We start from the raw sequence: 69,182 nt of genomic DNA, 5'->3' as shown, positions 1-69,182 counted from the left end.
CACACACACACACACACACACACACACACACACACACACACACACACACACACACACACACACACACACACACACACACACACACACAAGCTCCTGTTTCTTCTCTTATCTGGTCGGGGTTTCTCTCGGGGACCTCTGAAGGCGAGGGGGGAATATCAGTGTCTCCTCAGGCAGACACGGCAATGCGACACCTCCCTCTACCCATCCCTCTGGAACGAGGGAGAGAAAGAGGACAGAAAGAGGAGAGGAGGAGAGCGAACGAAGGGTCAGGGGGAGAGAAAGAGGAGAGGGGAGGGGAGAGAAGGGTTGGTATAGATCGCCATCGCTCTCAAGGCTCAGCAAAATCGCCCTTATCTTCTCTAATCTCAGGACAAAGAGGAGTGTAGACTTGGGAGGGGACGACACACAGACCTCACATTATGGATGAAGACCCCTTCAGCGCGGTGCTGTAATTGACACGTTGAGGATCCTTCTAAAGGTTTCCTAATAGGCTGTTACACAAACCAAACCTTAACCAAAGTGAAGCTGAGAACACGAGACAGCAAAAGTTCTAGCAGTGTGTGTGTGTGTGTGTGCGTGAGAGTGTGAGTGAGTGTGTGTGTGTGTGTGTGTGTGTGTGAGTGCTGAGGACATGACGGACCGTGTGAGCGCGGGTCACAGAGCAGTCCTTCCGTTGGTGTGTGAGCTGGGCACAGCAGATATGTCACCAAGGACCTATGAGACGTCTCACTCTGTGTGTGTGTGTGTGTGTGTGGTGAGAGGAGAGAGAGAGAAAGAGAAAGAGAGAGAGGGATTCCAGATTCATCAGACACCAGGGAGACTCACATCACAGAGGCGCTGAGGAACTGAAGGAGGAAACGTTTGGAAAGACAAAGACAAAGAGAAGAGGATATACACAGAGTCTGACCTCTCCTAACTTCTCCCCCTGCTATTGTCACAGTGTTACTCTCTCTCACACACACACACACACACACATAGATGCACTCTCACACACACACACACACACACACACACACACACACACACACACACACACACACTGTACACTCGCGCTCACACACACACAGACACACACAGACAGAGACACACACATACTGTACACTCGCGCTCACACACACACACACACACACAGTCATTCTATCTGATCTTGTGCCATTGTGACTTCTTCGTTTAGGGAAACAGAGCAATAAAAGGATCTCCCTCTCTCACCCGTCTCAGTCAAAGGACGTTCTCAGCTCTCCCCGTTCATCTCCTCATTTGCTAAAAACTATTTTTTGATCTTTTAAGAAAGAAACCATTGATTGCCAGTGAGCATTGGGCTGATCAGACCGTGTGGGTTTTAGACAGGGGAGGGGACCGTGCTGCCCCCCCCCCCCCAGATTGAAACAGCCCTCAGCCACGTTGGAATAAATGTATCAAACAGCTTTGGCAATCACGCTTCGCTGTTCGCCTGACTGAATTAATTTGCCCAAGTGCTGGCTGGCTCTGATGAGGGCTTTGAGGCGACACACACATACACACACACACACACGCACACACACACGCACGCGCGCACGCACACACACACACGCGCATACACACACACACACACGCACACATGCATACACACGCACACATGTTCACACACACATGCATACACGCTCACACACACACACACGACAATCTCTCCCAGCTCTATAGCTTTCTCTTCCCAGTTAATTAGCATCAGTTTGAGAATCAACATGAGAGGAACACTCCAGCACGCATGACAGCACACACACACACACACACACACACACACACACACACACACACACACACACACACACACACACACACACAGACAGACAGACAGACAGACAGACAGACAGACAGACAGACAGACAGACAGACAGACAGACAGACAGACAGACAGACAGACAGACAGACAGACACACACACAGTCAGCAGACAGGAAGAGTAAAAACATGGGCTTTCACAAGAAACCATGGCGATAATGATGTGTGGGTGGGTGGGGGTTGGGGGGGGGTCTTGACAGGAAGAAGCGAGTGAAAGTGTCAGGTGAAGAAGAGGAAGGGAGGAGCAGTTTCTCACGGATTATGAATAACGCAGACTATATACAGTGCATTCGGAAAGTATTCAGACCCCTTCACTTTTTTTTGTTATGTTACAGTCTTATTCTATGACACTCGAAATTAAGCTCAGGTGCATCCTATTTCCATTGATCATCCTTGAGATGTTTCTACAACTTGATTGGAGTCCACCTGTGGTAAATTCAATTGATTGGACATGATTTGGAATGGCACACACCTGTCTATATAAAGGTCCCACAGTTGACAGTGCATGTCAGAAAACAAAAACAAAAACATTTCTGCAGTGTTGAAGGTCCCCAAAAACACAATAGCCTCCATCATTCTTAAATGGAAGAAGTTTCGAACCACCAAGACTCTTCCAAGAACTGGCCGCCCAACCAAACTGAGCAATAGGGGGAAAAGGGCCATCGTCAGGGAGGTGACCAAGAACCCAAAGGTCACTCTGACAGAGCACCAGAGTTCCTCTGTGGAGATGGGAGAACCTTCCAGAAAGACAACCATCTCTGCAGCACTCCAACAATCAGGCCTTTATGGTAGAGTGGCCAGACGGAAGCCACTCCTCAGTAAAAAGCACATGACAGCCCGCTTGGAGTTTGCCAAAAGGCACCTAAAGGACTCTCAGACCATGAGAAACAAGATTCTCTGGTCTGATGAAAGCAAGATTGAACTCTTTGCCCTGAATGCCAAGCGTCACTTCTGGACGAAACCAGGCACCGCTCATCACCTGGCCAATACCATCCACGGTGAAGCATGGTGGTGGCAGCATCACGCTGTGGGGATGTTTTTCAGTGGCAGGGACTGGGAGACTAGTCAGGATCGAGGGAAAAATTAACGGAGCAAAGTACAAAGAGATCCTTGATGACAACCTGCTCCAGAGCGCTCAGGACCTCAGACTGGGGTGAAGGTTCACCTTCCAACAGGACAATGACCCAAAGCACACAGCCAAAACAACACAGGAGTGGCTTCGGGACAAGTCTCTGAATGTCCTTGAGTTGTCCAGCCAGAGCCCGGACTTGAACCCGATCGAACATCTCTGGACAGACCTGAAAATAGCTGTGCACTGACGCTCCCCATCCAACCTGACAGAGCTTGAGAGGATCTGCAGAGAAGAATGGGAGAAACTCCCCAAATACAAGCTTGTAGCGTCATACCCAAGAAGACTTGAGGCTGTAATCGCTGCCAAAGCTGCTTCAACAAAGTACTGAGTAAAGGGTCTGAATACGAATGTAAATGTGATATTTCAGTTTTTTATTTTTAATAAATTAGCAAACGTTTCTAAAAACATGTTTTGGCTTTGTCATTATGGGGTATTGTGTGTAGATTGATGAGGGGGAAAAAAATATTGAATCCATTTTAGAATAAGGCAGTAACATTGCAAAATGTGCACAAACAAACACACACACACACACACACACAGGTGTCTCAACTGCATTGTGTGGGTAATAGTGTGGTTTGGCTCTTGAATCAACTTCTACTGTATCTGATCCATCTGTGTGAAACCATCTAGAAACTGGCATCACGCCACGACCCTATCAGTGTTCTCCAAAACCTGGCACCGCCCCCAGCAGATTTGGCAGCTGTAGGCCACCATAGTATGGGGAAGCAAAACCTTTTTTTTTTCTTTTACATGTATAGACTCATCAACTGGGAATCTGCCTCAAGTGACCTATTCTCCCCTTTTCCAGTTTTGGACAACACACACGCGAACACACACGCGTACACACACGCACATACACACACAATAATGGTTCAATAATTCATGTTAATACACGTGTGATTTAGTCATCCAATCAACATTACAACATGCACCAGAGATCCATTCTGACAAGACCGCAAGGAGATGTTCAGACACCTGTTTAAGCGGACGGACACACACACGCGCGCACACACACACACACACACGCGCACGCACACACACACACCTCAGAGAACGAACGAATAAACAAACAGCTCTGATTTTGTTTTTCAATATCAATTCTGTGACGCAACACTTGGCACGGGGGCTAAAGCGGAGTGAGAGACTGACTGCATGAGCTGACAAGAAGACAGAAAGAAAGACCGGCAGAGAGAGAGAGAGAGAAAGAAAGAAAGACTGGCAGAAAAACAGAGAGAGAGAGAGAGAAACAATTGAACAGATACGTCTTTGCTTGTCAAACAACTTCAAAGCCAACCAAGCACTTGACAAACACTCTCCAGAAGAGAGATGTACTGGGATTTGGACAAGGTCCATAAATGCACCGCGCACACACACCTCGCATGCTGCAGCCTGATGTCGGATTTTGCAAGTTCAACTAAAAACATGTATAGCAGAATATGGATGATGTCTGGGAGCATGGGAAATACAGCCAGCGTCAGCAGGGAGAATCGTTTCCAAAGCAAAAAGTAGCGCAGAGGGGCATTTTATCATTTTATCAGCATAAATAATCTAGAGCAGCCTACTACTTTGTTTCAATTTACTCACACGGCGCGCGTTTTGAGCAATCATACAGCACGTCGCTATGCCAACGTTATGTAGTAGTAGTAGTAATAGTAATAACGAACGTTTGTATTCACAAGGAGAGGAACATATTCTGACAGGAAATGAATGATGTAGCCGTCAGCATAACATGTTGGGTGTCAGCTAGAGGGGAAGACATGACAAAGGTAGAGAGAGCTTGATGCTCCGGCCGCACCACCCGGTGAACGTTTCTCACTACCGACGCCTCGGTCCCTTCTGAAACACCACACACATCCCACACAGCCACTACACAATAGCCACGGAACGTAACAAAATATATATCAGGCCGATATTCCACACACACAGTGGGCTCTGCTCTCCACCAGCCTCGCAGGCGAGATATCGCCCCAACACACGCCCCCGCCCCGCGGTGCGATACGGCGAGCGGCTGCCTGCTGTACCTACCTTTGGAGTTGCTGAATGCGGTGTACCAGGAGAGCGAAATGAGTCCGCATAGACCAAACAACAAGACCGTTAGGAAGGTGCCATTTCGGAGCCTCATCTCCGGGTCCACGGGCTCATGTCCAGACCGAGTGCGGGGTGTCTGGGCTCTCTCTCTGCTTCCAGCTGAGAACCGTGTTTGTTATTGCGCGCAGCTCGGCAGGGTAGACTAGACTAGACCAGGCTACGCGTTCACACAGGCAGCCAGTGAGCACCGCGCAGGGAGGGGTTGTCAGAAAAGGGGGGAATGGTTTTTTTTTTGGAGGGGGGGACCAAAACCTTCTCTAGTCAGCGCGCAGCAGAAGACGCGCATGGAGTGTTACCGAGTGGGCGTTCGGTAATTGTGCGCGCCTGCAGCGTGATTTTCAGATTCCGCTCGGTTAATTGAACGGCGGTTGTGCCCGCGGCCGAGACGCTTCCCCGGTCGTTATGACACGGAGCCTAGCAAGTGCATCACACGAGAGACACGAGCACGCGATCAACCGACCATCAACCGACTTGGCTGACAAAAACAACAGACCAGGCTACGATACAGTGGCTTTAAATGTAGTCTGCTGTAACTTCTGTTTTAAAATGCTAATGCAAACCACCTGTCCATATCCACGGCCTATTAATATTATACAGGCAGCAGTCTGTCAGCATCCAATGTTGGGCCAAAATGAAAACCAAAAACAGACTTAGTGCGTTTTTTCGTTGGTAAATATATGGTATTATCAAATATTTTAATTTGTGGGGCTAACATCAAACACCCTGCAACGTAGGCCTATTTGGGAGCAATAAAACAGAATGCTACGTCTTTGTGCATAACTCCTGTTTATTACTGTGGATTATTTATCAGTCACACCTGTGCCAGGTAGCACCACTGAGAACCGTGAGAACCGTTTACCAAATCAAAATAAGTTCAGTCAGGCCAATAACGTTAGCATTTAATGTATCTAGCTGAATTGTGCAATAAAGAAAATGACGAGAAAAATCCATGTTTTCACGTTGGGAATTTATTTCGACATTATATTGACATACACTCACCGATCACTTTATTAGGAACTCTATACTAATACTGGGTAGGGCCTCCCTTTATTAGAACACTATACTAATGCTGGGTAGGGCCTCCCTTTATTAGGAACACTATACTAATACTGGGTAGGGCCACCCTTTATTAGGAACACTATACTAATACTGGGTAGGGTCTCCCTTTATTAGAACACGATACTAATGCTGGGTAGGGCCTCCCTTTGCTCTCAAAACAGCCTCAGTTCTTCGTGGCATTCATTCCATAAGATGTTGGAAACATTCCTTTGAGGTTCTGGTCCATGATGACATGATTGCATCACGCAAAAAGGTGCACTTTCAAGAATCTCCCATTCTACCACATAACCAAAGGTATTCTACTGGATTCAGATCCGGTGACTGGGAAGGCCACTGAAGAACACTGAACTATTGTCATGTTCATGAAACCAGTTTGAGACGACTTTTGCTTTGTGACATGGTGTATAATCATGCTGGAAGTAGCATAATGCAGGAATCACTCATTGTAAATAACATGTTTTTACTTTACTTCTGGTAAAAAGGAAGGCAATGCGTTAATGATGAGAATGAAAAGTCATGTGGGGAACTGAAGTCATTTATTGCAACGAAAACATGCCTCTTTCATTGATGCGCCATCTGATTACTCCACTCACAGTGTGATTAGTAGTCATATGCTGCCACCTACCGGCGGGAGGACGACTTTACGCATTACGCACTTGCCGCTGCACTTTCTCCACGCCTTCCCGCTCACGTTACAACCTGAAATCTGACACCACCAGATAATCAGTATTATTATTATTATTATTATTATTATTATTATTATTATTATTATTATTATTAGTTATTATTGATCGGTTTCTCAGTAGGCTAACCCTAACCCTAAACATTATACAAAATACATGTATTATCATTATTTTTATCATCATCATCATAATTAATATCATCATCATCATCATCATCATCATCATTGAGTCATTGAGTCATTAAACATAGATCTTTGTGACATGTTCAGTAGGCATATGGATTCAAGACATCAACATTATATTCTACACAATATAAACTAGATAAGGCAGGTGTGTGATTAAGATGAACAGATGCTGATATGACCGAATCCAAATTTGCGCTTAGCGTGCACTCAACGATATCACACTCAATCACATCAATACGAGAATAACGACTAAACATGTGCTGTCTTTTCAGTTATTGTAGAATTTTGCCTTAAATGTCTTGTGAAAAGAGCCCAGGTCATATTCTCAAACATAACACAACATTCTCGACACAAAGAACCAAAATGACACTAAAGTTGTAGGTTATAGGCTAGACTATGAACCCAAAGAAAAATGTTGGCTCTGATTATTAAAGTATAAAAAGCTTTGTTTCAGTATGACGTCTTTCATTTCTCATCGCAGGCATGTTTCTCGAACCGTCGCGCGCTTTCTTGAGATCACCAGAAAAAAAAAACTGTTGAAAAAAAAAAAAAAAAAAAAAAAAAACAGTTTGACAACTGGATCACAGGACTGTGAGTCAGCGTCAGGTGACGGAGGCAGAAACAGGGCAGGAAGGAGGGGTGGGGGGCGTGGAGGAGAGGAGGGGAAAGTGCTAGGCTATTCCACAACACTCGTCTGACTGTTTTCTGAGCAATAATGCTGTGGTACTATAGGTCTACAGTGCCCTATAATTATAGTGACCTATAATCTTATACAATCGCCTGATGGAAGGACGTCGTTTTCATTGTGTAGCCTGTTCTTCAGCACATGCCTGCTGGAAGGCATAATAACCACTGAGGGTTCGTATAGCCTGCGGGATGTTGACATGAATAGGGTAACCCACACATGGCAATCCCCTCACCTTGACGGGTTTAAATTGGGAACCAGAATCAAGTCCCTCATGATGACTCGACATTAACGTGCAGCTGTGAAAGTAGGCCACATCAGGCCTCTCCTGCTTGTATCCTACAGGTGACTGTGTCAAAGTGCATGGTCATTGATAGGCCTGGTATCGAAAACAGGCTAGAAAAGAGCCAACTCAAACCTGACTCAAACACACGTCTTCTCTATTTAACAAGGCGAATAATAACATAGTAACAGTCCTGTTATGACCATGATAACACAAACGGAACAACTTCACACTTCAAAAGTTTCACCAATAAAAAAAGGTCCTATGAAACTTTAACACGTTTAACTGCTTTTTAAACAAGTAGCTATTTGTTGGTGTCAATGTGTAGTTAAACGACTGGACCATTTAAGTCGTTTATTATGGCCAAGGTCAGGGGTGGCATGTGACTCTGATCTCACCCAACATGCGGGGGATTGCCGCAGGAAAAGTGCCGTGTCATTCTTGGTTCGTCCGCTGGCCGGTCCCTGGCGCCCCGCCCCGCCTGCCCCGCCCGCCCGGTCTCTGTTTACGTTACCGCCGCTCCTCGATCTCGCTCACGGTAACAGAAGCAGCAACGCTTTGTCGCTCGGGACGACGCGACAACGGACTTCCCCCTAAAGTCTCTCCAAACCTCCGCGACGTCGTGATTGGCTAGACTGCCGCATAAATATGACACACACAGAACAACGTTAAAAGGTACGGACGCAGAGCTGTAAGCCTACAGAGACACGAAGACGCACCGACCAGCTCACTCACTCACACAGCTGACCGGGCCTCTCACATTTTTAACTGCGCAACAAACCGAGAAGCGGTTCAAGTCGTGACCAGACGGGACCATGTCTATGACCGTGAAAGCCTATCTCCTTACCAAGGACGACGCTCCGAAAGAAATCCGTCGCTTCGCGGTGGATCAGGACGTCTCAACGAGTTTTGAGTATCTGAACAGAAAGGTGGCGGATGTTTTCTCAAACCTGAGAAATGTCACCTTCCAAATGTTCTACAAAGGTAAAGACTGACGTAACAGCACTATTGTATTTCGATACTATTTTTGCTTTTTCTTTGATCAAATGACAGTTTTTTTAATTGGGTTGTTTTTCCAAGTATCATCTGTGTGTTATTGCGCACCGCGCTGCGGAAATGTGTTATGTGGCAGAGAAGTGGTGCGCAGTGAAGTTAATGAAATAGGCCAGAGAAGGCGACATTTGTTTACCGCTGGCCAGAAGCGCGACAAAAGTTTGTCAAAGCAAATGTCCTAATTGTTCATCTGAAAAGTGAGCTGGACGAATGGAAATGACTAGTAACAATGATATTGCTTGCTTGCTTTCTTATGAAATAGGCCTATGATTTTACTAGTATGCCTACGTCGGCTGGACGTGACACCAAAGACGGACTAGGAAAGTGTGTCTACTGTAAACACACTACTCTTAAACAGGACAGGCCCATGATTGGGCCCAAATTCGGCTTTAGTTTGATTATTAATTTGATTGTTGATTACTTTATTTCCTTGTCATGTGTAGTATGTTATTCTGAACAATGATCTGAGCATATCCACACACAACTTCAAGGTGTTACCTATCGAATGGCATCCTGCTTTTGCATCTGATCATCATATTTGTAATGTTTATAAGCAGTTTAGTTTGGGTCTGGTTATTAGGCGGAAATTAATCAAATGGGGCCTTCAGCTGAAGAGGTTAATATGGTTTTATAAGGGTCCGATTTTGTCTTAAATCATGTCAGGACAGCCAATGATGACACCAACTGAAAATCCCAGGCCTCTTTATTTGTTGTTCACGAGGCCTGTGTCATGTTGGTTCTGCGTAATGCTGTTGACCATCCCATTGTCTTTCTGCATAGAGTTGATGATGATGATTGCGTTGTTAGCAGACTTCCTGAGGCCTCGTTTTAGGAGGTTCTACCTGTTCTACTATGGTACCTTACCCAGAACTCCTCCCTGCATACCTGTGTTTGCAGGCTAACAGGTGCTTATCAGAACCGGTAGGACAGCTTATCATTAGAACCATGGAGTCGACACACAATGGAGATGGAGAACTGAACACATGCAGTGTTGACCCCTTATGTTTTATAACTCAAATCAGACTTTATTCCTAGAGCACCTTTCACACAGAGGAACACCATGCACTTTACAGGAAGAATAAAAACAATAAGAACATGTGAGGACTGTAGAGACTCATGCATGGTCAGTAAAAGCTCAAATAATAATAATAATAAATCATAATTACAAATTATTATTATTAATAATGATTATAATATAATGTATGCCATTTAGCTAACGCTTTTATCCAAAGCGACTTACATTGCAGTGAGTGCATACATTTTTCAGTATATATGGTCCCAGCGGGAATCAAACCCAAAACCTAAGCATTGTTAGCACCATGCTCTACCAACTGAGCCATAGAGGACCACCATAATAACAAAATACAGTTTAAAAAAAGAGAAGCTAAAATAACTGGATGACTAAAAGGCGTAGAAGCAATCAGAACAGACAGTGTTTGCTTGGAGTTGATGGTGTAACTGGATGTGCAGATGGCTGATGGGTCTGTCTGATACTGGACCTGTTGGAACTAACAGCTGTTCATGTTCATGTTCAGAGGGAGAACATGAACACATCTAAAACAACATCCTGTGTCCCAGGGGCTGGACGGAAGTGACCACAACACATTCAGGAGCAGCAACCAGTGTACAGATCGCTTAACTGTTAATAATATTAACCCCGAAAAAAACAACCAATCAAACTCCAGAGCTTTTCTCTTCATAAGCACCGGCCTGTTTCATAAAGAATCGCAACAATATTTCCAACGCTAAACTTTCCCCTCCCCTGTTTGGCATTATAAGCTTACAATGCCGCTTTACAACGCCACTTTTCTACCTGAGATGTAGCTGTAGCATTAGTCATTAATCAGTAAGGCTTCAACAAAGGTATGGTAAAACAACAAAGGCCAGGTAAGATAAGCTGTGTGCTGAAGTCTTTACTATCCAGCTGTGAGCTCATTATCGACCTCGCCCTGTCAACAAGTCTACAGCCACCTGACTGGTAGTGTGCAGGGGCGCGGGAGATGGGGAGGGAGGGAGTCAACAATGGTTGGGTGACGTGTGGAGGTCAGTGTGTGTGACGGCGGCGTCTCTGTTTACGTTCCCCAGACGAGGACGGAGACATGATCGCCTTCTCCACGGACGACGAGCTCATCATGGGCCTCACCTGCCTGAAGGACGACACCTTCCGCCTCTTCATCAAAGGTAGGATGGGCCGCACACACACACACACACACACACACACACACACACGCAGACAATAGCACACAGAGACACGCGCGTGCATACACAGACAGACACGCATGCGCAGACAGACACAGACACAGACAATAACACACACACACACACACACAATGGGGTGTATCTGTTTCCTTTGTGGTCAGATTTGGATTAAAACACAGAACACACCAGTCACACACTCTGACCCCTCACTCTGACCTTTGACCCCTCTCCTCCACAGAGAAGAAGGAGCACCGGCGTGACTTCCCCCTGCACGCCTTCCCTGGGGGGGTCCCCCCCTTCCCCTTCCCCCCCGGCCCCCACGGCCCCCCCCACATGGGCCCCCCTGGCCCCCCCCACATGGGCCCCCCTGGCCCCCCCATGGTGCACCCCAACGTGACATGTGACGGGTGCGAGGGTCGGGTGGCGGGGACCCGTTTCAAGTGCACGGTGTGTCCCGACTACGACCTGTGCTCCCCCTGCCAGGCCAAGGGCCTCCACAAGGAGCATGTCCTGCTGCCCATCTGGCACCCGCTCAACAACGCCTTTGAGGTGAGGAAGTAACAGATTGTTCACTACTGTTGTCGTTGTTGTGGTGTGTGATGGTTCTGACGTTGTCCCCCTGGGTCCACAGTGGTTCCCTCGTGGGAAGTGGATGAGACAGATGAGACACTGCATGTGGGCCCAGAACCAGAACCAGAACCAGGCCCAGAACCAGAACCAGGCCCAGGACCAGTCCCAGGACCAGGCCCAGTCCAGCTCCTCTGAGGCCCAGGCCAGAGCCCAGCCTGACCAGGCAGCCCCTGAGGACAACCAGACCCCCTCTGGTAAGACATCCCCTGAAACAGTAGTTGTTTCTTGAGAGAAAGGGATGATGAAAGTGGATAGTAAACTAATCCTCTGTTCCCTCCCTCCCTCCGGTTTCCCAGGGGCCTCAGCGGCGGCCCAGGCCCAGGCCAACGTAGAGTACCTGAAGAACATCGGAGAGGGCGTGGCCGCCATGCTCAGCCCCCTGGGTAGGTGGCTACGCTACTCTTCTACTCGGCTCTTCTCTCCTCCTCTCTTGACCTTCCATTAGAATACTGTGACGATGCTGACCTCTCTTGACCTCTGTTCTGTGCAGGCATCGATGTGGACATTGACGTGGAGCATGAGGGGAGAAGGACCAAGGTGACCCCCACCCCGACCCCGCCCACCTCTGGAGGCCCCCCCAGCGCCCGCAGCGACAGCGGGTCAGGAGGGTCCGAGGCAGCGGGGGGGCCCGAGACAGCGGGGGGTAAAGAGGGAGACGTGGAGTTGGATGGTCTGAGCAGTGTGGGGAGTGCCAGTGGTGGAGCCAAGGTATGACACTCACTCACTGTTCACTCACTCATAGATTTCACAGAGAAATGATGATGATAAAACACATTGCACACCCCTTCCTTCAAAAGGCTTTATTGACACCTCTCCCTCCCTCCCTCAGGGTCCTAAGGAAGCAGGGGGCAGTGACGAGGAGTGGACCCACCTGAGCTCCAAAGAGGTGGACCCCTCCACGGGGGAGCTGCAGTCCCTGAGCGTGGGGGAGGAGGGGGGGTCTCTGGTCGCCCCTGGGTCCCTCACGGCTGCCGCAGCCCCGCCCCTGGCCCCCCAGGGCCCCACAGGCATGCGGGAGGCAGCCCTCTACCCCCACCTGCCCCAAGGTACACAGGAGTAGGAACACACTGGTTCTCTATTACTGGTGTAACCCAGTTACTAGTTAGTAACAGTTTCATGTCCCCTAATCTAGGGAATCATTTGTATTGTAGCTAGTGTGATAGATGTGACTTTGTCTGACCCTCCTCTCCCTCTCTCTCTCTCTCTCTCTCTCTGTGTGTGTGTGTCTCCCCCCCTCTCTCCCTCCCTCTCCAGATGCAGACCCTCGCCTGGTGGAGTCCCTGTCCCAGATGCTGTCGATGGGCTTCTCAGATGAGGGGGGCTGGCTCACACGCCTCCTCCACACCAAGGAGTTTGACATCGGGGCGGCCCTCGACACCATCCACTACTCCAAGCCCCCCCAGAAGTAGAGGCCTCCCAGGGGATGGGACCCCCCCAGCCACAGAGAGACCCTGCTCCTATGGCCCCCCCTGCATAGCCACCTTCTATCTATCCCCTGTCTTCACACCTCTCTGGCAATCTGATGACTCAACCAATAATAGGCTATTATATCTATGTAACCATGAGAATCACATGATCATACTTGGATAGCAACTTTGCTCTAATATCTCTGGTTGTACTGACATTGCTAAATGTACTGTGATGGATTCAGTAGTTTAAGTATTTGTCTTAACCACGATTAATACGTTTCTGTAACCTTATAAAACCCTTCAATCAGATGTTGTGTTCCTCAAAACGAGACACACATGGGTTGGGTTCATATAAATTTGGAATAAAAAGAGCATTCAAGAGAAGAGCAAAACTTTATTAACAAAATATGACATTTACAATCATAAAATGATTGGATATTGATTTAACAGACTATGTATGACAAGTTATACGTTAATTATGTAAGAGATATTACAGTTGTCATGTAGTTTTATTATTGCCAGGTATACTCAATGGTGTTGTGTTCATTGGTGGTTCCCACAGGATCAGTTGAAGGGTGTGGATCCTGACTGTTTAACTTTGATAACATCTCTGTCCAACAATAAAATCCTTCTGCAAACAAAAAAACACAGTTGTCTAGAGTTGTCATATTTCCTCATTTATTTCAATGTGAGATTTATGTTGCATATTTTTTATTGTGAGTCATGTTTGGAAAACTATTCAAAAGTGGATTCCTTTGCTTGAAAATATATTTAAGAGGACACAATCAGATAATGAAGATTGTAGATCATATGTAGCTGTAGAGAGGAAGACTGGTAGAACTAGAAGGGATCGATAGTCTAGAGTGGCTTCCTCTTCCTGTCACATGTCCTTTATGTATACATCTGCACAGGTGAAAGCAACTTCCTGGTTGGCATGAGTCTGATCATGTCTTCTGACTTCAACCTAAACAAATGTGTCCCAATCATCTCTTCTCTCCTCGCTTCCTTCTCAAAAGGGATTGGAGGAGAGCATCCAAGGTTCCTCCCCTTTGATATTCTTCTCCAATGAGCTTTGAGAAGGAAGAGAGTAGAGGGGATACATGAATCGAAGAGAGCCTATCGGGACGCAGAGTACTGACAGGAACATTATGATGTCACAGGGCTTTTAGAACATGTCATCAAAGTCCTCTTCAGTGTAGAAGAGGGACCCCAGAGAGGGGGCGGGGCATGGCCGCTTGGTGGGCGGGGGCTGGTGACAGACTGGCGAATTGCTTTCCAAGTGTGGCAACAAATGGGCGGGACCTTCTCCTCTATTGGTCGCCTCCCCAAACCCACAGTGACTGAGGGTCGACTTCAGCCTATCGAAGGTCTTCCCACCCCCCAGACCAGCCAATGAGGAAGCACTAGCACAGCCTGATTGTCCAACAGAGGCTCTTACATCCTGGTCCCTGGGTCCTCTCCTAGACCCTGGGGCCGAGGAGGAGAAGGAGGCCATGGTTTCATGATGGTACTGGTACTCCCCCTTCTCTTCATCCTCCTCCTCCTCCTCTTCCTCCCTACTCCTTCCACTGACACCCCAGCTGCTCTCCTCCTCCTCCTCTTCCTCCTCCTCAGGAGAAGGAGTAGTCAGGAACTGGGCCCATTTGGAGGTCTGTGTGACTGTGCAGCTGGAGGTTCTAGAAGGCTGTGTGATTGTGGTTCTAGAAGGCTGTGTGATTGAGGCTGTGTTCAGAACTGAGGCTGTAGTTAGAGAGGGTTTGCTGGTAGAGGAGGTTGTTGCTGCAGCAGGGGGTCTGGTGGAATCTGAGGCTGGGGCTGCAGGGGGTGGGTTGTAGCCTGGGGCTCTGGCAGAAGGGGGTCTGCAGTAGGCTGTAGCAGTAGCTTGGGGTCTCCAGGAGGCTGGGGCTGGTCTGGAAGGATCAGAGGCTGGGGGAGACCTCTCCGTGGGTGAGAACGAACGGCCGAGTCGGCTGTGAGGTGGGGGCTGTGGAGAACAGTAGGAGGAGAGGAAAAAGCGTTTCATGTTTAAGGAGTTACTGTGTGTCTCACCACACCACTGAGAGCTGGTGGTGTGCATGCTGATCATCATCTGCCATGTCCCTCCCTCCCTCCCCTACTGCCTCCCGCCCTCAAAGAAATCTGACAAGACTGGATTGGAGAAAGCAAAGGCGTGGAGATCTGGCTTTGACCAGTCCAATCATGCTAGCTCAGTGATTACCTTCAAAGAAGGGAGGAAGGGAGAAAGGAAGGAAGGGAGGAAGGAAGTAACCTCTTACCCTAGCAGGCCTCCCGCCAGTCACCCAGCCATCAGTAGCAGTCACGCTGTTCTCTCCCTCTCCTCCCCTCTGACAACCACTCCCTCCATCACCACTCCCTCTCTTCCTCTTTCTGGAAGGCAACACAGATGCATAAACATCACAGACATCTCTAGATGTCAGCTGCACATAGAAGGACTGGAATTATGGAGTTTTAATTAGAGCCCGACTGATACTGGATTTTTGGGTCTGATACTGATGCCGATTTATGGGAGGCAAAATTCACTGATAGCCGATGTATACCTGCCAATATATATTTATACAGATATTTCTGAAAAAGGCCAATATCGGCCTAGAATGGTGTGAGTCATGGGCATACCTGACATTCCTGTTCCCATGGAGATGGCTTCTGTCCATGTAAATATTCTCCTCTTCCTCCTCATCCTCCTCACCTGGCCTGGGCCCTCCCAGGTACTTAGTCCAGCAACTCACCTGAGACCCGCCCACCTGAGGGAAGGCACAGGAAAACTACATCTCACTACAGTCATATTTTAATAGTTCTTCCTTCCTCCAGCACTGTGACCAACGATGCCACCTGTTCTTATGGAAGGTTTTACTGACGATGACTGTTGTATATTTGATTCACTTATATAGAAGCGTCTGATAAACAACTTAAATGTAAAATGTAAATGTGCTATATAAATAAAGTTGGATTGATTGATGAAGATCTTGGTTTAGGCTGCTGTCACCCAAAACAAAGTATGGTAGAAAATCAAATCTAAAGTAAACGGAGGAAGTTTGGCCCAGACCAGGGAAATCTCTGACATATGCTGTCTGTGTCGACGGTATATTCAACTGAGTGTTATGGAACAGTGTTTACATGCTTGTGGCGTGGTGTGACGGGGGTGGCAGGGGAGGCTGGTGGAGGTAGAAATCAGACCACAGGCTCATCGTAATGCATGAGGAACACTGTGTTTGACACCATTCCTCATTCCATTCCATACAATCACCCTGTCCTCCGATTTCTACCTGTGGTCCACTGTGGCTCAGTTGGTAGAGCATGGCGCTAACAACGCTTAGGTTGTGGGTTTGATTCCCACTGGGATCATATATACTGAAATGTATGCACTCACTGCAATATAAGTCGCTTTGGATAAAAGCGTCAGCTAAGTTGCAGATGTTATTATTATTATTATTATTATTATATTACCTCCACCAGCCTCCCCTGAGGGCTGAATGTCAATGCTGGGTGGGACTCACATTCTGGGACTCCCACCGTGGGGCTGCGCCTCCCTGCTCCTCTGCAGCCTCACCCTGCACCTCCTCCCTTTAAGGAAGGATGGAACAAAATGTCTGTCACTGGAGCGTATGAATCTAAGCAAAACCTCTCATGCAATTCCTCGGTCTGTTCCAACCTGATTGGGTTTAAATCACTCAGTGCAGGGGGTGAATAAAGTCGCCCAAATTGTGCCACGGGTGACTTTATTCAACAAAAATCCATAAATGATGATGCTTCATTTTGTAGCCAATCAAAGTGTTGTTGCTAGGTAGATACCACATAAAACACTTGGAACTCTAGGTGGTGAGTGTTCAGGAATTCTTTGGCAGTTGGTGAGTTAACAGAGGACTGTAGATTTGTCCTGTAGACCAGGGCAGCAGATTCACAAAGCGTCTCATAGCAGGATTGCTGATCTTCGATCAGTTTTGCCTTTTGAATCAGATTAGACACGCAGATGGGGACCTGATCCTAAATCAGCACTCCAAGTCTGAGACGCTTTGTGTATCTGGGCCCAGTTCGTTAACATATTAAACGGTAAGGTCCATGAGTCTGTGGTTATGAATACACAGGTGAACACACTGGAATGTACCTTACATTTGACACACAACCTGTGAGAAGGTCAGCCTTCTCTTTGTGAACATCGGCCCAGGTCAATAAAACATCAAGTGGTAAGGTCATGTGTCTCTTGTTATAAATAGACATGTGAAGTTGAACACAGGTACATCTGAAACACACCCTGTGAGATGGAGTCTTCCCACTGATTATATAAAGCTGAAACATACAGAGAAACAAGACTGGTCATGTTCAATTAGAAGAGGAGGAGGAGGACATGCCATGTGTCTGACTTCTCTCTCTGCCTATTCAAATGATGTCATTTGTGTTATGTAAAGTGGAATGGAATGCTCGCCCTATTTGCTTCTAAGGAGGGTGGAGGAATGGTGAGAGAAAAGACAGAAGGGGTTTTCGAGAGAGGGGGAGGGGACGGAGCAAGAGAAAGTGAGGGTGTGTGTGTGTATGAATGAGAGAACAAGGGTTTTGTGTGTGTGTGTGTGTGTGTGTGTGTGTGTGTGTGTGTGTGTGTGTTACCATCGTGACAAGGCTTTCTGGGTCTGTTCCTCTACCACTTCTCCTCGTCTGGCATTGAGTTTCTGAACGTGACGTCTGCAGTCCGCCCCTGTCCCGCGCCCAAACTCCTGCCGGTGGTTACACAACACATGATGTCATTCACCGGGACGGCTGGGTTGATGACTTGTTGAGTGAAATACCTCAATCAAGCAATATTTATACAGCGCTTTTCATATAAAATTGCAATACAAGGTGCTTAACAGTAAAATTTAAAATACATAAGTACCGAACATACAAGCATACATACATGGAGAATATAATAGAAATAATAATGGATTAAGAGGGTAAATAAAAATAAAACAAAAATATTAGTGCAAATGGATTCTCGATCCTGTGTTCTATTGTAGCTAGTGTCCCCCAAAAGAATCACATGTTGAACCAAATGTGTGTTATACATTACATATACGTTTGACAATATGTGGTTCGAGCTGGATTACCTTGATAAGAGACTGTTTTTCACCACACATCTTGCAGTTCCATTTTTTGCTCTTTTTAACCTGCAATGAAGCAAACTCGATCATCAGGTAGGAGGTTAGCTACTGCTAAGAGTTATAATAATGCTGCTAAACCTCGCTTACCTGCTGCACTTGAAAGGTTTGACAAGAATAGCATCGAAGGACATGAAATTCCTGCACCATAATGTTTGTTTTAATGAGGTATTTGTCACGACGACAGGGACATTCTCAGCCCTGTCCGGTTCAGCTTTCCCGGGGATGTTTGAAGAATGTCGGTGACGGAGGCCGAGGCGGCGGCAGTGCGCTGGGCGGAGTTAGCGCCCTCTGTGGCCTCGGCGAGGAACAGCACTCAGAAACACTGAGACAGGCTATTCTCCTAAAATCCTCCGGTTTGTAGATATAGGTCTGGTCACGGAATATTACATGTGAAAGGACTACTGACTGTTTAATGCTTATCTTTGGGGGATGCTGGGAGGAGACCTGATCTGAAAACAGCCCTTAACTCCATACACTACAACATACCCCTTACTGTACACCAGGGGAGGCTGGTGGAGGTAGAAATCAGAGGACGGGCTCATTGTAATGCATTCCATTCCATGCATTACAACAAGCCCATCCTCTGATTTCTACCTCCACCAGCCTCCCCTGACACACACAGATGTGAAAATAGTCTCACAGTTTCCTTTAGTGTTTGCACATCTAAAGGAACTGGACAGGTGTAAGCAACATGGCTGAAACTCCCCCCAAGCACATCAGAAGGCTAGAGGAGCCATCACCATATTGCTTACACCCATCTAAGACGTGCAAGTCTGTAAACACGTAACAGTAGAAGCTAAGGGATGGTCACTAACCAGGCCATGTGAAAACTGATGATGACAGTGGACAAAGGTATCCTGAGGAAGTGCCTGTGCAAAATACCTCTGTGTTTATGACCAACGTGCTCTAAAAGGCATAAACACTCACGGGTGAGAAATTATGTGAAAGGACTACTGACTGTTTAATGCTTATCTTTACCAGTGAGCCAGGCAGTCAAAACGGCACTACGAAATAAACCCACAGAGCAGATCGATTCATTCAGTATTTGTATTTATTACACAATATAGTACAGTACTGATCCATGACAATTTAAAAAGCAAGTTTGTGAATAAATAAACGTGTTACATGAAATGAATACAGTGAGGAGGACAGTATAGCGATCTCTAGTGGATAACAGACTTGAAACGGCCACATATCCTAGAACCATCCATTCCAAAACCGTTTTTTTCACATTTAGAAAGTAGTCTGCAAAGTAAACAAGTACAATTAGTAGAATTTTTTATTAGCATTAGTCATCGTTAGATATCAGAAATGTACGCGGGTGCAAAGCGAAGAATATACAAAGGTTGAGACAGACTTCCACTGCCAACGTTAGCTAGCTAAATACTCTAAATACAATTTGGTGAACTGGGACTTTAGTGCTTAAGCAAAATAAAACTGTGATAAATTCAACTTGGGTAGAAAAGTATCATTTTACAAAGTGCTGATATACTTGGTATGTTTTTTCTCCAACTGTAATGCTGAAAAGAAGTTACTTGGGTTAACCTTTGTTTCAACACCATGTACAACTCTGGGTTTAATCCCATTCAATAGGCAAACCTTTGGGCGTACTAATGTTGGACTGCTTGGTGATGCACAAGGACAGACCACACTCTGTCAATACAGTAGTCTGGTCTACAGAGCTTTACACACTACAGGGCCGACCCAAACCATACTGTACTGGCTCGGATACTTTCCTTTCACAATGTCCTTTCCAGCGCTGTCACAGCAGCTATGATGGATGAGTAACCAGGCCAGCCCAGTACAGTTTGACTCGGTTTAGTTCAGTTTGGCTCTGTAGTGTGAATAAGGGCTTAGTGTCACTGAGGATCAGTCAATAAGATCGTTATTAGACAGCGCCAGCGCCTTTATCCACAGATCTCAGATCTGTCTCAGTCAGCGGGTATTGGGGGGGGCGGGGGGGGGGGGGGGGGGATGCTGGGAGGAGACCTGATCTGAAAACAGCCCTTAACTCCATACACTACAACATACCCCTTACTGTACACCAGGGGAGGCTGGTGGAGGTAGAAATCAGAGGACGGGCTCATTGTAATGCATTCCATTCCATGCATTACAACAAGCCCATCCTCTGATTTCTACCTCCACCAGCCTCCCCTGACACACACAGATGTGAAAATAGTCTCACAGTTTCCTTTAGTGTTTGCACATCTAAAGGAACTGGACAGGTGTAAGCAACATGGCTGAAACTCCCCCCAAGCACATCAGAAGGCTAGAGGAGCCATCACCATATTGCTTACACCCATCTAAGACGTGCAAGTCTGTAAACACGTAACAGTAGAAGCTAAGGGATGGTCACTAACCAGGCCATGTGAAAACTGATGATGACAGTGGACAAAGGTATCCTGAGGAAGTGCCTGTGCAAAATACCTCTGTGTTTATGACCAACGTGCTCTAAAAGGCATAAACACTCACGGGTGAGAAATTATGCTGCGTTCAAGTGCTGCTCTGAAACGGGGAAACTTGGATATTTCCGACTCTGCAACTCGTGTTACGGACTGAGATTCCCCTAAGCCTTGGTGGGGATCTCAGCGTTTCAGAAGAGCACTTCAACACACCATTAATAAAAAAGCACTGTATGTAGTAGGATTTTTTAGGAAGCACATTTCTGTGATGAAGAGGTTGTGAATAATGCATATCCATGACAGTAACACTGTATTTTTTCCCCAACGCCTTCACATAAACATGGGGCTAATCTGAGGCTATATCATATCAGTATCGAGAAACAGAATCTCGTACATTTAGAGCTCTCAATAGAAGATAATAGCAACATGATTTTCTAGCAATAATTTACAGATGATGACGGTTATTGACGTGTAGGCAACACAACGGAAAGCATTACATGAGTTTTTGCAGGCGTTTATAAATTGAAATGACATTGGAATCAGTAAAAAACAAAACAAAACAAAAAAACACTCCCGGCTTTCTACAAAACCTGTTACCATCAACCTGACTGCTTGGGACTGAAGACAGGCGGAGGACGTGGATAAGAGAGACTCACGGACACGGTCATGTGATCTAATGGAGAAAACACAGCCCTGACGGCTGTCTGTCATGCATGTTCAGTCAGCTGGATGACTCTGATGAGTGTCTGCTTGGGTCTAGGGGAAGATATAGAGGCCTTGATATGAAAGTCTTATTTAAAAAAGGGGCGTAAAATGAAAGAAGTGTCGTTCAGAATTGAGATCTGGCTCGGGGACAAAAAGCTGCAGGGCTCCACCCCTCTAGAATGACCGTAAGTCATGCCCCTCCCCCGTAATGCCAAGGCCACACCTCCCTGCATAAACGATCAATTAACCAACCATTACAAAACTGTCCAATCAGGTCGTAGTAGGTTGTGAGTGGCAGGCGAGTCGCCCTATGAGAGCAGAGGATTCTCCCTTCCTACACCAGTGTTACCATGTTGAGCTGACCAATAGGAGCACAGACTCGGAGGTAGTTTCAATAACTGACTAACTGCTGAAATTGAACTGATTTTAAGTAATTACTGACCAAGGAAGCTGGCTCGCTCCCCTAACGTTCTCCTTTCAGAAAGAAAAACAAAAACAAAAACAAGCTAGTTTCATATCCAAACATCTAGTTCAGTTTGTGAAGTCTCTTTTTAAGGCAAGGCTTTCTTTCTTTAGTTTTGAGACTGTTGTGGACTTTCACAAACGTATATATACTGTATGTCGTCTCACATTAAAGGCTTTTATCAACTGTTTAAACAGTGGCCCGCAGGGTTTTTGACAGGCAACACAAAGGGCACACTTGATAGATCACGTCTAGGCCTCCGATTTGCTTGAGCAAATAGTGCTGAACTGAGACCAAGACTCTAAAGCATGATTTTCATTGTACCTTGTCTTGGACAACGTCTCAGAGAAAACAGAGATTATTCATCTAGAGGTTTAGTTAACAGTTTGAAAATGTATTGTACATTAGACAAACTGTAGTAGCAGTATTCAAACCTCCCATTGGACTATGTCTCATCCCATCTATTAGAGATATTACGGTACGCAATGTACACCGGAACTCCTGCATCAACATTCTTCTACCCAACATCCTGACTGGGGAACAGCAATGACACTTTTACACCACTAGAGTTAGGTGGCTTTTATCCAAAGTAGGAAGTGTTAGGCAGACTCAGTAGGCTGACACTAGTCTTCCTTCTGTGGGTGTGTTTAGATGAATATATTTCCTATAGATACATCTGGTTTGGTAAAACAACAACGACGACAACGACAACAACAACATCTACACAGATAGAGGGTCAGAGCTCCCTGTGACTGATGCAAGGCCTGACTGTAACTCAAGACAATGGGTTGACAGATAGCGCCCCCTTCAGGGTGAGAAGAGAAGTGACAACGGGACTCGGTTCTGTTCAGGTGAATGACAGGCTTCTAGATGGTTCCGGATGGTTCCAGGCCAGGTGAGGTGGGGGGTTCTAGAATGTAGATGGTTCCGGAATCCTCTCCTCTCTCTCTCTCTCTCTCTCAGCCGGACAGCTGAGCCAGCTCGTGGTCGCTGGACGAACTCACCTGCCTCTCCACGCCTCGCTGGGCCTTACAGGCGGCCATCTTGGCCCTGAAGTCCCCCTTCTTCTCAAAGTAGTCCACCAGCGGCGGCTCCGTCAGCAGCGAGGCCAGCACCTGCTCGAAGGTGATCGACCAATCGCCGTCCAGCGTGCTGCCCCGCCTCTGGTCCCCGCAGCCAATCAGGACGGTGTCGTCGGCGATGTCCTCACACTGCAGCGACCCGGCGCTCACCATGGAGTAGGATGAGACGGACGTGTCGTCCTTTACCTCCTCGTCAGACGTCTGCTGGGGCGGCGTCTCCAGCTGGGCCTCCGCCAGGGCCTTGCAGACCTGGGACTGTCCTGAGCCGCCCTCCCCGTTGGAGTCCTCCTTTTCGGGCTGGGGCGGCTCGGAGGTGGGGGGTCCTCCGGAGGCGGGGGGTTCTCCGGAGGCGGGGGGCTGGGCGCTGGCGTCGGGTTTCTTGGCGCCGTTGTTGGTGAACTTCTTGCCCACCTCTCCGATGCGCAGCAGCAGGCTGGCTACCGTGGCGATGGCGTGGTACAGCTGCTGCTCCAGGGGGTCCTCGCTGAACATGTTGTACAGGGTCTTACACAGCTCTATGAACTGCTCCTGTAGAGGGACACACACACACACTCGTCAGTCACAGAAAATACCCAAAATGTCTCAATAGTCCTGGCTTGACGTCCTTCCATCTGACAGTAACAGTACACAAGGCCAAGTTTGAGAGAGTCCCAACGTCAAGCCAGCCTGTCCTCTGTTTACCTGGTTCATCCTGGGCAGGTCTTTAATGGTCTCCTTCTTGGGCTCCTTCTCCTTGGCCCACATCCTCAGGTAGTACTTATAGTCCTTCACCTTCTCCTCTAAAACACAAACAGGGAGAGGTACTGGATGTAACAGGGACAATGTGAATGAATAATTGTTTATTGCACCATCTAGTATAGGGCAGTACAATGCTGTATCAATACTGTGTGTAAACAAGTAATAGCCTCTGCGATTGGAGGAGATCCTACATAAGCCTCTGTGATTGGACGAGTGGGTGTGGCTAACACTATGTAAGGTTGTGTAATTGGACGAGTGGGCGTGGCTAATACGAAATAAGGCTCTGTGATTGGAGGAATGGGTGTGACTCACCTTTCTTCTCCTCTGCATCTCCACTTCCTGAAGCATCTCCCGCATCTTTCACCTCTCCTGTGGAGAGAGAAATCATCATCATCATCATCATCATCATCACCACCACCACCACCACCACCACCACCACCAATACCACAATATAGTCACTACTCAGACACACCCACACCAATGTAACAGTGACTGGTGGAGCAGTGGGTGACAGGTCTAGACTGAGGGGGGAGTCTCCAGTGTAAGGCGATGCAGTAGGTTAGTGTAGGAGGTTTGTGCTAGTAGTGTGAGAGACATCAACTTACCACAGAGGATGAGGAGTTGGACAGTCAACTAACTAACTAGCGAACTACAGTAGATAGTTAACTAACTAGCGAACTAGATAGTTAACCAACCGACCATCCACCAACCAACGAACTAACCAACAAACTAACTAACTATCCAACTAAGCAACAATCTAACTAACTATCCAACAAACCAATAAACTAACTAGCTAGCGAGACTAGATAGTTAGTTAGTTAACTAACTAGCGAACTAGATAGTTAGTGAGTTAACTAACTAGCTAACTAACTAATTAACAAGCTAACAAGCAAACTAGATAGTTAACCAACTAACTAACTAACCAACTAACCAACCAACTAACTAACCCACAGCCTTGACACAGATGCTACAGAGGTATCAGGCGTGATCCCCCCCCCCCCCCCCCCCCCCCGACACACATATACCACAGGTATGATAAAGGTCAAGGGATGTGAGGGTGTACACCAGGGTGGTAGAGATGGGTGGGCTGTACACCAAGTTGAGAAATGACGGGGGACGGGGACTACAAAGAGCATTTTGATGAAGGGTCTCTTCAGCCTTTGGGATCTGCTGGTATGGTGGTGTTATATCAGAAACATGAATGGAACTACTGTGGTGTTGGAAAGAGCAATGAAGAAGGGTGCACAAGAGAATGTGTGTGTGTGTGTGTGTGTGAGAGAGAGAGTGTGTGTGTACGCATATGTGTGTGTGTGTATGTGTGTGTGTACGCATGTGTGTGTGTGTGTGTGTGTGTGTAGCTTCTAAGCCTGACTATCCCCCTGACAGTGAGAGTGTTGCCACCACCATTTTGTTCATCAAAAGCTTCTTTGTGACACAGGAAGTCACAGAGAGACCAACCTGAGGTCACTTCCTGCACCAGGAAGTCCAGATCAGACAGGAAGGGAGATTCTGGAGCGGTGAGAGAGAAAAACGGAACGAGAGAAGGACAGAGCAGGAGAGACAAAGATGAGAGAGAGAGAGAGAGAGAGAGGGAGGGAGGGAGGGAGGGAGAGACATTAAGACAGTAAACAGGTGAGAAGGGAGGGAGGGAGGAGAGCAAACGTTGTCAGGAGGAAAATGAGAACAGTCATTCAGTCAGTCAGTCAGTTATCATGTAGAAGGATTTGGTTTCCCATGCACAGAAACATGCAAGGGATAGGACCGAGGCGCGCGCGCGCGCACACACACACACACACACACACACACACACACACACACACACACACACACACACACACACACACAACAACAACTCAACTGACATGTCAGATATCACATTTACATTGAGTAAACAAGAGAGGCTGTGTGTGTGTGTGTGTGTGTGTGTGTGTGTGTGTGTGTGTGTGTGTACCCTGTGGAATGTCATCGTCAGTGAAGAACTGTGTGGCCTCCAGTGCTGACTCTGCCTCCTCCGGACACAACGCTGAAAGAGAAACAACAAGGGTGTCAACACTCCCCCTTTACCTCCCACCATACCCCCGTCTACAAACATCAACTACCAACACACTTTACCTCCCACCATACCCCCGTCAACAAACATCAACTACCAACACACTTTACCTCCCACCATACCCCCGTCTACAAACATCAACTACCAACACACTTTACCTCCCACCATACCCCCGTCTACAAACATCAACTACCAACACACTTTACCTCCCACCATACCCCCGTCTACAAACATCAACTACCAACACACTTTACCTCCCACCATACCCCCGTCAACAAACATCAACTACCAACACACTTTACCTCCCACCATACCCCCGTCAACAAACATCAACTACCAACACACTTTACCTCCCACCATACCCCCGTCAACAAACATCAACTACCAACACACTTTACCTCCCACCATACCCCCGTCAACAAACATCAACTACCAACACACTTTACCTCCCACCATACCCCCGTCAACAAACATCAACTACCAACACACTATACCTCCCACCATACCCCCGTCAACAAACATCAACTACCAACACACTTTACCTCCCACCATACCCCCGTCTACAAACATCAACTACCAACACACTTTACCTCCCACCATACCCCCGTCTACAAACATCAACTACCAACACACTTTACCTCCCACCATACCCCCGTCAACAAACATCAACTACCAACACACTATACCTCCCACCGTACCCACGTCAACAAACATCAACTGTGTGTGTGTGTGTGTGTGTGTGTGTGTGCTGACGGTTGCTGGACCGCTTCCTTCCTTAGGGTTTGCTGATGCTTACAACTCTGTTTCCGTGACAACAGTGAGTGTGGGGCCAATATGTGAGAAACCACACGGAGTGAATTAGATGACTGTGTTGTATTCAAATGATGTTGCTGTTCTCTGACTGTGTTGATACGACTGTTGTGTTTAAATGACTGTTTGTGTTGTGTCAGACTGTGTGGAGTGTGTGTTTACCTGGGGCCAGGTGGAGTGTGTGTTGTGTCAGACTGAATGTGTTATGTTTCTCCTCTGTTTACCTGGTGGAAGGTGGAGTTTGTATAGAAGCTTCAGTTTCTCTGTCATGTCCCCGTGGTACATCCCACCTGAAGGGCCAGATTACAGGTTAGAGATTACAGATTACAGTAGATTAAACCATCCAACATGAACTAGTGGTCTGCAGTGGGAGCAGCAACATTAACCAGTACTCATATAACCAACATGGATCCCAGCCCTCAGACCACAAACACGTGTCATGTTCTCATGTAACTATACCAGGGGAGGCTGGTGGAGGTAGAAATCGGAGGACGAGCTCATTGCGATGCATGGAATGGAATTGAGAATGTTATTAAACACTTTGGTATCGAACCAACCAGGTGTCAGTTTCCCCAAAAGCTCTTGACTTTAAGTAGCTGTCTAATCAATGTTTGCAGGTCAATCTTCAGAGCATGAAAAAGAACGAAAGTCATTCAGTGAAGAACGTTGACGGTCTAGGGGAGGATTGTGAGGAGTGGGGCCTGGATTGTCCAAGGGATAAAGTTCTACTCTAGGTTTTGGGGAAACTACGAAGCTTCTGGGGAAACTTAAAAGTTTCTGGGTAAAACTCACTCCAGGTTATTCCTGATACCACAACAACCCCAGTCCCCAGCCACCACCACTCACTGAGGCCGGTGACAAACTCCTTGAAGTTGATGAGCCCGTCCTTGTTCTGGTCCAGAAGGCGGAAGAGGCGCGAGGCCAGGGTGGCGGTGTGAGGCCCGCAGAGCCAGGTGCCCAGGACGGCAAACAGCTGGCAGAACTGACCCAGGTCGATGCGGTACTGCTCCAGGTACGGGAGGCTGGGGTCGTGACGCTCCTCGGCCGTGGTGCTGGCGCCCCAGTAACAACTCATGATGTGTTTGGCCTGCAGGGGGCGGTAGAGAGGGAGGGGGGAAGGAGGGTGGAGAAGGAGGGGGGCGGTAGGGAGGTGGGGGTAGAGTCAGTGTTAGCTAAAGGGAATTTACATAGATGGAATGGAACTTGCGTAAATTACCAAATCGAATGGTTGGTTGGATTAGATTAGATTGAAGGGGCTGGTTACCCGGATACAGATTAAGCCTAATCCTACACTATATAAAGCATGTTCAATGGAGATGTCCTATTGAAAGTGTGATTCATTCCAGGACAAGGCTTAATCTGTGTAATCTGGGAAAGCAGTTGTTCTCTCAGCCCCCCTGGGAGATGTAGTATTGTTACACCAGAGAAGAAGACCCCTGGGAGATGTAGTACTGTTACACCAGAGAAGAAGACCCCTGGGAGATGTAGTACTGAGATGTGGTACACCAGAGAAGAAGAGGCTTCCTGACCTTGAAGAGAACATAAAGCTCCTCCAGCTCCTCGATGCTGAAGGCCGAGTCCGTCATGATGGCTCTCACCTGGGGAACACACACACACACACACACACACACACACACACACACACACACACACACACACACACACACATCAGGCTGTGGCTGCCGTTGTCCATGTTATGCACGTGTTGTCCAGGCGTGCACGTGATTCGCACAGGGCCGACTCCCTGACCTATGAACTCACCACACTCCTCTTAGCCGTGTCCTCCAGTGATTGGATGACCTTTAACCTCTGTTTGAACCTCATCTGCTCGATGACGTCGGCACGCAGACTACCAAACTTCTGTTTAGGAACACACACAGGCACACACGGGCACACACAGAGACAGAGACAGAGACAGAGAGAGACAGACAGACAGACAGACAAAGAGAGAGACAGACAGAGACAGACAGACAAAGAGAGAGAGAGAGAAACGCTAGAATTAAACATGTACAGTAGTATAATATAAGGGGAACAGCTATAGTGACAGTTACTTTATGTATTTTGAAGAAACTTAAAATTGATTTATTAAACAGCCAATAGGCTTGCGGGATGGAGGAAGCCCTGTTCAAACAGCCAATGGGCTTGCGGTATGTGGGAGTCCTGACCTCATAGGAGGACCTGATGAGCTCAAACACATCAATCTGAGGCGGTGGCTCATCGCCACTGGTCAGCAGGGCGTGGAGGTGGGGGATGGGTGGGGCCACCGTCTGCTTGTTCACCACGTTGTCCAGGTACCTGAGGAGGGAGGGGGGAGAGCACATCTGTCACATTGAGTTCCTTAAAATGAACCCTAGTAAATGGTTGCAGTTGATGCAGTCTACAGATGATCAAACTATCAACAAACATATTTAGTGGACCTCTCTCCCCTCCCCTGCCCAAATATGGCCATGCCCCTCCCCCACTCACCATCCTAATATGGTCATGGCCCTTCCCCCTCCTCTGTAACTCACTGCCCTAATATGGTCATGGGCTCTAACTCCCCCTTCCTAATATGGTCATGGCCTCTAACTCCCCCTTCCTAATATGGTCATGGCCTCTAACTCACCGCCCTAATATGGTCATGGCCTCTCCCTCATCGGTGCAGCTCAGCAGGGCGTCCATATTGGCGTGCAGCACGGCCAGCGCCACCTGGAAGATGACCTTGATGCCCTCGTAGAAGAAGCAGTCGACCAGGAGCACGGCGCTGTCGAAGGGCATGACGCTGAGGAACAGGGTGAGGAACCAGGACAGGGAGATGGTGGAGATCACGCCCAGCTCCTGCATGTGCTCGTACAGCAGGGGGAGACACTCGCGCGTCAGCTCCTCAAACACACCCTGGTCCACCAGAGCTCCTGAAAGGGAGGGAGGGGAGGGGGGAGGGGGGGAATGATTGGTGACACGCACAGAGACAGGGCCACACACAGACAGACAGACACACACACACACACACACACACACACATAATAATAATAATAATAAATGCCTTTTCGCTGATGCTTTTATCCAAAGCAACTTACATTGCAGTGAGTGCATACATTTCTTAGTATATATGGTCCACACACAGACTCTCTCACACACACTCACAGACACACACACACTCACAGACACACACAGACAGACACACAGACAGACATACAAACACACTCACCGACAGACACAGACAGACACACTCAGACAGACAGACACACTCACAGACACAGACAGACAGACAGACACACACACGTTGAGTACTGACCTACAACCCTGGTGTTGTAGTAGTCGGGCAGCATCCTCTCACACAGAGCCACCAGCAGCCAGAAGGCCTCCTCCTCAGTACAGTACAGCAGCAGCACTGAGGTCACTATGTTCATCGCCTGGGGGGGGGGGGGGACAGAAAGAGAGAGAGAGGTAGGAGGAGAGAGAGAAAGAAAGGTGACCTGTCTGTGCCTACCTGGCAGTAACCGATGCCCGGGTTGTGACCTGTCTATGCCTACCTGACAGTACCCGATGCCCGGGTTGCGGTAGGCGTAGGCGGTGAGGACGCGTCGCAGCGCGGCGATGCCCATCTCGTTCTGGAAGGCGTGGTGCTCGGGCATGGAGCGGTGCAGGTCCCTCTCGATCTCCTCCGTGGCCAGAGTACAGCGGCCCATGGCCTGCTCCACCAGCTCCCCATAGGCCCCCGGGTGGGTCGCCATCTCGTTCTGGGCTCCTGGAGAGGGGGGGCGGCGGGGGGGGGTTAATCAATTGTAATGAATGTTTTGTGTGTGTGTGTGTGTGACTGCGTGTATAAGTGTATGTGTGTGTGTGACTGTGTGTGAGAGACTGTGTGTGTGTGTATAAATATGTGTGTGTGTGTGTGTGTGTGTGTGTGTATAAATGTGTGTGTATAAATGTGTGTGTGTGTGTGTATATAAGTGTGTGTGTGATGGTTCAGGGCAGATTCAGTCCATAGTGTATTTATACCTGGTGCCATCACTGGTCAAAAGGGTTATGATACTGGGACATATAAAACGGTCAGATTCTATATTTACTGTACCATCACTAAACAACCAGACACACAAATTCTGGTTCTGGACTCCTGAAGGCGTCGGGTCAGGATGGCCAGAGAGTTCAGTCAATATTGGACTTGTATCTGACCTCACTGAGCAAACAGCAGTTTGAGTCACACAGTATTCATGGTACAAGAATTACCAAAGGCTAGGCCTCCTGGTACACAGCCCAACACAAATGTATTATCACATATGGAGGAATCAGAATTGGGCTTCAAGGGTGGATTTGATTAGAGACCGCCAGAGCCAAACTACTGCTCAAACTAGCAAACTAGTCGCTCCTGCTGTTTGAAACGTGCTGAAGTTGACCAGAAGCCCCAGACTGGATGAGGAGCACCACATGTTCATGTCGTAGAATTTAAGTTATAATACTTTGAAATAAAATACCGTTAACCAGAGCTGTTGATTAATTCAAAGGCTTTATTCCCGCAGAATATGTAGCCGTTCAGTTTTTGCAAAGCTGACCCCGTTATCTCCTCAGTCACCCGTCTTTATAAATTTCACACAGGTTAACGCCTTCTATTCAACGTATTTCTGATTCCTGTCTACATGCACCAATAACATTCAAGAACTACATTTCGTCATCAAGGTGTGCGCCGCCCACCTGGCTGGCGTCAGTTTGTCTGATCAGGCCTTTTGTTCTGACTGTTTATGACTTTGTTTATTACTTAATTACCCTAACTTTTAATTACTCTGTCCTGTTTTCTCCAGCTTTGATCCTTTGTTCTCTTCACCTATAGCAAACCCCTCAATCTGACCTCACCCCTCTTGACTGCATCCTCCAAATGTTCTAGGACCATCTGTTTTCCTGTGACCTCTTCCCCTAGGTGTGGGATTACAAACCCTTATATTGTCTTTAAATTGACCATATTCAGAGCACCTTCTGAGGTTGTCATTGTTACATAACTCCTATTGTCTTCTATTCCCCCGCTCCCTGGACTGACACATGACACAGCAAGTCAGCTGATCCCACATGAGTCAGACGGGAATGGTGTGTGTGTTGGTTCAGGTCAATGACACGTCATGCTCTTCATAATGACAACACTTCAGGTCATGGGGCGAGAGCTTCTCTTATATTACACACACCTCTTGTATGTTCACAGTGTGTAACTAACATGATTGCTGACACTAGTGTCCACCCTAACAGACCACACAGTGGCGGTCATATATTCACACCCAGCTAAGAGGACTAGCACTGGAGCTCACTCTCACACACACACACACACACACACACACACACACACACACACACACACACACACACACACACACACACACACACACACACACACACACACACACACACACACACACACACACACACACCTTTGTCTGATATCTGCTGTCAGTATTCACTCTCAGATGCATCTCAAACTCTGAGAGAGAGATCATGTTTTGGAGTCTTTTTGAAGTGTTAGCCGACACTTTTTACAGCTGCACAACTTCAATCAGTTGCCATCTGAGCTTCAATATTCTGCTGTTTGAACACATTCTGGATTCTCCTTTATCTTTACAATATCTCACACTCATTAAACCTTTATATAGGGCCACATTCCCAACAAAAGCAAAACCCATCTCTTCAGGCTACATCTTAACAATCCTTCCTAAGACCTCTTCACCCCCACTACCCCCCTGTACAAGTTCTCTCCTGTTAATAATAAATCATTTAAAAGCTTTCCTCCCTTCCAGCCCAAGCTATAGATTATTACTCACTACAGCTGACTGGAACTTCCGGAGCCTGTAGCCAGCGACCATTTGAGGAAGAGTGTTTCTGCGTACTGATGTGAGACCCAATCACACACTGACTCAACAGCCCAAGCAGAAGTGAGAAAGTGACTTCCAGCAGCAAGTCAGACCAGACAGTTATACCCCTCGATGTGACATTACAGCCTAATCACAGCACAGAACTGAGCCAAGCTGAGCTGTACTGGGCTGGCCTGTACTGGGCTGAGCTGTACTGGGCTGAGCTGTATTGGGCTGAGCTATACTGGGCTGGCCTGTACTGGGCTGGGCAGGCCCGAGGCCCCCCCCCCCCCCCCCATCTATCTATTCTATTATTATTATCATTATTATTATTGTTATGATTATGACTATTATTATTATTATTATTATTAGTAGTATTATTATGATTATGATGATGATGATTAGGATGATGAGGATGATGAGGATGAGGATGAGAATGATGAGGATGAGGATGATGTGTAGTACCAGAGAAGAGCAGCCACAGCTCTCCTCGGAGGCTCTCGGGGATGCCGTTGAGAAGCAGCTCCCGGGTCTTGGAGGTCCGGTACATACACACACCACGGCCAAACTCAAAGAAATGGATGTTCCATGACTCCTCCTTCATCTTCTCCTTTGTCTGAGGGGGACAGAGGGAGAGAGGGAGAGGGGGAGAGAGAGAGGGGGAGAGAAGAAGAGAGAAGGAGAGGGGGAGAGATGGAGGGAAGGAGAGGGGGAGAGATGGAGGGAAGGAGAGGGGGAGAGAAGGTGAGAAGGACAGAGGGAAAGAAGGAGAGAAGGACAGAGGGAAAGAAGGAGAGAAGGAGAGAAGGAGAGGGGGATAGAGGGAGAGGGGAAGAGAAGGAGAAAAGGAGAGAAGGAGAGAGGGAGAGAGAGGGATGTCAGTCTTACATCCAGTATCAAAAGAGGACCACCAGATAAGGTCGACTGACTGACCGCTTTGGGCCCCAGGTCCTCCGGGTCGTCTCTCTGGTAGATGCGGAGCAGACCCTGGGTGGCCGTGGGCAGGCTGGCGTTGTAGCTGCGCTGGCCCAGGCCCTGCCCCAGGGAGCCCTCCCCCCCTCCAGACTGAGCAGAGGAGGGGAGACTGGGGGGGAGAGGGGTGCTGGGGCTGGAGGAGCCCTAGATGGGGGGGGGGGAGAAGGAACAGTCACATTAGGAGTCTTCATCAGCTCTAACCATAACAGTTGGTTATCCTATTGTGTGCGAACATAATGCTGCATTCAGTTGCTCCTGGGAAATAGGAGATTTGGACATTTCCTACTGGGCAACTCGTGTTAGTTTGGGATCGCCGAGTTTCCCCACTTAAAGCCTCAGCATTAACCAATAGGGAGCTACATCTTGGTGGGCTCAGAGTTTCCAAAGAGCACTTGAATGCACCATTATGTACTTAGTCCAGACATTTACATAAATACCCACAGTCAAAATGCCCAAGACCAACTGCCTGGGCTTATGTGGCCCTCTGATTGGCTGGTTAGATGACAGACTCACCGAATGGCAACTCAGAGGCAGGCTGTCTGGGGTACGCTGCAGGAAGTCAGAGATGCGTTGGACCAGGAAGTCCCGGTCTTTGAGGTTAGCGAACAGGAAGGTCATCTTGTTCTTGGTACTGATGGAGACGGGGCAGGGAAGAACACTGCTGCTGTCTGCCTTCTCTACGATAGACACCTAGAGACAGAGGGAGGGAGGGAGGGGGATAGAGAGAGAGAGGGAGGGAGAGAGATAGAGGGAGGGAGGGAGGGAGGGGGATAGAGAGAGAGAGGGAGGGAGAGAGATAGAGGGAGGGAGGGAGAGAGAGAGAGGGAGGGAGGGAGAGAGGAGAGAGAGAGAGAGTGTAAAGTAGTGCAGTAAAACAGAGATGGAGAAAGGGGTCAGGAAAAGGTGAGAGTAAATGTAGATGTTTTGGTTTGTCATATGTCCTGGGACACCTGGGAGTGTAAGACAGCACAATGTGTGTGTGTGTGTGTGCGTGAGTGTTCTACCCCCCCCCCCCCCCCCACACACACCCACACACCTCTCTGAGGGGGATGATGAGCTGACAGAGGTCTTCCTCGCGGCTGGCGAAGCAGATGTAGTTGTTGGAGACGAACAGCTGGCCCACGATGTGCATCTTGGCGAAGGGCGTCCAGAGGGTGCAGTCTGTGTGTCCATCCAGACGCTCGTCCTGGGTCAGGCGGAACAGGGCCCGGTACCGTTCATTCTTAGCCCGCGCATCCAGGTCCCTGGGGGTGGGGGGAGGGAGGGAGAGAGGGGGGGAGGGAGGGGGAGAGAGGGAGAAAGAGGGAAAGAGAGAGACAGAGAGAGAAAGGGATGAACAATTTGTTTGTTAGCAGACAGGGTACAAAAGCCCCCCAAAGGAGCACTGCATGCAGGGCCACAATATAAGTCATACATATTCAGGTAACACAACATCTCTAAATATAGCATATAGTTAATTCATATAAATATTACATGTACAGTATCCATGTCTCTCTAGCTATGGGCCTACCTCGAGGGCGGAGAGAGAGAGAGAGAGAGAGAGAGAAGGAGGGAGGGAGGGAGGGAGAGAGAGAGAGAGAGAGAGAGAGGGAGGGACAATGTGTTTATTCGTCGACAGGCCTACAGAAGCCCACCTCTTGAGGGCGGAGACGTTCTTGAGGGTCTTGCAGGCCTTGGGCAGGGAGCGATCAGCGGCAAACGCCTCGTTGTCCAGCAGCTGCCTCATGGCCATGTTGGCCAGCTGCTCCATGAGGCGGAAGGTGTCGTTGATGTTGAGGAACATAGAGAAGTAGTGCTCCGTGTGGCGCGTGCTGACCCGAACGCTCTCAGGGAACACCAGGGTGGCGTTCTTCTCCAACTGGGTCACCTCCGTCCACTGGACCACCAGAGTCACTAGAGGAGGGCGGGGGGGGGAAGGCAGGAAGAGGGGGCAGGGTAAGACAGAGTGGGAGCAAAGGACAGGGAAAAAAGGAAGAAGCAGAGGAGAGAGAGAGAAAGTGGAAGAGAGAAAAAGGAGGTCAATTCCATGAATACCATTTTGCTGAAGCATTCGCAGCAGAACAGGGTGAATTAAATTAGCAGAGGAATTTTAGTATTTGTGGGGGTTGTTGCCGTGACAATAAAGTGGTGCTATTCAGTGCAACTCAATCACATTATTCAACACACACACACACACACACACACACACACACACACACACTCTCTCTCTAAGTGTCCTCTCACACACAGGCCCAAATCTCCTTCACACTCCCTCTACAGTACAGTGCATTGCATTTCATTTCCACACACCCCCCACCCCCCCTACCCCCCGTCCCAAGCACCTCCCCCCTACCCCCTTACACCACCCCCCCCCCCCCCCCCCCCACCTTCTTTCCCCAGGAGGAAGGAGTAGAAGCAGAGGTGGTTGACACTGAGGTAGGCCCAGCCCTGGCGGGGGACGCGGCCCTTCCAGTAGCTGCAGGAGTAGTAGTTGACCAGCTTCTCCTCATCAGGCATCCCAAACAGCTTCCTCATCTTCTGCTCTGCCTCCCGGAACTTCCCCGAGTCCTCATCCTCCTGGGCCTGCTTGCTCTTGTTCTCCTCGGCGATGATACCCTGGAATTAGTGTGTGTGTGTGTGTGTGTGTGTGTGTGTGTGTGAGAGAGAGTGTGCACGTGTGTGTGTATGTATGTATGTATGTGTGTGTATGTGTGTGTGGGGGGGGGAACATTCAATTGTTTTTTAAAAAGTATAAGGAATACAAAACATGTATTAAGAAACCTTCCAGAGGTTAGACCTTGCCCTGCTGCGGTCGAGAGGTTAAACCGTGCCTACCGAGATCTTTCCCTTGACGAAGGTGGTGATGTCCTCGTCGTTGTCGAAGATGGAGAGAGTCTGGAGGAGGTTGGCCTCCAGCCATTCCCAGTGCTCTGTGATCTCCTTCCGGGAGGTTCCTGGAAGAAAACACGTTATTGTAACGTCATTTTAACAGGCCAAAGTTCTGGTCCAGTCAGGATCCTAGCAAAGGCACTTGGTGCTGAAACATTGGTCCATTAACTCCTTCAGCGCCGAGGGTGAATAAAGTTGCCCAAATTGTCAATATTACAGAGTGCCAGGGCTGACTTTATTCACCAAGAATGCATAAATTATGATGCTTCATTTTGTAGCCAATCAAAGTGTTGTTGCTAGGTAGATACCACATATAACACCTGGCACTCTAGGTGGTGAGTGTTCCAGAACTCTTTGGCAGTTGGTGAGAGAGAGTCACTCCCATTGCATCGTTTTAAACACCAACTGCCAAAGAGTTCCGGAACACTGGTGGAAGATGCACACCCCGAAATCTCCAGGAGAGGTGTAGACTAGTGGCCGCTGGACAGATGAACAGGGTGTGCATCTTCCCTCGTACCAGAATAGACGTGTTAAATATAGGAAGCAATTAACCGATCCTCTCAAACTGGGTCTAGGCTTTTAGAGGGGGGTTTAGTCAAATGACTTCCTCTACTTGTCTCCTTTCCTTTCTCTGAAATAGGAAGAAGAGAAGAAATGGAGATGGTGAAGGCAGACATCCATGAAGACAGGCTAAGATGGTCCCTTCTCGAGCTGCGAAGCGTCAGAATGGAGTTTGTTTCAGTTGATTGAATTTACTTCCATCTCAAGCTGAAAAATCCCCATCAGGATTGTTTTCTAAGAGCTTATATAAGCATTTTGTAACACACAAAGGAGACAAAGACTTGTACGTTTTCTTGTCCGATGAACTAGCATTTGTTTTTCGTCTTCACTGTAAATTGTAATCTCCAAACACTAAATTAGCGTACTGATTTTCAAATTTTAACTTGGAGACAAAATAATTGAGAAACGATTACCGCCTGCTAGTCGGAAAAGAAAACACGCAAGAAACTATAAGCCTATGTGCAACACAACGCTTATATTAACTCTCTCTCTGTCTCTATGGTGACGTGTTAGGGCATGTTGACCCACCACAGGCAATGCTCCAGAAGACCTGGGAGTCGCCCGTCTGGTGCAGGATCCTGTAGGGGGCCACTCTGGCACTGGAGTCCAGGACCACATCCAAGGTGCCCACCAACAAGCCTGCACAGAAAACAATACATACATCATGAGCCTAAGCAGTCCACTGACGCACGGTAATGTTCAACTGTAGGTCTCTTACAACTTGAAATAGTCATATTTAAGAATCTCAAATCTCAAGTGTTTCAATGGCTGTTATGTTTCTCAATGGGCTAAGAAAGGTCAGGACTGTCATGATCTGGAGGAGCTGTGACCTCACAAGGATGACATTTAACCCTTCCTTAGTAAACAGAGGTACTCCAATAGCTACAGCTAAGATAGGAGTAAGTAGGTAGGCAGACACACACACACACACACACACACACACACACAAATGTCTATTAGACTAATTTTCGGCACCATGCACTGTCCTTTTGTATATTTTACTGTCTGCACAAGACAAGTTAATGTGTAGTGTAAACCCTCACACAGGCAGTAAAACGCTGAGCAGCACACGGGCCTCGACGCAATCATAAGGTGTAGCCTATATCCAAGGCGCTACAGCCCAATCCATATTCTCGATTGAAATATGTCATCATGGGCCAATATAGTAGTTTCTAACATCAAAGAGATTAGCTGTGGCGCACGGGTTAACAGAAAAACTATCTGTCCGGGGCAGGAGGTGACATCTGGCTCAGGAAGAAGTGTCAAACTGTCGTACCGCCAGTGAAAGGACACTTGTGTCACATCCTCTGAGAACGAATGACCTGGGAATGTGGGAAACACTGTGATACTGTTCAGATGGGAATAATTGGAAAACCTAGAATAATTGAATTAAAATCCACATTCTTGTGGTTTAGGAGAGGATAATTAACTCATATGGCATTTGTAGCCATTCCATATTGACTCATATCAAATCAAACTTTATTTTATTTCATATACAATGCGCTTTACAGGAAATGATACATAAATAAAGGCAGAAAAGACAATAAAGTTAAAGACACAAGACAAAACATTAAGAGGATACAAATATAGCGGCCATGGAGGTTCAAACCGTAACAACATGTGAGGACTGTAGAGACTGAATCATGGAAAACTAAAACCTATAATGTAATCAAATGAATGAGCTAAAATAACTCAGTGACTAAAACACCACAAAGACTAAAATAAAATAGGAAAAAAATAGGATGAAATACAAGACTAAAAGAAGGACTAGAAAAAAATGCAGCCCCCCTCAGGTTCTCTGGCAGGCTGCTGTTCCAGAGGCTGGGAGCAGACACACTGAACGCTGCCTCTCCGTGACTCTTGGTCCTGGGGTTAGGATCAGTTAAGAGGCCAGTGCCGGAGAACCTGAGGGATCTACTGGGTCCATACCTTACAAGCATGCTTGACAGGCATGTAGTGGGGTGTATGACCATAGAGTGATTTATAAACTAATAAACAAATCTTCAAATCTATTCTAGAACTAACAGGTAACCAGTGCAGAGTCTGTAGAACTGGCGGTCTCTGTCTGGTCTTGGTCAGGACTCGTGCTGCTGTGTTCGGTATCATTTGCAGACGGACGACCAACAGCTTTGTTTGGTAGGCCAGATAGGAGAGCATTACAGTACTCAAGCCTGCTGGTCCAAAAGCATGCATTAGTCTCTCTGTCAGCCTGAGAGAGAAAAGGTTGCACCTTAGCAATGTTCCTGAAGTAATAAACATGTTTTCGTAACATTCTTGATATGGGTTTCACAATGAAGATCTGAGTCAATGATGACACCTAGGTTTTTAGCCTGGCGCCTGGTGTTAAGTGTTAGTGTCTTTAAGTACGCAGACAGTTTCTCTCTTTCGGCTGTTGCTCCAATAACTAGTACCTCTGTCTTATCTCGGTTGAGCTGGAGAAAGTTCTGTGACATCCATGCATGTATGTCCACAATGCGTTTCACCAAGGAATCAATCGAACTGGAATGGTTGGGTAATACTGAAATGTACAGCTGGGTGTCAACTGATAACTGTGGTAGTTCATATTGTACTTCCTTATGACACTGCCAAGGGGGACCACATACACACCGAAGAGTACAGGCCCTAAAATGGAACCTTGAGGATCCCGCAAGTGATGTCTATTATTTTTTTACGAGGTGTGGTTGTCAAGAGTGTATGATAGAGTATGATTGCTAGAGTATAATTGATGAGAGTATGATAGGCACGGAAGCAAGATTGGAATATGTCAAAGGTACAGTTGGCATTAAGGAAATCATTTAACCGTTTGAACAGAATTTTGCTTAAAAAGTTGAAGGTTGGAGATTGGCCTAAAATTGCTAAGGACTGAACAATCTAAGTGACTTTTCTTCAGGAGGAGTTTTACCATGGCAGTTTTAAGTCCAGATGTGAAAGTACTGTAGCGAACGGCGGGGCAGAGCAGCTTGCCTTAAGCGGGTATCGAACTCGCAACCTTCCGCTTACAAACCGGCCGCGCTAGCCACAACACCAAGAGAGTTAACTCACTTGGCGGAGCTGCTAACGGGCCTTACACAGGGTCGTTACAGTACGTTGTAAGCCGGAAATAATTTAATAGCTAGAACCTCCTCAGAAAACACAGTTGAAAAAAACGTGGTGGGAATAGGATTGAGAGGGCATATAGAAGAAAAAATAAATTGAGACACCACTTTGCTGAGCCTTTCTGTATTGACCACTGCAAACAAGTTCAAAGTGCTTCCATGTGGTGGAGAAGAAGAGGGGGTGAGGGAGGAGAAGAGGAGGTGAGGGACAAGGAGGAGGAGAAGAGGAGAGGAGGAGAAGAGGAGGTGAGGGACGAGGAGGAGGAGAAGAGGAGGTGAGGGACAAGGAGGAGGAGAAGAGGAGGTGGGGGACAAGGAGAAGAAGAGGAGGTGAGGGACGAGGAGGAGGAGAAGAGGAGGTGGGGGACGATGAGGAGAAGAGGAGGTGAGGGACAAGGAGGAGGAGAAGAGGAGGTGAGGGACAAGGAGAGGAAGTGGGGGACAAGGAGGAGAAGAGGAGGTGATGGACGAGGAGGAGAAGAGGTTCACCACACCAGATGTTGTAACATGTCATCAAACAAATCCTCAGGTCTTGCCTGAGCGATACTCAACCTAATATCGGTTCTCTTATCTTTGAAGTATGTTGCAAATTCCAAATAGTTAGCGTTGCTGGCTGCGTTGTCCTATCGGGTGTGCATCATGATGACAACACATTCAAGTTCAATCTTTGTAGCATGGAAGGAAAGCTAATCCAGCTTCCATTGTTGTGTTTTGGTCTTATGACCTGGCCAGCAACGAATCCTGAAAAACGGTCCTTTCTAGTTCCTTGCATCGCCTATATTTGGAGATGAGAAGTAGTCTAGCTATACTAGAACGCACCAAATGTTTGCGCTCTTGAAAAAATGCAATAGAAATGACAGCTAAAGTGAGTTGCATGTTAGCAGGTGAGTTTAGAAGGAAGTCTAGTCAGCCAGCTCCAACATTTTCTACACGTCGACAAAAACAACATAACCTGCACTGGCTTCAATCGACTACTAGCGTGCTAACACACCAAGCTAACGTTAGCTGGCTAGCCCTTGTCGCTCCACCAGGCATTCGCAGACGTAAGGCCAGGAGTCAGGACTTATATTTCTGAAACATGAGAATAGCAAAAACAGATAATTAAATGTCATAGCTACCAGTGATGCCACCTCCTTTCCCGTGGCCCTTTCTCCGCTGGAGAATGAAGAAGGGGTTCGCCCTTTCGCTCACCCACAGTGCATTGGCAAGCAAAACCTCCTCTGGAGCTATCCACATTTTGGGGAGGTTTGGATAACCTTCTCCCGAGGAATTAACTACTTAACACTTGGATGTGTGATGGCGAAGCGTCAGATAAGATACTTTACACAAGCCCGTTCTGCAGACGTATTGTCTGTTGTTGTTTTGAATTCATGTCCGTCAGTTCAGCATCTGCACTCCGTGTTGTGTCTGCAAGCTGTCATTTCCTACTTGAACCCGACACTGCCCCCTGCAGGAGACGGACTCCTGGTGCGGTCGGCAGCTGATGGACACTCGGGAGATCCGAGTACCCGAGTGGGAAATAACCACTAGAAAACATTCAATTCATTTCAAAGGCTTTATTGGCATGGGGAACAATAGTGTACATTGTCAAAGCATGTGAAATTACAAGTAAACAAAAGATATGGGAGTTTATCCGGATTTGATCCAATCGAATGGGTTTGTGTTGGAGTTATGACTTAGCCAACTGGGAGCTGCCGAGAACCAAACGAACACACACTAAACATCAAGGGGAAGGGAAAGGTTCCTCCAAGATCCTTAAAGTTTCTCTAAGAACCTTTGGGTTCTTCACATTGAAAAACACAACAAATAATTTGCCTCTACGAATCATTTATGTGGTGGGGTTCATTGAAGAACCTTCTTTGAGGAACGTTGAAATAATAACAAACATTATTATTATTATTATTATTAAATGTTTTTATTATTATGAAAAAAAATATTATAATTTTTTTGTTTTGTTTTACAAAATTTGAATTTGAGACGTTAGGAGAAACCTTCAAAAGGTAAAGTTGGGTCACTGTTTCCTCTTAATTGTATGTCTAAATAGCAACAGTAGTATCTCGAATTAGGATTGTTAGTATATTAATATGGTCTACTGTGAACATCCACCGGGTGTTAATGAGGTATTAGTTAGCTAATAAGAAAGTAGAAAAGGGGGAAAGGACCGTTGCTAACCAGCTAGCCAATATTAGCAGGTCAGTTTGGTGAGCCATGATTTCCTAAATTAGGTTTGTTCTCTGTTGTGTTTCGTGCGTGTATATACAAAATATAACTCAAATATTTTTGGCATCTTTCTACAGACTGCTGATAATTTAGGTTAATGGTGTCATACAAATGTACATATCATATGATTAAAGCAAAAACATTCTCCAAAAACTTTTTTTAACATGACTTAAAAATATAAATAAATAAATTAAAAAAAAAGCTACAAAAAAAAAGAACAAAATAAAATATATACAAAACATTCTTAAAAAAAAGAAGAAAGAAAATACATTTCTTAAAATACTGAGCTACGTTGTTTTGGTGTATATACAAGCCTACATGGTACAAAAGCATACAGTCATATCAACACATCAATTTAGGGGAAGGCAGGAGCTGATATATTGTTACATGCATACAAAGAGACATTTGATTATACAGGTATTTGTTTTTGCGTCACGTCTCCAGGGAATTCAATGTCTGGTGGTCTTAATTCATCACCTCTTAATCTGTAACATAATTACCACCTGGTAGACCAGGGGAGTGGTCTTATCGAGAGTTTTAGCATTCTAAACTAGCCTATTGTATCACATGCTGATAACAGGCAGGCTAGCTACCTGAGTTTGGCAGTCTGCCTGCCTCTCCTCTCCTTCCCCGTCGACTTTCCCACTGTCTGAAGAAAAACTCAATCAATAATAACAACACAACCATTATTAAAACATTGTAAAAAAATAAAATAAAATATGCCATAACAGTCCCTGTTGCTTCACATTCATTTTCCAGATGATTTTATAACAATTTCTTGGTCTTGACCTTCCCTTGTTCTTGTCTAGCTGTCAGTGCGACCTGCAAGGAAACAAACTAGAGAGTGGGACTTAATTAATCGCACACACACAAACGCACGCATGCACGCACACACACACACACGCATGCACGCACACACAAACGCATGGACGCATACACAAACACGTACGCATGCACAAATGCACACACACATACACAAACGTACGCGCGCGCACACACACACGGTAAAACATTTCATTGATGGAACACTCAGGGAAATAGTTGCTGATATTTCAACGCTGTTGCATTGTGCTGACAGGGATCTAGAGAAGAAAGATGATGTAACACAGTGTGACAGGGATCTAGAGAAGAAAGATGATGTAACACAGTGTGACAGGGATCTAGAGAAGAAAGATGATGTAACACAGTGTGACAGGGATCTAGAAAAGAAAGATGATGTAACACAGTGTGACAGGGATCTAGAGAAGGAGAGAAGGCGACCTTCAGCACCCTCTGTATGTACTGGAAAGAGGGAGTATTTTGTCTTCTTTTAGCACTATACCCCCAACAGTTTGGATTTGAAATCAAACAGTTACTACAGGATCAAAGTAGAGATTTTCAGCTTTAGTTCAATGTTTTCTTTTTTCAGATTGGTTTCACCACTTAGAAATGACAACCCTTTTATACACAGTCCCCCTATCTCAGGGCACCAAAGGTATTGGAAAATTGGCTTGACAGGTGTTTCTGTTGAATCTGGTGTGTTCCGTCACATCAATTCTGCAAGCATAAGAGAGCTGTCAATGTCTAGTCATCGCATGCCTACTCAAATGGCTGAATTTAGCCAAGTAACGTTTGCTCTTTGGACTGGTCCATTAGTACAGTTGCTAACTGTTGACTGAACAAGAGAGCATTCAACATAAGGAGTCACAGTAAGATATTATTTACGAATCATTTATTTCACCAGTGAACATTAACTTTTATACCAAACAGCTTGGCTGTGTAGTTCCAATCAACCATGTCGGCATGGACTGAACAACGCAGGTTTGTTTACTCTTGTGAAATTACCACAATGATAAAGTAGTTGGCAACCAGAAAGTGCAGGAGGTACTCTAACAGTATGTTTTAAGAATGCTTTTCACAGTGCATTTTTGCATGTTTTTATAAATTAAATATAACTGAGCATAACAAAAAGAATTCAGTGGATGACCAAACTGTGTCACAAGTGAGATCGAACAGCAAATCACTGCTATCAATATGCAGTGCACTGAACATGTGAAATTCTCATTTGGCACAGTACAAGTAACTGTAGCTAACAGTAACTTTGTAACTTAGTTACTAGAAAATAAATAAATGTTGCACTATTTACCAATGGCGATCATTTCAGGTTATTGAGATATGAATTGTTGCCTAATCAGCATTAAGAGCTTATTTTTGCCATTGCTGTCTAATACAAATATTTTAAGGATTTTGAAAATTAATATTAATATTTTAGTCAATGTTCAAGTGTTACATTTAACAGAACAACATTATATTTCTTTTATTATTGATGCTCATTGTGCAAAATCACTTGGTACTCCCTTCAAGTGCTATGTAGAAAGTGTGATCCTTTGAAACACGACTTGTGATAGTAGAACAATAGTAATAGTGATTTCCATACCAGTCGTCTCAGCAGAAACCCCTACATCTCCATTGGTGTTGGCCTGATTGTCTTCATGCCCTGCAAAGTTCATATAGGGTAGTGACATGACTGTAGTCTACCCAGCAACTTGGGATTGTTGCCTCACACGCAAAGACACACACACACACACACGCATGCATGCATGCACACACACACACATTCGCTGATTTGATGATACCCATTGCCCACATATACAGTACACCACCTACCCACTTTATTACACCGAGCATCTCTCTCACACACACACACACACACACACACAGAGTCATTATACCTGTCTGGTGGAATCGATGTCCTGATTGTCCATAACAAAAATAAGAAAGATATGTTTAGTTTGCAAGATTATCCACTGAAATGCTTTGGTTCACATATTAGTTGCTGTCCTGCAGTATGTGGACTCTTCCTTGTTTCAGAAACATGTACTCTGATACTTCAGGTGTGTATGTTCTGTCATTTCCTTCATACACCGGGTAGATCAAGTCCAGCATTGTGATTGGCCGAGAAGCATTCTAACTGTTCTGATATCCACAATATCACCACGGCGACGTTCATCACTTTCACCAGCATCATTTCTGGACACGCCATAAACACAACCCAGGACAGTGTAGCTTTTTTAAAAACCTGTTTTTTCAACAATGAAAACGTTGCTAGACCACTGGAAGGATTCTGACAATAATGGATCATTCATGGTTGTTTTTGTCATCCTTATGCTGCTACACAAAAACCAAACTGGCCGGCTGGTTTTTCTAAGCCAGCCAGGTACAGATGGGTTTATTGGGTTGCCATGCCAACCATATTAGACGATGCGTTCCAGAACTACCAACCAGCCTGTGTCCGTAACTACAGTGATAAAACGATCAACTGCTTTTTATAGGCGGAGGGCATAGACCAATACAATATATAATACAAACAAATAAACACTAGCACCATTGCTTGTTGTCAGAATTGTTGCTGTCGGTTTAAACCTGTTATATAAAACGACACACTCAAGGGTGTGCTATATCTACGACATCGTCACGACGACCCCAGTCACTGCTGTTCCCATATCCATGATACAGAGTACCACACCATCTCGTGTGTATTGATAAATAATCCAGTAATGAGCCACACTTTCCGAGGAAACATCAAAGTACACCATTAAACAACCTGTGTGCTGTTCCTGAACACCTGCTCACCATGTGAATACAGGTAGGACAGGTAACACCATGTAAATACAGGTAACATCATGTAAATACAGGTAGGACAGGTATGGATCCATCCATGTAGGGATAAAGCCCACCTGTCCTCTAACCCTCTATGTGAAAAAGTATCTTTTTTATAACAAAATAAGGAATTTGATGGTCTTACCTCTTTTCTTAAGATAGAAGTAGATGAGGCCACAGAGGAAACTCACTAGAAGACCACCACCAATAACACCACCAACCACTTCAGCAGTGTTTGCTTCTGGAACTAAAACAGAATTTCAGATTGGTATTTACCACATGGAAACCAACATTTACAACAAGCCATTTGTAGATATCACAATAATCAAACAATCCATTGGTATCGCCTAACTGACAGTACAATATACCAATGCTAACAGTATCTCTCTTACATTACATTTATGGCATTTAGCAGACGCCTTTATCCAAAGCGACTTACAACAAATACATTTGTTTAAGTAAGTGAATCATCTATCCATCAGTCATCATAAGATAAGAAAGAGATTTATTTATTTTTTATTAACAGGAGAGAAACTTGTACAGGGGGGTAGTGGGGGTGAAGAGGTCTTTAGGAGGGACTGTTAAGATGTAGCCTGAAGAGATGGGTCTTCAATCTACGGCGGAAGATTGGTAGTGACTCTGCAGTCATGACAGCAGTGGGAAGCTTGTTCCACCAGTGGGGCGCCAGGACAGTGAAAAGCTATGACGCCCCGCTGGTGGAATGAGCTTCCCACTGCTATCTTCACCCCCACATTACAAGTCTTACACATCTGTCTGTACAGCAGGGACGGCAACACGTGGTCTTGCAGAGCTGCAGGGTGAGCAGGTTTTTGTTCCACACCAACATTAACACACCTGGCTTATATAACCTACTAACAGGAGGCGGGAGGCATTCAGAGAGCAGTGTGGAGGGGGTCAATCAAGAAATGCAGCATTTTGTTTTCAGCTATTTTCCGGGCTTCTGTGTGTGAAAAGGACTTTAGTGTAGCATATGTGAACTACGTAGAGAGATGCTCATCGTTCTGTGACATCATCAGTACTGGGATCTAGGGCCCACTTGCACTCAGGGAGAGACATGCTAGCTTCCTGCTGTGTCACCATGTGGGGCCTGTGAGTGGGATGTCCTCTGGGTCTCCCGTTTGTAACCGTGTTGAGATAGCAAACTCACTCCTCAAGCTCAAATGCTCCCGCCCGCGCTGTCCAACTGCTAGCCTATCGATAGCGTAGCTGGTTAACATTGCGTGTGTCGGAAGTTCGAGACTCGGTCTGAGCAACTCGAATTGCGGGGCTACTGTTTGCAACAACTTGACATCTGTTTCACGTACAGAGATCAGGCCACATTACATTAACGCTGGGTTGGAACAAAAGCCTGCACACACTGCTGTATTGGCAGGAGACCTGATATATGAGACCTGAACACTTGTGTTTAAGATTAGGTTGTGTGGGAAACCAGGGGGCTGTGTGGGAAACGGGGGGCTGTGTGGGAAACAGGGTTCGGTTAAAACCCTGTTGGTTACACATACTTCAGCATGTCAATAGGGAGTGAATGTACAACAACACATAAAGCATCCACTCACCGTTAAACAACGTTTCTTTAGAGACTTCATCGGTGCCGTTACTCACTGGATTGGTCATGTGACAGATATACTTCTTAACGTTTGAGTCAGCCGTTGCAGTCAGGTGTTGACCTTTTATCAACGTACCCTGGTCTTTACTCCAGTAGTATGTGACAGGCTCAGCACCACTGGGGTCTCCCATACAGGTCAGAGTGCAGGAAGCTTGGTTCTTGCAGGAAGTTCGGTTGATTGTGGGTTTGGGAACTGCATCTGTTGGTGGAAAGAGAGAGATAGCCAAAGGAATCAATTGGGAAAGTGCTAATGACAGACAGACAGACAGACAGACAGACAGACAGAAAGACAGACGGACTTACTGATAACACGCAGAGAATATTTATTCAGTTCATTGCTGTTGACCTCCACAGAGAACATCCCAGTGTCCTCTAGAGATAGGTTGTTGACCACCAGCTGTCCAGTCTCCTTATCTAGGGTTGTGCGGTCTTTGAATCTACCATAATAATCCAACGTATTGAAGTCGGAGTCCCACTCTGCAACCTTGTCCTTTTTGTGCTTCCATAGGATGGTTCTGATTGAGTCAGTTAGCGAGTTCTCTGGAGTCTCGTCAAACGTACCCCCAGTTTTGTAATACGCATCTGAGAAAAACACAGATATCATAGCAGTCACAGAGAACCAAACACACACATTTCACAGCTGACATTTCCGCTGTGATGTCCCCAACATCTATTTTAATGTGGAACCGCATCACTTCCATGTAGAGTTTGAGGAGAAGTCTATCTGTTGCACTCCTCTGTGGCACTGTCACTTTTGCATTTCACTGCATACTTGTATGCATGTGACAAATAAAGAATCTTGAATCTCTTGAATCTTGAATCAAGGAGGGCGTAGCCATCTGATCCATCTAAAACCGCAAGCTTTAGCTTCAACACATTCACAATAGCGACATATCAACAATGACTTTGCTCATATTTGCCTCAGGACTATTTGGCATTATTTGTAGTGACCACACAAAGCACTGGTCAAACCTGACTATAAACTTAAACAGTTAAAGGGTTAGGGGTTGATATTGGCCCTAAAAACACGACGCGTAGCAACTGGAACCTACCGGAAAGCACGCCCACTGCCGCCAGCATTACCGACAGTCCGGTGAAAATCACCTTTACGGTCATCATTTGCCCTGTTTCTGCTGTTTTATTAAAAGGTTTATTAAAATTAAGCTAAAGATAATGGGGCTGTCTCCGCGCTTCCTCCGGAATCGCTCATCGTGGGCGCCTCCCTGTGACGTGGTCACGTGGATGGAACAACATGGTGGCCTGAAATGAACCCGAACATCAACAGTTAGATTCTCTCACTGTTAGAAATTATTTTTATAAAAACAGTTGCATTATAATGCTCAATAGCAGACGAGTAAATAAAGCTATTCAGTTCTTTATTTAGGGTGATTAAATTTACTAATTGTATTTGATATTCCATATGCAAATCAATTGAATTAATATGTTTTTTAATCATCTGATACAGGGAACATTTGTTTGGTAATCATTAACTTTTGATTGAGAAGTGTTGGAAATCATTATTATAAAAAACATTTTATTATTGCTATAAGAAAAATACATTATTGCAGTGTGCTAAATTTACTAATATGATGGCCTGTTGATAAATGAGAGATGAATCAAGCATTAGTTCCATGGATTACATGTACATTGGATTAATACATGAAGAGGTTAGGGTCAGGTCATCAAGATGTTGCAACACACACATATCACAAGAATGATGTAATGGAAAAATATTAGGCTAGGAAAGGACAAATCAGAGTAGGTGTATGTTTTCTTCAGCAGGTCAACTCGTTCCCCAGAGGGAACGGACCGGCGATATCTCTGGAACGGATCGTGTGTCAGGGGCTGGGACCAGCCTAAAACACCAACGAGAGGAGAGCCAAGTCTAAACCGCGGCTCCTCCCCAACCAAATAGCCAATCACAATCATTTTGTTTACTGTAAAATGCTTTGTTTGACATTTTGAATGTATCCATTTTTGGAAGGTTGGTTACAGATTAACAGCTTGCTGACTGTGATTTTCTTCGCCAAAAGTGGTCCTTGTACAAGCCTAGAATTTTGACATATAAATAAATAGCTAAAAGTAAGAAGTAGTTTGTCTTCTCCTTCAAATAAAGAACACGTTTTCTCACATCACTCATACATATTTCCTGGCATCTTGTTTTAGGCTATAGATAAATTGAATGGTGATAAGGTGAATGATCTCGTAAAAATGTCCCTATTATTACAGTACAAAACATGATCGAGAACAGGCTTTTGAGGTGGGACACACTAGACACATGGCACTCCAAGGCTAAAATATTTTAAAAAGGCATGACCCACAAAAATGCTCCATATCAACAGGGTAAACTGGGACAACCCGACAACAGTTTAGGTTATGCTTAGGGTTAGGGATTAGTGTTATGATAAATGTTAAGGTTAGGGCTAGGCTAAGGGCTAAGGGTTAAGGTTGGGTTATGGTTTAGGTTAGGGTTGTCTCAAGGATCCCACTTACTTAGCATCTACCACATCAATAGTGATCAAGTCGAGGCAGAAACCGGAGGACGGGCTCATTGTAATGCAAGGAACGGAATCAGGAACGGTATTAAACACATGTCCTCCAATTTCTACCTCCACCAGCCTCCACTGACAGTAACCGAATGTCCAGTCACTACTAACTCCACTGAGTTCCCATCCCAGTCATAGAACTGACATTGTAATTGACTTGTAATGTGTGTAAAAAGGATGTTCTTAAGAAAAAGTTTTGACAACCCACTGTGACCCACACAGTGCAGCCTGCAGTCAGAGGTGGTCACTGCAGAGCCCCTGTTTTCACACAGGCACAGAGGCAGCTGCCCTATTTTAACAGCCCGCTCAGCGAGGACCAGCCAGGACAGACAGGCTTGGTGTGGAGAACTAGTCTGCTGCAGGTATCATATGACCCCCTCCCTTTAGTAGGAGCAGAGAGCTCTTTCCTAAAGCAGGGCGCAATGACTGAGCCAGCAGACAACACCAGTAAACCTGTTGCGGTCCAGTTGTCCAATGTTTACCTCAGCATCTTGGCTCTGTTCTGCTTCAAGCTCTTTGTCAAGATCTCCCTGAACCTGCTCACTTACCTCTATGTCATCAGAGGGAACCGCAAAGAGGCGGCCAGGATATCTGCAGAGTTCTATGATTTTGGTCAAGGACACAGTGAGTATTAGATCTGTGTCTGGTCCTGCTGTATGTTGTATGATGTTTTTGTATGTGTAGTGTTTGATGTGCCACGGCGAAGCCAAAGGCACATTTCCACATTGTGTGGACAATAAAATGGTTGTGTTCTATTCTGATGTTTTGGTCTATTGTCACATGGTTGTTGTCATGCATTCTTATGCTGCTGTTAGGCTTAGGGTTAGGGTTAGGGTTAGGGTTAGCCCTATCCCTAACCCTATCCCTTGAGCTGAAGGGAGTGGTGTGTTGATTATAGTCTGTACCCTTTTTGAGCACTACCTCCTAGATTGAGATAGTTAGGAGTTAAACACCTAGGGAGATGCAGTAGGGATAATCTATCATAACTAATACTATGTTTTGTGAAATTTCATCAGGAAGGAAGAACCTCCGTCCTCTTCAGCAATGTTGACATGCAGAGTTGTGTGTATTATTGTCTGCTGAGTATACACTGTTTACACCAGTCACTTCTTGCAAGATCATCACAGCAGTGTCACATTGACATGCTCACATCAGTTATACAGTACAGTATATAGGCTATAACACAGTTATACAGTACAGTATATAGGCTATATACACAGTTATTTCCAAGGTATTTACTATCAAGCTTGTAACCTCTGACTGTGTGTACTTTACAGTACAGTGTGCGGCATACAGAAACATACTGGCAAGACTTGTTTCATAGCTGGATGTATAAATAGAAGAACGACCCCCCCCCCCCCCCCTCTGCCCTAGTTTTCATTCCTGCTGCAGGCTGTGTTTGGGTTCTCCGTGACACACACCTAGTGTAGTCTCATGCATAGGAAGCAATCTGGCTGCTAAGAGCAACACAAAAATATACTGTGTGTATATATATATATATATATATATATATATATATATATATATATATATATATATATATATATATATATATATATATATATATAGAGAGAGAGAGAGAGAGAGAGAGAGAGAGAGACAGACAGACAGACAGACAGACAGACAGACAGACAGACAGACAGAGAGAGAGAACAAGAGGGGACAGAGGAAGAGAGACCAACGAGAGAGACAGACAGAGAGAGAGAGACAGACAGACAGACAGACAGACAAAGGAGGGACAGAGGAAGAGAGACCAACGAGAGAGAGAGAGACAGAGAGAGAAAAATGGATGGACAGAGCGATGATGGTGAAACTTTACTGTCCCACACCTGGGCAATTTGCTTATTTCCTAATAAAGAATACACAGATATGAAGAAGGACACACACAGTCAAGGTGTGGTGTGCCACTATAGGAGGAGGTATGTGACATATGAACGAACATGTATGTTTAACGTGTGCGTGTGTGTGTGCTGCAGGATCCTGGGCCGACCGCTCCCCCCTACATGACGCTGCTGGTCAGGGACGTCTCCTGGCGCTGAGGAACCTCATCTTAGAGGTGACCTCACTGCGTGTGTGTGTATGTGTGTGGGGGTGTGTGTGTGTGTGTGTGCGTGTGTGTGTGCGTGTGTGTGCGTGGTTGCGTCAGTGTGTGTGTGTGTGCGTTGGTGTGTGTGTGTGCGTGGGTGCATGTGTGTTCGTGGGTGCGTGTGTGGGTGCGTGGGTGCATGTGTGTTCGTGGGTGCGTGTGTGGGTGCGTGTGGGTGTGTGTGTGTGTGCGTGCGCGTGTGTGTGTGGTTGTGTGTGTGTGTGTTCCTGCGTGTGTGTGTTCCTGCGTGCTTTGGGGACACTGGCCAGGGGAGGCTGGTGGAGGCAGATACCTGGTTTGATACCATTCCTCATTCCATTCCATGCATTACAATGAGCCCATCCTCCGATTTCTACTTCCACCAGCCTCCCCTGATACAGGCCCAGATCTCTAACAAAGAGAGCATATCAACATCAACCTCACAGACCATCGTGTCGATGAAATGATGCTGTTGTGTGTTTGTCTCCGTAGGGCCACAATGTCAACGTCCTGACAATAGACCATGTGAGTCCCCTCCACGAGGCCTGTCTGGGGGACCATGTGACCTGTGTCAGGGCCCTGATTGAAGCAGGGGCCAACGTAAGACCCCCCCCCAACATCCTAATAAAACCAAACACATGGAGCGCTAACCAGATGACTAATCTACTGCATATTACAGTGGATTCACTTCAAAGGCCTGAGTTTTGGTTAGGATGTACAGTACCAGTCAAAAGTTTGGACACACCTTCTCATTCAATGGTTTTTCTTTATTTTTATTATTTTCTACATTGTAGATTAATATTGAAATCAAAACTATGAAGCAACACATATGGAATTATGTAGTAAAGAAAAAAGTGTTAAACAAACCAGAATATGTTTTATATTTTAGATTCTTCAAAGTAGCCACCTTTTGCTTTGATGACAGCTTTGCACACTCTTGGCAAGGTGTGTCCGAACTTTTCACTGGTACTGTATTTTGAATTAATCCGATACTGTAATTGATTATAGTAACACTAATGACAAAAATAATGTAAAGTATTTAGAACAGATACAATTTGAACATTGACATGTTGAATGAGTAAGAGTCAGATACATTGCACATCGCGCTTCAGCTTCAGTGTCTAGATGGGTATTATGACATGACATGACGTACTGCAGGGGAGGCTGGTGGAGGTAGAAATCAGGCTCATTGTAATGCATGGAATGGAATGAGGAATGTGTGTTTGATACCATTCCTCATTCCTTTCCGTGCATTACAATGAGCCTGACCTCCGATTTCTACCTCCACCAGCCTCCCCTGATGTACTGTATACATCTGTAACTGTACATGTATGTTGTATGTTTATGTATGCATGTATGTATGTTGTGTAACTGAACATGTATGTTGTGTGTACATGTATGTTGTGTGTACATGTATGTTGTGTAACATGTATGTTGTGTGTACATGTATGTTCTGTGTACATGTATGTGGTGTGACATGTATGTGGTGTGGTGCAGGTGAATGCCAACACCATAGACGGGGTGAGCCCTCTGTTCAACGCCTGCTCCGTGGGCAGCGTGGCGTGTGCTGAGGCGCTGCTCCAGCACGGCGCCAACCCCCAGGCGCCCGTCTTCCAGCCCTCGCCCCTCCACGAAGCCACCTGCAGAGGTACGCTGCCCAGGGGAGGCCGCCAGAGGAGGCCAGCAGGGGAGGCTGCCAGGGGAGGCCGGCGGAGGGAGTCCGCCAGGGGAGGCCGGTGGAATGTTTGAACAACTTTGAGCAAATGTGACATGTTGATTTGTCAGTGACAGTGTTCATCTGTACTACAGTAGAGCTACACCTGAAGCCTACTAGTCTACTGTACTAGTATACACCTGTAGTCTACTGTACTAGTATACACCTGTAGTCTACTGGACTAGTATACACCTGTAGTCTACTGGACTAGTATACTGTACACCTGTAGTCTACTGTACTAGTATACACCTGTAGTTTACTGTACTGTGTGTTCCTGCAGGCCACAGCAGGTGTGTGGAGGCCCTGGTGACCTGGGGGGCAGATGTGGACCAGGACATCCCTCACCTGGGCACCGCCCTCTACACAGCCTGTCTCTACCAGGAGCTGGAGTGTGCCAGGAGGCTTCTGAGGGAAGGTGAGGCTGGGGCCCGATACCAGGGATGGTACCACTGACACGGTGAGGCTGGTACCTAGAGAGTGTATCATGGCCACCTCAGCTCGGTGTGTGTGTGTGTGTGTGTGTGTGTGTGTGTGTGTGTGTGTGTGCGTGTGCGTGTGCGTGTGTGCGTGTGCGTGTGTGTCTCACCTCATAATGACACGTGGGCAGCCAGTAGCCCTATGACTAAACTGCTGTGTATTTCCCTCCATGCAGGAGCCAGCGTCCAGAAGGGCCGGTACCTGGAGTCTCCCCTCCATGCTGCGGCCCAGAGGGACAGCACGGCCATGGTGAGGCTGCTGCTGGACTATGGGGCGGACGTCAACATCAGGAACATGGAGCTCCAGAGGCCTGTGGAGGTCTGTCCCCCCGGCAGCCTGACAGAGGGCTTCCTGCTGCTGTATGAGGGTGAGATACACACACACGCACACACACACGCGCACGTACGCACACACACGCACATACTCACACGCACACGCACACACACACACACACACATGAATGCACGCACATACACACACACACACACACACACACACACACACACACACACACACACACACACATCATCGCTTTCAGTTTTACTGGCCAGCAAGCAAAAACAATCCCTCCCCTCCCCTCCCCTCCCCTCTCCTCTCCTCTCCTCTCCTCTCCTCACCTCTCCTCTCCTCTCCTCTCCTCCCCTCCCCTCCCTTCTCCTCTCCTCTCCTCCCCCTCCTCTCCTCTCCTCTCCTCTCCTCTCCTCCTTTCCGTAGCCACGCCCCGTTTGCTGAGTCAGCTGTGTCGCCAGACAGTTCGGGAGTGTTTGGCCCGCGACCGGCTCCACCTCTTCTCCCAGCTGCCCCTGCCCACCCGGCTCAGAGCCTACCTCCAGTACAGATGATGACGATGACGATGACGATGATGATGTTGATGATGATGATCATGATCGTCCACTCTTCCTCAATCTGAGGGCTCACCAATATGCCTGGGACTCAACAAACACCCTGGACACGTCTGAACTCTGGCACTTAAAACAATGAGACGCTTGCTTGCAGTGCAGTTGGCAAGATCAGCTGCTGAGGTTTGGGGTTGGAGCATGGACTAGAAACCCTGGTTTACAATGGATGCGATTGAGGGAAGAAAATATCACGCAGGTTTGGTAATGAATCTGTATGAAGTTTAGGGCCTATGTTAGTATCACAAGTGTGCATCTAAATTGTGGAACGGTAGTTTTTTATTAAATCAGTCAAATAATTTTGTGTTCAGCTTTATGTTGTGTAAATGCAGTCTGAATGCAGTCTGCAGTTTGCAATTTCATATGTTTATTATTGCTACATTATTGCCTCATTATTGCCTCAACCTGCGGTCAGTGAGGCCGCAGCATGTGATTTTTCTCCACTGGGTGGCACAGCAACGTGCCTTTTCTCCACTGGGTGGCAGCAACGTGCTTCTTCTCCACTGGGTGGCAGCAACGTGTTTTCTCTCCACTGGGTGGCAGCAACGTGTTTTCTCTCCACTGGGTGGCAGCAACGTGTTTTGTCCCGCCTCCTCTGGCCTCAGCTCCCCGGGACGGAGAAGAAACCGCGCTGTTGCCATGGAACTGTACAAACGTCAAGTGTGTCAAAATGGCTTAGCTCGCCGGCTAGCTGTTTGGCTAAAGAACATTTGCTTCGTAGCTTGCTCAACATCACCAGATTTTATTTCTCTAACGGTTGCAGCAGCTGGATAGGAAAAGTGATATCGGGATTTATTTCTAAGCCTCATAGTATTCAATTTGACACATCAAATATACCGGTATTTCAGCCAGCCAACCCATTGACAGTCCAGCTAACGAGCTATTTAACGATGGCATTTTATGCTCAGCCTCCCAGAAAGACAGGGCTTCCCAGAGAGGTTCTGAAGTGGCTGCAGAGCCTTGACTTGTCATTTTCTCCGAAGAATGTGCGCAGGTGAGTGTTTTGAATGTGCGCAGGTGAGTGTTTTGCAGACAACATCAAAGATCCTAAAGGATAGCTTTGGCCTCTGGCTTTGGAAAATGGCTTGTAACTAGGAAGTTGCCAACAGGTCTTCGTCAAAATAAATAAGTAAGTAATGACGAGCTATCCACAATTAAAAATGGGTTTAGTCATAATACCTGGTTCATAAGCTGTCTTAAGCCCTTGTTGTCCATGAAGCAGCTGAACTGCCTAGTATGGTTGAATTTTCAATGCAATTGAATCTTCCTCCTCCAGGGATTTTTCCAACGGCTACCTTGTGGCAGAGATGTTCTCCTGGTACTATCCTGAGGAATTCCCTATGCACTCCTATGACAACGGGACGTCCCTTCCCACTAAACAGGCCAACTGGGCCCAGATAGAGAGGGTAAGGCCGGGCAGAGACCCAGACGGAAACCTCAGTAGAGATGGGATGGTGGTGGTTGTGTAGCGGAGGTGGTTTGAGATCATGAGTAACCCTGCCTGACATTTCTAAGCCCAGATGTAGCCCCTTGTACAAGGAGAACATACTCTTGGTATAGTGTTTTACATTTGGGTCAGCCATGCAAAAAGACCCTGGTTCAAACCCCGCCGCTTACAGTTGCATTACTTTGTTTGCCTACCGTTGATCTCATACTCTGTGAGCCTACAGGTTGCTACAAAGCAACATACCGGTGTGTAGCTTATTTGCTATATCGTAGTCTATGATCAAAACACTTGTACCATAGCAAAGGCAAACACAGAGCATGTAGCCAGTGTGAAGAACTATCTGTCTCTATGATGCCTCCAGTGGTTTCCGGTTCTGTTGTTTGATTGACTAAAACATGTTCTCTTCCCCCAGTTTCTTCAGAAGCAGAACCTGCACCTGCTGAAGGAGGCCATGGAGGGCACCGTCCACTGCAAGCCTGGGGCCGCTGAGCTGCTGGTGCAGGAGATCTACACCGTCCTTACCAACAGGAGGTGAGACACTGGGAGACACTGAGAGCCTGGGATGACCAGAAGGACAAACAACGGGTGTGTCCCAATAGTCTGTCCTCTATTCCTCCCATCCTCCATCCTCGGATCCTCCATCCCTCCCAAAACACCTTGAAGGAGAAGGTTGTAGGTCCCTCCTCTTAGACGCCCCTAAATGACCTAACCTTTGACCTAACCTTTGTCTCCATCACATAAGAACAGGTGGACAGCTGTTGGCCGTGTCTCTCCCCAGGATCAGAGGGGGGGACATAGGAAACGTGTAGAGTGTGATAGCAAAGCAACGTTTTGTAAATGCCAACATTTACAGTCCATTGCAATGTACCATTAATCATTCACACTTGACATTATCCCTCCTGGGATGCACCTAACGACTGTCTCTATCACATGAGAACATGTTGCTAGTGCCTCTGGCCATGTCTTTTATCTCCCCAGGATCAGAGGGGTCCAGGACGGGGAGGTTGACTTCACGGACCGCGGCTACCAGGAGCAGCTGCCCATGGTGGCCCGGGCCACGGCCTCCAAAGCCATCAAGAACAACCTGCGCCTGACCGAGGTGATGGCCCAGCCCAACATCATCACCAACCAGAGGAAGGTGCAGGCCATCATCCACATGCACCTGGAGCAGAGGGCCGCAGAGAGGGCCCAGGACCCCAGTGAGTCCCCAGGGGTTTAGCTTAGGTAGACCAGTCATAGGTCAGGGTTCTTCCCAGGGTTTTTGAACAGCGGGGTGCTGGATCGTATTATCAAAACCCGACTCGTGTTTATTCAGGTCAAAATGCGCAAAACATACTACTGGCGGGTGACTGGTTGTCTGGTTTGTCGGTAGGGCCTGGCAGTGACTGGTTGTCTGGTTTGTCATTGGGGCCTGGCAGTGACTGGTTGTCTGGTTTGTCTGTAGGGCCTGGCTTTGACTGGTTGTCTGGTTTGTCGTTAGGGCCTGGCTTTGACTGGTTGTCTGGTTTGTCATTGGGGCCTGGCAGTGACTGGTTGTCTGGTTCTTCTTGCAGGGCGTTTCAACGTGAAGCCCACGCTGGGGGAGCTGGCCGTCAGACTGCCCCCGTCGTCCCGCCCCGGTGAGGAGCGCTCAGAGAGCAACGCCTCCGTGTGCAGCGGCACAGCAAGTAAGATCCACGGCCGCCCCCTCATCCCAGCATGTCTTCGTCCCAGCATGTCCTCGTCCCAGCATGTCTTCATCCCAGCATGTCCTCATCCCAGCATGTCCTCATCCCAGTATGTGTATAACTAGGCCTATTTACTGTTCTTCTCTCTCTCCAGAGTCGTGTCCGTCGTCCATCAGGAGCAAAGTCAGCGTCCATTTTAAGGAGATTGAGGTGCGGCAGACAGACAGACGCTCCCTGATTTCAAATTAAAAGCTGCGTGGGGACGTCCCGTTGAGAAATCTCACAACGTGTGTTTGTGTGTGTATTTCTGTGGTCCTCTGTGGCTCAGTTGGTAGAGCATGGCGCTAACAACGCTTAGGTTGTGGGTGCGATTCCTGTTGGGATCATATATACTGAAATGTATGCACTCACTGCAATGTAAGTCGCTTTGGATAAAAGCGTCAGCTAAATGGCATGTATATTATGATCTCAACCATGGCTGGTCTCAATATCCATCAGAGTGAAACAATTACATGATAGCAGTTATATAAATATCTTACAAAGTATTATTTTAGCAGTGGGTTCTTGGGGTTACAGTATTTTAGCAGTTATTGTATTTTATTATAATGTTAGTATTTTCTCTGCATGACCATGTGCAGACTCCACCAGCAGATGGCAGTGTTGTGCCTGATTTAAAATCATGGGCGTAGTAGCAGGTTGAGAATCGAGAAACGAGAATCGAAATCAGCTGTCGTTTTGATTAATGCATGCAATATATTACAGCTCCATGCTTTTGAAAATGATTTAATGATTTGATTCGAATGATTGGTTCACAGCAATGAATGAAAAATTAAATGAATGAGAAAATGAAAGAGCGTGTCTATCTTCCTGTCTGCCAGTTGACTCATCTTCACACACACACACACACACACTGTCGAGGGTTCTCACTCTGCCTTACTGCTAAACAACGTGCCGAGACCCTCCTCTGCATGCTAAGATAGAGACTAGCAATTGCCGTCATTCATTTCCATTTCCAACTTATATAAGAATCAACTGAAATGCAGTAGCTGTTGTGGTTTGAAAAAAAAACATTCATTTCTGTTCGTTTCTGCGATCGGCAGAATGCAGATATTGTGCGTCACAGGTTGGGTTAAGACTGTATGGTTGAAATGTTGTATTCTTCCCTTCACAGCAGCTCCTAATAAAACGGTGCCTAAACGGTGTGTTGACATCTGTCGGTGTCAGACAGAGTTGTTTGGTTGTTGCGTCTCACCTGTGATATGACAACGGTTCGTTGTTCCGTTCTGTTACCTTGACGACACATTGCCAGCCTTCGATCTTATCAGGGGAGGCTGGTGGAGGTAGAAATCGGAGGACAGGCTCATTGTAATGCATGGAATGGAATGAGGAATGGTAACACATGTTTTATTCCGTTCCATGCATTACAATGAGCCAATTTCTACCTCCACCAGCCTCCCCTGCATCTTATGGTGAGGTATTGGCCTCATTATTATTTATTATTTCCATTTTTTATTTATTTTGGACAACCGCCTTTTTTTTCTCCTCTCCAGCTGCATGGAAAAACAGTGATGCTGTTTATCAACAGACCTGGACCTGGGGCTGAGAGCTGTCTGTCTGTCTGTCTGTCTGTGTGTGTGTGTCTGTCTGTCTGTCTGTCTATCTGTGTGTGTCTGTGTGTCTGTCTGTGTCTGTCTGTCTGTCTGGGAGCCAACCTTGTCCAGCACACTGTCTGTCTGCCTGTCTATCTGGTCCTCTGTGGGCTCAGTCGGTAGAGCATGGCACTAACAACGCTTAGGTTGTGGGTTTGATTCCCAATGGGACCATATATAGTGAAATGTATGCACTCACTCCAATGTAAGTCGCTTTGGATAAAAGCGTCAGCTAAATGGCATATATTATATTATGTCTGCTCCAGTGCAGTTCAGTGCTCTTCCATTGGGGCCTCCCTCTCTCTCTCACCTCCCCCCCTCCCTCTCTCTCTCTCTCTCTCTCTCTCTCTCTCTCTCTCTCTCTCTCTCTCTCTGTGTCTGTCAGCCACTCTGCCTCTCCCCCCCCCCCCCTCTCTTTCTCTCTCTCGGTCCTAAATCTCTCAGCAGCCTTGTTGCTCCATTTACAATGAAGCTGTAAACTTGTTGTAAAAGGACGACAGGATGATGAGTGTTTCTGGCTGTGTGCCCAGCTCCCCATGTGGTCCCTGAGCACACACAGTGTTGGTCCGGACCAGGGGAGGCTGCTGGAGGTAGAAATCGGAGGACGGGCTCATTGTAATGTATGGAACGGGATAGGGAATAGTATCAAACACGTGGAAGGGAATGAGGAATGTGTCTATTCCATTCCACGCATCACAATGAGCCTGTCCTCCGATTTCTACCTCCACCAGCCTCCCCTGACGTGTATAGTAAATTATTATCATCTCAACAGTGACTATACCATGGAATGAGTGAAACTGGGGTAATACTGTATTCAGGATACATACATGTATTTATTTTCTGCTCTATTGATATTAATACAAAATATAGATTTTGTTAGATGTACTTGATTTTATGAGGAAGGTGTAGCTCTATAAAAGCTCAGTAAATCGCCCACAGACAGACGATACCTGCAGTGGATATTTAAGTCAGTTGATTTGTAGCAGAGATGAGTCAGAAAGAAGTACATATCCCTCTATCTCTCCGCAGAAGTTTCCTAAGTGTCTCGCCCTTTCAAGGGAAACATTGGCTATGAATTCACATCCCATGGTTACAGTCCAAGGACCACATCTTTGTTGCCATGGTTGTCAAAGGGAATTAAAGCACTATTTAAGTATTTACCTCTCTCCCTCTGGTGTGCTACTGGTGGCAATTTGGACCTCCTGAATCTTTCAGCGTCTGTTGATTTCTCTCAGCCTGACTGGGCATGAACACATATTAACACTTAGCAGCCAAGCCTCTCTGACTCGTTGGTTTGTGCTACCTTGCCTTGTGGTTTGTGTTGGAATTTGGGTTTGTGCAGTGGCTTCCAGATCGTGTGTTAAAGACAACAGTGAATGTTTCAGAAAACATATACCATATTAAACGCTTTGTTTTTTAAATCTAAAACGTGGAGGAGGAGGAAATCTTACCTTGTGTTTTATCAAGAGAATGCAGAACACTTAAGAAAAGGAAGATGCCCATTTTAAATGTATATACAGTATAAATATAAATAAATATATGCAGTACACTGTTCAGTATATAAAAAACATGGTTATTGAATACGGCCATTTAACATTAACCATTTTTATATTATTTTCAATAAACCATGCATGTCTGCTGTGTGCGCTGTGAGTATAGAGGGAGTGGCTGGGGGGTTGAAGAGGTGTTTTTTATTTATTTATTCCATATATATCCATCTCTCCTATAGACAGGGAACAATATCTGGGGGTTGGTTGCTATGGTAACTGGCGAGCGACCAGGAGACAAATAAGCTTACTGTGAGCTTCTCTGACTCTCTCTGTTGATGATGAACACACAACGCGCGGGCAGATTTTTTCACACACGCACGCACACACACACACACACACACACACATGCGTGCGCACACACACATATGCACGTGTGCACACACACACACACACACACACACAAATATCCATGCACATTTACACTCCAACACACACACACACACACACACACACACACACACACACACACACTCTCTTACACATCATTTCATACAGGGCTTTGAGATGCCAGCCAACTGAGGAGAGATTCACACTGCTGCCTAGATGCCCTCACAGAGCGGTCAGCCATCTGCCCTTCTCCTTCCCCCTCCACGGGTACCCAGCACCACCGTGCCGAACAGGAGGGGAGGGGGGAGTAGAGGAGGGGGGAGGGGAGGGGAGGGGAGGGGGGAGGAGGGGGAGAGGAGAGGAGAAGGAGGAGGGGGGGGGGAAGGAGGAGGGGGAGGGGGGGGGCGGCAGGGGGGTCAATGCCTCATTGAGAGCACAGACAGGAACACGACTAGCCAGGGGGTGGGGGCTTGACAGCTAAGGATTCCCCTGAAAAAAAGACCCAACCCCCAACAGCAAATCTCCCACTCCCATTAACAAAGCCACGACTAGGCTGTGTGGGAGCGTGTTATTCAGGCCAAGGGTGGGGCGCCTTGTGTATGTGTGTGTGTGTGTACTGTGTGTACATCCTATACAGCAGATGTTAACCCCAACATTCGTAACACTCCAGAAAACACTAATGAGCTTGAGTTTGCCATTTACATATTATATTGAATGTAGTCACTTCACAAGCATTCATTATTAATTGACTGCACTTAACAGACAAAAATCGAAAATTCAAATTAATTTCAAATTAAATTAAATTATTAAATTTTCCTGAAATGTAATGTACAGTATCACAAATAAGACTTTAAACTTAGCATAATAATCACATTGCACTATACTGTAGATACTAAAAGCACTAAAATCACTTCTTCATGCAAAAACCTAGATAACTCTACATTTACTGGTCCATTATGTTCATGTTCTAAAGATTTTAAAGTCATGACGGTCCTGAACATCTACTTTTGTTGTGTGTAAAGGGAGGACACCAGGGGAGGCTGGTGGAGGTAGAACACCAGGGGAGGCTGGTGGAGGTTGAAATCGGGGGATGGGCTCATTGTAATGCATGGAACGGAATAAGGAATGGTATCAAACACGCGTGTGAGCCTGTCCTCCGATTTCCACCAGCCTCCCCTGGTGTCCTCTACTCATCTCTGCTACCTCTGACATGTAGGCCGCCTGTGAGGGCCTCACTTTCTCCGCCATCGTGGCCTCTCAATTCAGCCTTAGATAACTCCATGCTAAACAATGTCCTCTGACAAGACCCTTAAGCTCCACCAGCGACTGGCCCTAAATCAAGGTCCTTTCTCTCTCTCTCTATAGCCTTAGTTAAATATAGCCTAGCCTTGTGAGACCATGGCAGGATAGACCTACCCCTTCTATTTTCTCCTACTGTAGTGTACTCAAGCCTGGGGTGAACCAGAGAGGGACATATATACACACCTACTGGAAGCTAGTACTGGTAGAACACATCCTTAAAGAGACGGTACTGGATTTTTGCCGATAATCTTTACATCAAGCATTGGCATAAATGTTGACTTTATGCTTTAAAATAGGATGTTTCTCTATTTCTTATCTCATTAGACGACACAGTCCACAGGCCAACACATTTATGCAAAAAAAAAGTATATAATCATTTTGGGGACCTGTTTTTGTCTCGTGAGCGCTCATTTTAGAACTAGAGGCTGAAAACACACAAAGATCCCGTCCCATCTCTTAAAGGAATCAAACATGCATGAGAACGGATCAGAACTCCTTTATGAAATGTATAATCGTCTGCTGTTATAAAAGTAGACTGGAAGAAATACGTCCAGCCGACCAATGAGAGTCTGTCGCCAGTGTCATCCCTCTCATTTGAAATGGCGTTGATTGACGTCCTAAAAAACACAAAGAACACTGGCAGATCCAGATCACATCGTCTGCAGGTGCGTCTGAGACAAACAGTTCTTGTTTCACCAGAACTCAAGGTCCTAACACCTCCCCTTGATTCAGGCCCGACCTGGATGATCTACTGTACAGACAAACCCGTGCAATGCAGGCTATCATTAAACACCCCCGAGTAGCCTCGCTGTTATCCCCCCAGTGCTTAAGATGATGAGAGTCATCTTAAGCACAGATTTGCAGCCTTGCAGTGATGTAATGCTGGGTTATATAATCGTTTCCATAATTAATGTTCGGCATGTGATTCCCTTCCTGATCACTTCCTCCCCTCCTGTTTTCCTCAGTAACAGCAGTGCACCCCACAACATCACAACGACATCACAACGACATCACAACTACATCACACGTGTTTGATACCATTCCTCAGTCCATTCTATGCATTACAATGAGCCCGTCATCTGGTTTCTACCTCCCCCAGCCTCCCCTGGTGTTCTACCTCCACTAGCCTCCCCTGGTGTTCTACCTCCCCCAGCCTCCCCTGATGTTCTACCTCAGCCAGCCTCCCCTGGTGTTCAACCTCCGCCAGCCTCCCATGGTGTTCAACCTCCGCCAGCCTCCCCTGGTGTTCTACCTCCACCAGCCTCCCCTGGTGTTCTACCTCCACCAGCCTCCCCTGGTGTTCTACCTCCACCAGCCTACAGAGGGAATCTTCATACTGTAGCATGATGCAGTCACACACACACATCCTCCCCTTTCACACTTCTGCTGACGCTCGGATCTCGACAGGTAGAGACATCTAGACATTTAGTGGCTGTCCGCTCATCCATCCATCCATCCACCCTCCATCCATCCATATGACTATATCCATCATTCCATCAATCCATCCATCCATCCATCCCTCCCTCCCTCCATCCATATGACTATATCCCTCCATCCATCCATCCAACCATCCATCCATATGACTATATCCATCCTTCCATCCATCCATATGACTATATCCATCCATCCATCCATCCATCCCTCCATCCATATATCCATCTATCCATCCATCTCTCCCTCCCTCCCTCCCTCCATCCATCCGTTACCAAGAGCTATGGAATGTTAGGCTCTACCACATTTACTGTACAACTGGTTACGGCACACACACACACACACACACACACACACACACACACACACAGACACACATACACACACACACACACACAAACACAGACACACACACACACACAATTCATACATACTGCATGCACATACATGATAAGAATCCCATGACAACACCTTTATGATCATGAAATTAAATCTGTCTGACTAATATGATTGAGAATCCTTTTTCGATTTCTGAAAAATCTGATTTTTTTTCTCTCTTTCCGCCAGTTAAGGAGAGGTTCACTTAATGCAGCAGAACATAGCCAAGGGGGCTGACGGACTGAACCACTTTCTCTGGAAAAATAGGGGTATCCAGGGTGGGCTGGGTATGAGAGGGTGGTGGTCACTCCTCCAGGAACCCCCCTCCTCTTGGGGGGGGCTCGGTGTGAGGGACTGTGTTCATAGCTCAGCCTGTGTTCTAACACTGCCTCCCTGCTTTTTGTTATTGGAGCACCTGCGCTTGCTAAGCCCCCCCCCCCTTTCTTCTCACACACTCACTTCATCCTGCCCACAGAGACCACCCTTGCCCCCCCCCCAGCCCCCCCCAGCCCCGCCCCCCTAGACTCAGCTCCAGACCAGGTTTTCAGCACTAGCTACAGCGCTCACTATGGACAGCAGTGGAAAGACGCTCTGATCTCTCTCTCTCAGTCACGGAACCTCACTTGAATGAAATCACTGCTGACAAGCGGACTCAACGGCAAACAGAGAGAGAGAGAGAGAGAGAGAGAGAGAGAGAGAACGAGAGAGATAGAGAGAGAGAAAGGAAGAGTGATCTGTGGACTTATCCCCCTATAACACAAAAAGAATACAGGGCTTGAGCCTGCAAACCAAGGAGCTGTTTTTAGTCACATCTCTAGTTGATTTACGTCTAGAATAGCCAAGATGGAAGAGGATATGGATGAGGGACAGACACAGAAAGGTAAGGGAGGGGAAGCATCCTTTCAGGAGATTTGGGCTGATTCCGTTTGATTCCATTTGAGCGAAATTCTCATTTCTTTCATCATTTCTTTGTATGTATGTGTGTCAGTGGATTATGTTACTTATGCAGAGAGGACTGAACCAATATTTGCTTAATACTTTGAGGATAAAAAGAGCAGCTGTTTTTGGTAATTCCTTTGTCCATGAAGTGACTGAAGAGTGTGTGTGTGTGTGTGTGTGTGTGTGTGTGTTGTCTGCTGTAGAAACAGTGAGCGAGAGAGAGATACAGAGAGAGATAGAGAGAGAGAGAGAGAGAGAGAGAGAGAGGGGTGTGAACTGCTTCTGTGAGGGAGGGCTGCCTGTGAGTGCTCAGGGAGGTTGTCTTTGTTCGCGGGCTCAGGCTTTCATGCCTGTCGAGAGGTCGCTGAGGGGAACATTGAGAGAGTGGAGAACTCAACCGAAGCCCCTCCGTTAATAAACCCCCCCCCCATTGTGTCCAGATTTACAGCCATTGTATCTCAAACCAGCGCTGCTACATTGTCCTCTGATCTGGATGAGGATTTGAGGATTTGAGGATTTGTGGCATGTCAGTGGATTCTGGTTAGTCTGTGTTGTTCACATGCAGGGAGTGATGTTTGCTTTGTGCACAGAGAGAGAGAGAGAGAGAGGGAGGGGGGGGGCTCGCTATTTATAATTGAACCCCCCCCTTCCCTCCTTGAGTGGTGTTGAGGTGTTCGCTTGGGGACAAAATAGCTGTGGCTGAACATATTCATGTTGACCATTCGGCTGTTCGGCATATAGACCGTGGTCGTGAATACATGCATTCTGTCAAACACAACAATATTTGTTTAAATGCTCGCTGTGTGAACAACAACAACAACAACAAAAAAAAGGTGTGATGCTTTCGTTCGTCTAAGATGCATTGCTCTTCTTCTCTCTCCTCCTCCTCCTCCTCCTTCCCTCCTTTTCCCCTCCCTTCCCAGGTTCTGTGCATGTGACAGGGGCTTCATATGTCTGTGTCTCTCCCCCTTCCCTCCCTCTGCTCCCCCCTTCCTTCCCTCCCTCCCTCTCCTCTCTGTGTACCAGTGTTTCACAGGCGTGAGTGAAGGCTGAGTCTGTTGCCATGGCACTGAGCAAGTCTAGTCATTATCCCTGCAGATGACATTTTGGTATCCTGGGCACCGTGTACACAATGTGTGTGTGTGTGTGTGTGTGTGTGTGTGTGTGTGTGTGTGTGTGTGCACAAGCCAGAGACGCTAGATTAGTCTCACCAGTGGATACAATTAATTTCTGTGTGTATTTCCTGGTAGTATGGTTGATGATTCCAGTCTACTGTTTATAGTGGACTGTGTATGAAGAGTCTTCACCTGTGGAATATCCACCTGAGACTCACGGATACCAGTTTTGATTGAATATGTCTTGGTCGCCATCAGTGACTATTCTCTCTCGTTTTCTCTCTCATCTTCTCTCTCTTTCCCCCCCTTTCTCTCTCTCCCTCTGTTTCTCTTTCTCTCTCATCTTCTCTCTCCTCACCTCTCTCTCTCTCTCTCTCTCTCTCTCTCTCTCTCTCTCTCTCTCTCTCTACGCCCCCCCGTCCGTCTCTCTATGCTAGCCAGGAAGCCAATCTGCTCTAGTGTCGGCCACTTCCCTCGTTCTGCCCAGCCAGCTGAAAGAGACAAGCAGTCAGGTTTAGCAGCAGCAGCCTGTACAGCACAACCCTGCCCGCTCATATGGGTTAAGAGCTGACCTGGACTGGGACTAGGACTGGGACTAGGACTGGGACTATCTATAATTACTTAGCCAAGCACTCTGACAGTGCTACCGCTAGTCTCCGCTGTCCCAAATGTGGCTAACTGGCACATCTTTTCTCCATCAAATGGGGTTGTTATACATAAAACATGCTGAGGAAGCAGCTGGCTGAGTGCTGCGCATTAAGGTTTCTCCTTCTTCTCGGTGCCTCTCAGAAAGTCAACAGCCTAATGAACTGTGGCCAGAGACACACTTTCAAAGACTTCAGAGAGTTCAGAACACAGAGTTTGAGTTCTAGAGTTCTGGAGTTCTGGAGTTCTGAAGTTCGAGAGTTCTAGAGTTCTGAAGTTCGAGTCGAAGCAGTGCTGTAGAAGCTCAACTGAGTTGGATGATGTCACTCAATGCTCTGTCAATGGGGATAATGAAGTGATATGTATTGTAGATGATGGTTTTGTGTTGTGGTGACATGCATGTGTACATGTAAAATGAAATTGATGAATAAACCAATGAACTGTGGCCAGACCCACTTTCAGTACACAGAGTTCTGGTTCTAGAGTTGTGGAGATCGAGAGATACGGTATAAAAGCACAGCTGAGTTGGGTGATGGCATGTCAATGCATGTGAATCAGGGGAGGCTGGTGGAGGTAGAAATCGGAGGACGGGCTCATTGTAATGCATGGAACGGAATGACGAATTATATCAAACCTGTGTGTTCCTCATCCCATTCCCAATGCCTTACAAAGAGCCCGTCCTCCGAGTTACCTACCTCCACCAGCCTCCCATGATGTGAATGTTCCGGACAGGAAAGTATCACCCAACCAGGCAGTGAAGCACGGAGAAGGAACCTCAATGTCAGACGGAATGGATAAATAAACAGACATAGATAGACACATGGAATGGAACACATTCTACTGCTAGGCCCAACAACAGTATCTGCAGTGTATCTCTGCCCAGCAGCAAATAATGCATTTATAGTGCACTGTTGATTTTTGCAGTCTGGTAGCTGTCAACCCGTCCATAAACAGAAAACAGCAAACAAACGGCGGATTCCTCCAACGCTGACGTGACATTTCAAGGACTATATTAGCGCGAGGAAAACATAAATATTAGTGACAAACATCACTTTTTTTTTTTTGAGCTTCAGCATCACATCACCACCAATAAATACTCTGTTCAAACTGTAGTTTTAACATTTTAACACTTTTTGTAATACTGTCGTTTTAACATTTTGACATTTCTCTGCTGTACAGCACAGGGGAGGCTGGTTGGAGGTAGCAATCAGAGGACGGGCTCATTGTAATGCATGGAGCGGAATCAGGAATGGTTTCAAACATGTGTTACAATGAGCCCATCCTCCAATTTCTACCACCTGCAGCCTCTACCTTACAGTACATTGCTGCATAGCCAGTGGTGGTCATAATCAGGTAATAACACCCCGGACCATGGTCACTTCGGTAACACTTTAACAGTTATAATGTGTTTATAATGCATCGTAAGACTTGTTATAAGCATGCATGGTCATATTCTATATTTTAAAGTGCATTTACAGTGTTGTGACTTAAAGAGAGCCATCACTATTCCAGTCAGACAGACAGAAGCAGTGTCTAACAGTATAAAGTCATAGACAGCAGGGGAGGCTGGTGGAGGTAGAAATTGGAGGACGGACTCATTGTAATGCATGGAACAG

At 46.7% G+C, this 69,182-nt stretch overlaps 8 protein-coding genes across 12 annotated transcripts in view; 4 read left to right on the top strand and 4 right to left on the bottom strand.

Moving 5' to 3' along the window:
• mgat4b (alpha-1,3-mannosyl-glycoprotein 4-beta-N-acetylglucosaminyltransferase B) overlaps positions 1-5,169 on the bottom strand; it is a 77,052-nt gene extending 71,883 nt beyond the window's left edge. For both annotated transcript variants that reach the window (XM_083686320.1, XM_083686321.1), the window contains exon 1: positions 4,975-5,169. In XM_083686320.1, coding sequence (XP_083542446.1) covers positions 4,975-5,071 — 97 coding nt within the window. In that variant the 5' untranslated portion in view covers positions 5,072-5,169. The remainder of the gene's footprint in view (positions 1-4,974) is intronic.
• A 3,313-nt stretch (positions 5,170-8,482) lies between these two features.
• Positions 8,483-13,367, top strand: sqstm1 (sequestosome 1). Its single transcript, XM_083686612.1, has 8 exons — positions 8,483-8,916; positions 11,071-11,166; positions 11,423-11,733; positions 11,816-12,008; positions 12,111-12,197; positions 12,305-12,522; positions 12,644-12,860; positions 13,069-13,367. Exons 1-8 carry the CDS (start codon positions 8,748-8,750, stop codon positions 13,221-13,223), a joined length of 1,446 nt encoding a protein of 481 aa, XP_083542738.1. The 5' UTR covers positions 8,483-8,747; the 3' UTR covers positions 13,224-13,367.
• Positions 13,368-13,376: 9 nt separating this feature from the next.
• On the bottom strand, positions 13,377-18,584 carry mrnip (MRN complex interacting protein). Of its 2 annotated transcripts, none has more exons than XM_083686613.1 (7): positions 18,461-18,584; positions 18,320-18,379; positions 17,844-17,950; positions 16,739-16,805; positions 15,858-15,985; positions 15,500-15,611; positions 13,377-15,207 (listed from the first exon to the last, which is right to left on the bottom strand). In XM_083686613.1, the coding sequence occupies exons 1-7, from the start codon at positions 18,518-18,520 to the stop codon at positions 14,389-14,391; spliced, it is 1,353 nt and encodes a 450-aa protein (XP_083542739.1). In that variant the 5' UTR covers positions 18,521-18,584; the 3' UTR covers positions 13,377-14,388. The 2 variants fall into 2 exon arrangements, with proteins under 2 accessions (XP_083542739.1, XP_083542740.1); XM_083686614.1 differs by having other exon boundaries at positions 18,320-18,370; positions 18,461-18,579.
• Positions 18,585-20,475: 1,891 nt separating this feature from the next.
• Positions 20,476-41,331, bottom strand: tbc1d9b (TBC1 domain family member 9b). Of its 2 annotated transcripts, XM_083685609.1 has the most exons (21): positions 41,051-41,331; positions 37,366-37,476; positions 36,223-36,341; positions 35,775-36,003; positions 35,043-35,301; positions 34,445-34,652; positions 33,922-34,098; positions 33,367-33,552; positions 32,899-33,049; positions 30,136-30,350; positions 29,898-30,015; positions 29,229-29,514; positions 28,789-28,918; positions 28,385-28,483; positions 28,153-28,221; positions 27,470-27,710; positions 26,848-26,913; positions 25,715-25,786; positions 24,076-24,132; positions 23,707-23,804; positions 20,476-23,553 (listed from the first exon to the last, which is right to left on the bottom strand). In XM_083685609.1, the coding sequence occupies exons 1-21, from the start codon at positions 41,166-41,168 to the stop codon at positions 22,903-22,905; spliced, it is 3,660 nt and encodes a 1,219-aa protein (XP_083541735.1). In that variant the 5' UTR covers positions 41,169-41,331; the 3' UTR covers positions 20,476-22,902. The 2 variants fall into 2 exon arrangements, with proteins under 2 accessions (XP_083541735.1, XP_083541734.1); XM_083685608.1 differs by lacking the exons at positions 37,366-37,476; positions 41,051-41,331 and adding an exon at positions 25,222-25,272 and having other exon boundaries at positions 35,043-35,275; positions 35,820-36,003; positions 36,223-36,276.
• Positions 41,332-41,479: 148 nt separating this feature from the next.
• On the bottom strand, positions 41,480-48,626 carry LOC310816387 (CD48 antigen-like). Of its 2 annotated transcripts, XM_083686558.1 has the most exons (7): positions 48,471-48,626; positions 47,722-48,000; positions 47,369-47,617; positions 45,937-46,038; positions 44,864-44,884; positions 44,569-44,628; positions 41,480-42,974 (listed from the first exon to the last, which is right to left on the bottom strand). In XM_083686558.1, exons 1-7 carry the CDS (start codon positions 48,535-48,537, stop codon positions 42,958-42,960), a joined length of 795 nt encoding a protein of 264 aa, XP_083542684.1. In that variant the 5' UTR covers positions 48,538-48,626; the 3' UTR covers positions 41,480-42,957. The 2 variants fall into 2 exon arrangements, with proteins under 2 accessions (XP_083542684.1, XP_083542685.1); XM_083686559.1 differs by lacking the exon at positions 44,864-44,884.
• Positions 48,627-50,386: 1,760 nt separating this feature from the next.
• Positions 50,387-55,062, top strand: asb5a (ankyrin repeat and SOCS box containing 5a; the record flags this gene model as incomplete). The annotated part of the gene is made up of 7 exons (XM_083685538.1): positions 50,387-50,588; positions 51,941-52,020; positions 52,522-52,629; positions 53,527-53,677; positions 54,024-54,158; positions 54,396-54,587; positions 54,935-55,062. 7 exons carry the CDS (start codon positions 50,387-50,389, stop codon positions 55,060-55,062), a joined length of 996 nt encoding a protein of 331 aa, XP_083541664.1.
• A 721-nt stretch (positions 55,063-55,783) lies between these two features.
• spata4 (spermatogenesis associated 4) lies at positions 55,784-59,129 on the top strand. Its single transcript, XM_083685605.1, has 6 exons — positions 55,784-56,110; positions 56,393-56,522; positions 56,976-57,094; positions 57,542-57,762; positions 58,117-58,230; positions 58,385-59,129. Exons 1-6 carry the CDS (start codon positions 56,007-56,009, stop codon positions 58,477-58,479), a joined length of 783 nt encoding a protein of 260 aa, XP_083541731.1. The 5' UTR covers positions 55,784-56,006; the 3' UTR covers positions 58,480-59,129.
• Positions 59,130-65,710: 6,581 nt separating this feature from the next.
• The window catches only part of gpm6aa (glycoprotein M6Aa), a gene marked incomplete at both ends in the record, with an annotated part of 20,834 nt that continues 17,362 nt past the window's right edge, over positions 65,711-69,182 (top strand). The window contains one exon of the mRNA XM_083685761.1: positions 65,711-65,747. Coding sequence (XP_083541887.1) covers positions 65,711-65,747 — 37 coding nt within the window. The remainder of the gene's footprint in view (positions 65,748-69,182) is intronic.

This window comes from Argentina silus (genome assembly GCF_951799395.1).
Source record: "Argentina silus genome assembly, chromosome: 15".
Classification (NCBI taxonomy): domain Eukaryota; kingdom Metazoa; phylum Chordata; class Actinopteri; order Argentiniformes; family Argentinidae; genus Argentina; species Argentina silus.
This window is presented reverse-complemented; position numbering and strand designations above follow the sequence as displayed.

Coding starts and splice junctions, on each gene's coding strand:
- sqstm1 (XM_083686612.1), top strand. CDS start 8,748: ATGTCTATGACCGTGAAAGCCTATCTCCTTACCAAGGACGACGCTCCG. Junction 11,734..11,815: donor CGCTCAACAACGCCTTTGAG/GTGAGGAAGTAA, acceptor CTGGGTCCACAG/TGGTTCCCTCGTGGGAAGTG. Junction 12,009..12,110: donor GGACAACCAGACCCCCTCTG/GTAAGACATCCC, acceptor CCGGTTTCCCAG/GGGCCTCAGCGGCGGCCCAG.
- mrnip (XM_083686613.1), bottom strand. CDS start 18,520: ATGGTGCAGGAATTTCATGTCCTTCGATGCTATTCTTGTCAAACCTTT. Junction 18,380..18,460: donor AAACCTTTCAAGTGCAGCAG/GTAAGCGAGGTT, acceptor GCTTCATTGCAG/GTTAAAAAGAGCAAAAAATG. Junction 15,986..16,738: donor CACGGTGGGAGTCCCAGAAT/GTGAGTCCCACC, acceptor GCCTTCCCTCAG/GTGGGCGGGTCTCAGGTGAG.
- tbc1d9b (XM_083685609.1), bottom strand. CDS start 41,168: ATGTGGATAGCTCCAGAGGAGGTTTTGCTTGCCAATGCACTGTGGGTG. Junction 30,016..30,135: donor CGGGCATCGGGTACTGTCAG/GTAGGCATAGAC, acceptor CCCCCCCCCCAG/GCGATGAACATAGTGACCTC. Junction 28,484..28,788: donor TCATCAGGTCCTCCTATGAG/GTCAGGACTCCC, acceptor GTTCCTAAACAG/AAGTTTGGTAGTCTGCGTGC.
- LOC310816387 (XM_083686558.1), bottom strand. CDS start 48,537: ATGATGACCGTAAAGGTGATTTTCACCGGACTGTCGGTAATGCTGGCG. Junction 46,039..47,368: donor TAAAGAAACGTTGTTTAACG/GTGAGTGGATGC, acceptor ATTCTGTTTTAG/TTCCAGAAGCAAACACTGCT. Junction 44,885..45,936: donor CTTCTATCTTAAGAAAAGAG/GTAAGACCATCA, acceptor ATGGACAATCAG/GACATCGATTCCACCAGACA.
- spata4 (XM_083685605.1), top strand. CDS start 56,007: ATGGCATTTTATGCTCAGCCTCCCAGAAAGACAGGGCTTCCCAGAGAG. Junction 56,111..56,392: donor TCTCCGAAGAATGTGCGCAG/GTGAGTGTTTTG, acceptor TTCCTCCTCCAG/GGATTTTTCCAACGGCTACC. Junction 56,523..56,975: donor ACTGGGCCCAGATAGAGAGG/GTAAGGCCGGGC, acceptor CTCTTCCCCCAG/TTTCTTCAGAAGCAGAACCT.